Raw genomic sequence first — 72089 nt, forward strand, 5'->3', positions numbered from 1 at the left:
CGTAGAAACTATAGATTGAGTATGAGGATGAGTAATTATACAAGGATGTATTAGAGGCTCTGTGTGTTAGTTGTTAAAGGTGAAGAGATAATAGTGATGTGAATGGATATTATTGGAATATCTGAGATTTAATTTCAAGCTCCAGATAAAATTTCAAAAGCATTATTTAGGAAAATAACATTATGAGGATGGAACTTCTGTTACCCAGACAAAAGAATCAATTCAGCCTATTATATTTTTATATTATATATTTATATTTATAATTATATTTATATTCATATTATATATTATATATTTTATATTTTTATATTATATATTTTATATTATATTTTTTACATAGAAAAAATGTGTTAATACATCGCAGCTCGGGATGTATCGAGTAACCATCATCGTAATTGTGTTAGCTAGAGAGTAGTTTAATCAATAAACCTTTTATCAAAATTTTTATTTAAAAAAATGAATTGAATTCAATATTGGAATTAGGGAGAAGTTGATGGAATCCAATACAATTCAAAAGGTTGTTGAACCTGACATTGAGTTTCATATGCATACAAGCTCAAACTGGTTGACTGCTGACTGATACGGGGGAGATGAAATGCTTGCTCTTGAAAAGAGAGTGTTGATCCTCAATGGAAAGGAAGAAGGCTCCTGAAACCATATCGATGGAGGCAGTACGCCTATGCAAATCTATAATGGCGCTTGGATGTATATAGCATAGCACAGCTCCACCAGGCGTCATCTTTATCTTCACTCACAAATCGTTTTCAAAAGATGCAGATGGATCCTTCCGTTGAAGAGCCTTGCAAATATTGGATTGAACGCAAATACTTGCGGGAAATTGAACAAAATCCATCTACTGAAGATAGCACTTTGCTGAGCTATTGTGAAATGGGTCCTGGCAATGATATTGCGCAGCACCCTCGTACAAGTGAAAGATTTCACCCAGAACAAAACCTGTGATACTGAATGGGGAGAAATTAAAGTTTCATAAGATAGGTTACAGAAAATAATGAAAAGTATTATGGTATTGTGAAGCTCTTCTTGGGGAATTACTATCGCCTCCAAGGTTAGGTCGACACACGTATAACGAATCTTGTACTGAGTCACCAGTATTGAGGTTAGGAATTTGAAAATGTGTGCGTGGACGCTAAGTGAACACCAGACTGAGTCACTACAAGATTCGATACAATCGTCTGAATCACGGGAGGCATAAACACTCGCTCACCCTTGATTCTTCTTATGACTGATTGTATAATGATAAAATTTTCAGAGTTAATGTAGCGGTCGCAAAACACTGAATACAGATATCTTGAAACTATTACCTGTGATGAAACAGCATATAAAATCATACAGGTCGAGCAAAAATCCCGATGTAGATAATCTACGGGACTGCGTCTCTGATAAGTTCCGAAGGATTAAGATAGGGTATTAAGGATCTGAGATCGTTCGGAATATACTTCGAGATCAGAGTCTTGTCGGGCTTTATGCTCTATTGTAGGATTGTATTTATGCTCTATTGTATCATCTCCAGCTGCATCTGCCATACAGTCGAAAAATTCGCCCCCAAGCCGAAGTAGGTCACAGATAAAAGCTGATATATGAGAAGGTAAGGACAGAGAATAGGTAATCTCGATCTGACCCCACACACTACATCCACTTAGATCTGTTCCAATATCCAGGTCGAATCAATTATTTCAATGATCGTACTTGATCGGTTCTTGATAATATAGAACGTGTCAGACACAATAATTGACAGGCTTAAGAAATAATCGAACTCAGAAGGCGAATTGACAAAGTGGAAATATAATATAATAAAATATATAATTTGACAGTGCAGATTTAAAGCTTGGATTACAGATTGAAAATAGTTTAACATTGACAAAATAATTAGAAATTTGCTTGTGCTCGCATGATACCATGCATGATCCAACAGACTTTATAATTAACAAATTTAACAGTTTTTAAAAATAATGAAAACAAATTATAAAAGATTTTTTAAAATTACTCAAGGTCGTGGTTCTGGCAGCGGAGGATAGTTAATCAACTACAAGTTCTTATAAATTCTATACCAAATAAAATCTAGGATCTTAATGGTTATAAGCGCTTGTCGGCGTGGCCATTACTTTAACGAAGAAAATTTTATATTTTTCTGCACTGTATTTTCTTTCGAAGCGAAGATTGGGGCCCCAAAATATAAAACTCACGTGAATCCTCTTGGCGGTCGTGGTTTCTTTAGATCAAATTTTGTATGATCGGTGGCTGGTCCAGGCTTCGGTCTTAGCACGTGTGGAATTTTAATTAAATATTTCCTTCACCAATTAAATTAGGGAATAATTAAATTTGAATTTCTAGAACGATCAATTGATGAATAATTTTACAAAATAATAGATAAATTAGCCTAAGATATTGGCTCACAGATAAAAAATACAAAAATCGAACAAAATTTCACTAATAGGTCTTTGGTAACTTTTTAACAAGGTCTTAACGGTGAGGATTTTAAAAGGGAAGTGTCTTGCCTTCTTCTAAGCCTTTGGCTAGAACCTTTTTCTTGGAATCTCTGTGTAATTAATTTGCATGAAAATTCGCCATTGGTAGAATGATTATGACGTAGGCATGACGTCAGTGGCAAGCGGTAAAATATAATTCCTTTGATTATAATAATAACTTAATTTGTATAATTTTGTAAATTGCTTAATTCTCTATATACAGTTCCCATACACAGTGTACATGCACTAGCATATATGATAAGGCAAGTTTGCTGGCTGATAACAGATTAATATTATTAATATTCTATGACATATGATTGGCTTAGGCTTGCCAATGAGATTCACCATGTGACTCAGTTGAAACAATAATTTATAATTTAATATTTCCATAAAATTCTTATTATATTCGAAACTGTTATAATTAATTTTGCTGTTCTTATCAATGATACAATATTCATGCTATGACCTAGTTCGTTACAATAACATTCGACATTATAATGTAATTTCGTGAGTAATAAATAATTTTAACAATAATACATACATTTTATTTATTTTTTTATCGAAATTCTTTATCCTTTTTCAATAGTTATTAATTTTAGAAATAATATTATAACTTGCATTAAAACCTGGCATGCCATTTATAATATTGAGTCAGTCAGCTGTGTCTGAGCTGTTACAAAACATCTGATCAATTGTAAACAAAAGTGTAACATCCAAAAGTTCAATGAGCAATTCATAAATGGTTTGTACTTAATTAGCAAAATAATTACAATTTCATTAAACAATTCTTTAAAAAAATGCGTAGTACAAAACGGTACTCTTATCTTATACTCAGCTGTTGATAAGGAAGCCTTATCGCTCGGGTGCTAACGGTTTATTTGGCAAACCTTTTATTTTATAAGGGTAATTATACTTTTTCCAGTTAATTCTCTCCTTTCATGAGATTTACTTAAAAAATTCATCACAGTATATATATAAGTAAGGTACATCCCATCGTATATAACAATCTCACATTAAATATTATAAGAGTATTGTTTTCAGATGAGATCACATAGAAAAATATTTTCTTTAAAAAATAATATAGTCTACTTATATCATAATAGTATAGTATTATGATAGTGACATCAATTTTAATGAGTTCAATAGTTTAATCAATCATCAATATTTTCAATGATGATAGGATCATCATTATAATCATTTCCATATAATACTGTAATTGTTAATTAGCTATTATTCCGTATCAACAACTCTTGGCATTTTGTGATTCAAGTTTGCTTGAACGAGTGTGGCATTGACACAGTCTTTTGATTTTTTTTGAACAAATCAAATTTTCTTTCGCCATACATAATAGAAATTATACAATTAAAATAATAATCCCCAATACGAAATTGAGGAAAATAATAATCAAACCTTTATAAAATGGAAAGCAACAATCAAAATAACACATTAGGCGCTGCCTGCAAAACCGAAGTTTGAGTGCTCACAACAAGTATAGACATCAATTTTCAATGTCAAAATTCGAATACAGACATAAATAAATGAAATTAGAATAAATATACTTATGAATGGGTATAGAATTAAACATAATACAAATAAAAAGGAAAAATAATTATTAAAACGTGTAATTTGAAGCATTAAAATGATTAGGCACATCAAATATAGGTTAATGGAAATGAACATTCAACAAAACCTTGAGATCTTTATTTACTCTATTTGTTATTTATCTCAACAGCTCACAAATTACAAGTTACCATCTTCTATGTCACTTGTCACAAGCTCTTTCACATCAGCTGATCAGTGATCAATGAGCGATAATCAAGGGAGCAGATTGACGATCAACGCTTGAGTTGAAGACTTGCCACCTCTGTAATCAAGCGCGACAGAGCATCCTGCATCCTGTATGGTATGGTCCTATTCACATCAGTCAATGCCTCTGCAATCAGTCACACGCCGCACTATAAACCGTGCTCTAACGATTGCCGTCACGATTGCTTGCTGCTTTCACGATGTCACACATAACACTTCCAGGATTGCCCCAATCAATCGATGCACGCCAATCCAGAGACTACCTCAGCAATAATCCAATCAATAATCAATGATTCACAAGGTCTCTTCTTCACTAATCCTGTCTCTGGGAAACTTTTATGAGTCGGCGTGAGTTATAGGAGCAAGTATAGGACATATTTATTGAATTGATCTTCAGATGGAGTTATTATTCTGGCTTGCATCTAGCGAGATTTTTGGTTAACTGGGTCTCTTCTTTACCAATCCTGTCTCTAGAAAACTCTCAGATGTAGGCGTGAGTTATAGTAGCTAGTATAGGACATAATCTAATAAATTGATCTTCATTGATCTCATTAACTTCTATCATTCTGCCTTGCGATATTCTTGATCTGTACAATAAAGATACCGTTTAAATTAATTTATTTCAAGTATAGATAATTCAAGTGGAGATACCTTGATTATTTGTCTCTGTCTTACTTTCACGGTTGACCCAGTAAAAACTTATCTTAAGTGTTTGAATTTAAATTTGTGCAAATACATATATTTATTGAAATTTTCAAGTTTATATCAAGTTGACGTCAATAATATTATTATTCAAAATAACTACAACTGCACTTTCAGAAAGACACTGGTAGTCTTCCTTTTCCATCTTTATTTATTAATAATGAAATTGCTAATAGTATAAATTTGTAGATAATTGAGATTTATTCTAGTACGAAATTCATTGTCATGATTGTTTTTGTTGTTAAGACTAGAGACTGAAACCTTTCAAGAGCTTTCAACGAGGAATGAGAACTATATAATATATTATAGGAGACTGGCAAATACTCTCAGTTGAGAGTTTCCAAATTAATTTATTTCTCAGATTTTCAGTAGTGGAATCCTTACAACAGTGGGAATTCAATCCTTAGAAAAGTTCATAATATTAATGATACTGAACTTCAATGCTCTTATGTTGCATTTCATCAGATATTGATCAATTGATTACATTGAAGTTGAAGTTCGTGGTATTATTGATATTTAAGAAAAGAATATGCGGTCGGAGAGTATGTTGGGAATATTCGAATCGTGTTTGGAAAGGAGTGAAGATGCTTCCTATGCGGCTTATAAATACGAGGTCTGATGATACCGTACACAAGATTGATTGGAATACTGCTTGCCACGAATATAATGGATTTGCACGGGAACGCTATCCATCATTCACAGACAAATTATTCATACTTTCAAAGCCAATTTATCACACAAAATGCTGCCGTGTGTTGGCAAAAATCTTTTTGAGCGATGCTCTACTCTGGAATGATATTACTGAATGAAGTTCAGACAGCACGGATTCAAGTTCACCACATTTATTATTTTGTGACTGGAGATGTTCAAGGTCAGTTCAATAAAGAAATATGATATCTGCGTAGCAGTTCGAGAAGATGGATGCTTTATAGGGTACCATTATTATTGTGATATACTATTATCATATAATAACATCATATTTATAATAAAGTACTCACCAGGCACGGCCCTAGGGACTTTGCCGCCCTGGGCGAGATCGGCAACTGCCGCCCCCCCCCGCAAGTATACCGTCTTTAATTGTTAATCCGGGTTCCACCCCTCCTTGAGCGATCGCCTAACGCCGGTTACACATTGGGCGGTTTCTGCCGGGGCGGTAATTTCGCCGTCGCCGCCGTTCGAGCAGTAGTCTATGAACTTGAATGGAAGCTTACACACTGGGCGGCAGAAACGCCGCGCGGCTATATTGCCGTTGGCTGCAGCTGTGCAGCCGTCCACTGCCACTGCGGCTGGCGGTGTTTTGCTGCTCTTGTCTACGCAGTGGCGTACGTGACCAAATAATAATTATAATAATTCGTTTATTTCACTGCATTTTTACAATAATTCGTAATACAAATACATACATTAAACATAATGGTTGAACATTACAATTGGTAATAAAAATACATACCTTAAGCATAATAATTGAACATAGATAATAATATTAAGCATGTAACAGAAAAAACCACAGTGCATCCCTCTTTAGGCTAAACCTGTGTTGAGGGATGTCTCGCTCTCTAGTTGAGTCAACTTAATTATAATACAATAACAATTTTGAGGTATCAAACAATAAAGTAAATTTTATACAATAATCAGTGTGCTTTTCACAAGATGGGATTATGAATCTTTAACAATAAATTACATTTGAATGAAGACAGCAAAAAAAATGTAAATAATATTACACCTCTATTAAACGTTTTTCTTCATAGAAGCGATTAAGTCTATTCTTAAACAAATTGTAACTGGGTGCATCTGATATATCTGATTGCAGTTTATTGAAAAGTCGTGGTCCCTTAGCAAAAGCATGTAAGGAGGCCACTCTACTTCTTGTAAAGGGTTCTTTTAATTTATTAGCAAGATTTCGACGAGTGGAATATACATGTTCATCCATAACTGGAAACTCTGAACGTCTTAAATACACAAACTTCAAAAGATTTATTTCAAATAGGGTATCAACACTAAAAACGCCAAATTCTCTATACAATACTTCGGTTGGATATCTTATGGGTCTCTTTAAACATATTTTTATTATTCTTTTATAAAGAATTATGAGAGGTTGCAAAATTGAACTCCCACAACTTCCCCAGGATACAATACCATAGCAGATAATTGACTGTATCAGTGCCAAGAATACCATTCTTAATTGATAGATAGGAAGGACATTCCTTAATTGAACGAATTTATAAATTAATTTTCTAAGTTTTGAACAGATGTATGAAATGTGCGAGCTCCACCGTAAATGTACATCCAATACTACACCTAAATATTTTATTTCATTTTCTTTTCTCTAATGTAGGACATCCACAGCTGTAGTATGGACTGGCACAATTTATATTATACTAGTTTACAGTCAGTATTATCGGGAGGCAATCCAGAGGACGACAATGAAAAGGGAAGAAATCTAGTTTTTTGAATATTCAAATGTAGGAGACTATTCTTTAACCTGGAAATGGGCGTTAACACATTTGGCGGTTGTCTACCGTCGCCGCTGATCAGTCGTCTTTCCCAGTTGCTCAAAGTCAGAGGTCTTTGAAAATCAGCCTTTTAATTTGTGTCTTGTTGTGAAGTTTGTAAGTTGTTTATAACATTTATTTATTGTTTTAAGTGTTTGTGGTTGACGAGTGTGAGAAAATTAGTTAATAGACAATGAAAAAAGTTAAGAAAAAAAAGTTAATAGACAATGAGTTGTTAATATCATTTGTAGAACAGAGGCCAGTTTTGTGGGACAAAACCCTCGACATATTTAAGGATCGAGATGCAACAAGGAATGCGTGGAAGGAAAGTGTGTATGGAGATTAGGGGGGATTTTGAAACTCTGGATGACAAGAAAAAAACTGTAATATGTTGTATATCACTGTCGATTTAATAAAAACGTTCATTTCAATGAATCCAAGCAAGGCGATTCCTCTGCTGTCTTCTTTTCCTTTGACGGCACAACAAACGTGGTAAAAGTTGTTGCCTTTCCATTTCAAGTTAAACACTTAATAATATATACTTTTGGAAAATGTCCAAAATACAATTAACTGAACACTCATGAAACAGTGAAGTCACAACACATTTGCGATGAAGAACTACAACAATTATTTTGGCTACTGATCATATGATCATACGATCATACTGATCATATTTTGCCGCTCGATGTTTGGCGGTATTTTTTCCGCTGAATGTGTAAGCTTGACTTTTTTTCTAGGCTGCGACGGCAGTCTCGCCGCCGCGGCAGAAACCGCCCAGTGTGTAACCAGCGTTACTATTGTGTCTCCGCTGTGATGCGACACCACAGAGTCTCAGTAAACTCTAAAAAATTATGTTTAACACTAGTTATCGACATTTAAACAAATATTTCACAATTATAAATATTGGGGAACAGTAAAGTCCAGTCAATATAGACATAAAAATGGGGGTTTGCTTGCAATTTATATCGTAGTTCTGATTTTTTAATATTTTATTTGGATACATGAGAGAGGTTCAGAACCGAATTCTTCATGTAAAATTCCCTTGTGCTAATACAGAGTGGCCCAAAAAGTTCGTATTTTAGGTTCATTTTCCAGTTTTCAGCTATTTCCGGCAAAATCAGTGATCGGACAGAAAAATTTGCTCTTGCCTTTTTTAAGATCATAAAATTCTGAATGAAATGAGATCATTCGTAACTCTCTATCTCCAATGAGTACTGAGCTATGATTTTTCAAATATGAGTGATATTTTAAGGAAAAAAATCAATTTTGATCATATTTAGTATTGATCAACAATATATCCCGATTACAATCTAGATGTAAAATTCAAAATCCCTCTGGGCATTTTTAGCTTCAACCATCATCACCATCTATATTGTCCTCACAGTGATATTTCGCACAATGATATAAGCTCATGAGATCATGTTCTCTGAGAATCAACCGTTAGTTGCACTTCATTTCAGTATTTCCTAGTGGAGAGGCGCGCGAGGAAACGATCAAGGATCGCTTAAGGATCAAGCTATCAAAATGAAAAAATTTTCTTTTTTCAATCATTACTTTCTGAGACATGAGCGCCTAAAGTTTAAAATTTTGGGACAGATCATTTCACATTCGGTACGAGATGAATCCATAAAATTCAAAGGATAAATTCTTCATGGTATTTTTGATTTAATAAAACAAAAATTTTCTGAAAATATAAATTTTTGAAAAAGTTTTTCAATTTACTAAAAATGACCAAAAATAGTGTTGAGTTTTTTTTTTGTAAATTGAATAACTTTTTCAAAAATTTATATTTTCAGAAAATGTTTCAAAATTTTCTTGTTTTATTCAATCAACAATACCATGAAGAATTTATCTCTTACCGAATTTGAAATGTCCTGTCCCAAAAATTTAAACTTTAGGCGTTCATATCTCAAAAAGTAAAGATTGGAAGAGAATGTTTTCCTAAGAAAACTTTTTCATTTTGATATATACCGGTACAAATCGAAAAACTTTGAAAAATATCACCAGTACAAGAAAGTTTATTTTTAGCCTTTGCACAGCCTTAAGACGTACACTGCAACATAGTATTAGGCCTACTTAACTTGCTAAGTAATTAGAACTACAATTTCTACAAGTTTGTTTAACACACCTGTTTAATTAAGTAGAACTCGTCTGACCTTTGCAATTCCTTCACCAATTCTTCAAGATCTGGGGACTGAACTATTTTATGTTCGCTAGACCACTCAGACGTTCCTGGGGCATTGTTGATCTTAGAAAAGTCTTCATTAGCTCAAGGTTGAAAAACTTCTTATATAATTTCACCATTCACATTTGAAATTATGAATTTATTATTTATTTGTATTTTTAAATTTTCCGTTCCTTTAAATTTGCCGCCCCCAAAACCTGCCGCCCTGTGCGGCCGCACGGTCCGCCCACCCCTGGGGCCGGGCCTGGTACTCACAATTATTATAAATCAATGTAGAAATTTATAAAAAATCATAATTATTCAACGTCCTGGTATCTATTGAACTATTTCAATATCAGTGTCAAATCCTACTAATCAATTGTCACTGATTAGATGAAAATGAGCATTCAATTCATTGTTAATAATTTCAATTCAGAATCAATGCAAGGAACAAAGTTTCAGTGGCTATCTTATGCGTGAAATTAACTTGATGTTCTCATATTAGAACAAGTCTCTACTATTAGAATAAGTTGACTACATTAAATTCATGAGAAATCCAGGAAAATTATTTCACAGAGTATGCCTACATCTCTGCGGTGGACTGTAGAGTAATAATCAACTTTTTTCGTTTTTTTATCAAGACTGAACCAGAACTCTCTGGTTGATCAGGGATCTTGTTGGACTACATCTCTAAAATATTATCAACATCACAAACTAATATAAAAGCTCATAAGGAAGCTCATATGGCAGGCATTGATGGCACAAGATGTCCCATATCAACATAGTGAAAGACATGTACCATAGTCTCACAACAAAGGTTAGGAACCCGGCTTGGACTAGTGGGGAGTTCAGAGTTCAGTGGAGAGGTTGGGGTGCACCAGGGTTCTTCCCTGAATCTACTCCTCTTCAACCTTGTGAATAACTACCTCTCTGCAGAATTGCAGCTCGCACCTCCATGGGACATCCCATATGCTGATGACATTGACCTCATCAGAAAAACACCAGATGAGATACAGCAAGCACTTGACATGTGGAGAGTCAAACTGGAAGGAGCTGGCCTAAGAATCAGTAGGGAGAAACTGTGGTTTTGGTGGCGATGTCGGTTGGGCACCACACCTGCAAGGTATTCCTTTAGATGCTATTCAGCAATGCAAGTATTTAGGGTCGATCATCAGCAATAATGGAAGCATTGATGCAGACATTCCGAGCAGGATTATTACGGGTTGGATGGAATGGAGAGAGTATATGGTGCAGAGTGCTGGCCTCTGAAAAAGGAACACGTAGAGAAGCTTCATACAGCTGAGATGGGCCGGAGGAGTAAGTAGACTGGACCACATTAAGAACACTCAAGTACGTGGCAGTTTTAAAGTTGTGCCAATTGCTCAAAAAATAATGAAAGGAAATCTGCAATGGTATGGCCATGTAAAGAGACGCCCACCCGAAAACATGACTAGAAAAGTGCTGGAGATAGAGTCACAACCAAGGGGCAGAGGCAGACCTAACATGGAGGCCTAACATGGATGGCACCAGTGCTTAGGGATGTGAGACAATTGCAACTAACAGCAGAGACGACCCAAGATCGCAATCACTGGCGACTTAGATCCAGGAGAGCCGACCCCAAATAATGGAAAAAAGGCAAGGGAGAAGAAGACAAAAACTGAACTTAACCTATTTCGAACTATGTGTTTATTCTAAATTTGGGAGATGAATAGCACAAGGTTGCCTCATTTTTTATCTCTCTATCATTTGATGGTGTTATTGTATGAATGAATGAATGGATAAAAAAAGCCTAGCAATACTCATACTTATTACAAATTCAGCGATGTTGTGAGGTGGAATAAGCTGTTTAAAATTCAAGAATACCCAAGATTGATGAAAATTATACAGGTTGGTTGTACTTCGATAGTTGACAAAACCAGTTATATTTGTTTCCTTCGTTTCAAAGAGTAATAATCAATGCAGAAACTAAGCACCAATTTAACATGACTCAAATAACAACTCTACATATCATCCAGATAGTTGTGAGGATCTCATCTCAACTTGCAAGATGCAATAAAGGAAATAAGCTGTTCAAATCTTGAGAACTTTCAACTGCCATAAGTTACATCCACTTGCAAATAGTTGAGCGAGAGGAATCCATAATGCTGAAGAGAATGGGAATGATTTGAGTGAACTTTCTCAATATTGCGTCTTCTATGTAATCCCGCTTCAAATCTGCATGATGTGAGTTCTGTTAGAGACTGGACTTTGGGACTTCATGTTTGTTCAACTTCAAGTCACGTGACTCGTAAGTTAGCTTATGTAGCTTAGAAGCCGACCATTGTCCGTTGAATGTTTCCAGAAACTTCTCTCATCAATTATTGAATTAAACATAGTGGTGCTATTCCAAAACATTAAATCCACATAATCTCCTCTCAAACTCATGAATATCTTCAAGACATGGCACGTTTTCAGAAGGGGCTACAAGTTACAAATACCAAGGAGGTATAATTCAGTGATTGATCTTGTTCAGAAGTGCAACTAATATTCTTATCCAAATTTCAATATTACATCTTACTTGAATCCCACAACAAATAGTAATTCTCTTACAGAACTGATTTCAAATATATTAGGCCTCATGATTAGACAAGTTTTGCAACCGCAGAATTTTTATGCAAAATTCCTTCGAGGATAGATCACAATGTAGCATTTCAGAATTCTATCACAGAAATATGTACTTATTGAGTTCTAAAAGGTTTCGAGGTTAGTAAATCCAATAAGTACTGAGCGAAAAAGTCAAAATTCATCAGGAACCTTTCCACCTACAAAATCATTGACTAAAATCCTTCCAGACTTCCATAATCGTTTTATCACAGGCTTAGATCACAAAGATACTTGAAAACTGAGTGTTTCCTTCAGAGTTCAAGCATCCTATTCAGTATAGAGTTGAAGCATATGGACAGAAAACTGATTCTATATCGATAATCCTTGTGAATATTGAATTGATATAGTTGATACAATAAATAGTTAGCGTGAGCACCATTATTTGATTCTGCGTAAAATCAAATAGAATATAACCTTATGGAATATTATATGATAGACAATAAAGCCATCTATTTTATTCTCTCATCCCTTACAGATGTGGGATTCTTACGAAGTAAACATTATATAATATATATTTTACCACCATTCACTTGATCAGTTTATAGTCTATTGTCACAAATGTTGAAAGCTGCTGGATGGGTACGTAGCCTCTTAATTCTTTCGACATCATATTCTGTTACCTGAGTTACATGGACACTGGGAAAATCTCAACTTCTATGAACACATAAGTATCCACTACCAACCTCCAACACCAGAAGTCAAACATTATTCCACTATTACACTTCTCACATGATGTTCCTATCAAAATGATAACCAATTCCAAATCGATCTTAATCCAACAAGAACTAATTCTCCAATTTTATGTTCCAAAAAAATATCAGTTGTTAGTTACGTACGAATACAGATTGTCTGGCAGCCATGGACAATTGTAATTTCGTTTGGCTGTAGAGGACTCATCGGAGTATCGGAGTATTGATATACGACGACTCCGCTCTGCCTTCATTTTCATCCAGTTTTACAAAACCAATCAGTGGGGTCGGTGTGGGTGTGTCTTTGTGTGTGTGACTACCAAACATACAAATTCAGTCTAACTGGCACTAGAGCAGTAATTCACTCAGCTTTGATTACAGCCAACGGGATGACACTTGACAGGCTGTCCAACTTTTTCATTGGTAATGAAGCTGCAATTAATTGCCTTTCCTGATAGGTGTATGAATTGCACTTGAAATTGCTTCGAAATTGTACGAAAATGTAGTGCTATCAGTCTCTTCACCATAAAAAATTAGTTTCGCTGGCTTATGGTTGGAAGAATGTTCATTCTCCGTGGGAGTATAGAATACTCTTATAGGTATCATCAGCCTATCTATAAGATAAGCAAGATGTGAGTAGTATGGATAAACTCAAAATATGAAAAAAAGGTAGATGGAAAATACGATTAGGATGGATCAATCTGTATAGAGTAAGTCTAGATGTAATTGGATGTGGTGGTGATACTATATATATAAGCGTATGGTGTCGCAGTGGTTAGGGCAACAAAAGTCGAGAGTAAAAAATAGAGTCTACCAATTTGGATTTGTCATAAAATAAAATATTAATTAACATACATGAAACTAACAATCAGTTTTTTCGGATTAACATCAAATGCCGTTCAACTCCCTCAGCCAGAGCACAGCCTCCTCAACCGCCAGGTGCAATCTAGGCAACCCTCCAGGAAAATGATACAATGGACATGATGAGACAATGTGGTCCATGGTTTGAGTCTCTCCACACTCGCAATTGGGGGACTCTGTGAATCCCCAAATATTCATGCTGTTTTATTATCTTCCCTGGCCAGTTCTGAACCTGTTTAGGCGAACCCACTGCTGTTGGGGCAGCTCAAAGCCAGGGACTCTGTTGCCTGGATCAGACACAAGCTCTTTATTTTTCACTTCCTGAGATTCCCACATACCAGACCACTTCTGTGCTGTGGAGCAAATCCTGCTTCATAGAGGTAAAGCCAGATTGGCTTTCTGGATTTCAGGCGCAATGCAGCAGGAGAATCTGAATGTAGATCCATATATATTGGAAGTGTTAGCATTGCACTGATCTTCGTCACCTCCCTTATAGCAATCTCCTCTCTTCTCAGTTGTGGGGGTGGGATGTGACTGAGAACTAGAAGCCAGTTGGTTTCTGTTGGCATCAAACAACCAGTGACCATGCGCATTGCACTATTTAGCATTGTGTCCACCAGATGAGTATGGCAGCTTCTCATCCAAACAGGGGCACCATACTCTGCAGCACTGTAGACAAGCGCCAAAGCTGCAGTTCTGAGAGTGTTTGCACTGCTACCCCAAGATGATCCAGCTAGCTTCTGCAACAAGTTCACCCTGGTTGTTATTTTCTTTTTCCCTTCCCCCAGGTGCTCACGAAAAGTGAGAGTTCTGTCCAGGGTGATCCCCAGATAGGTGGTGATACTGTATATAAATGACTAGTCAGTTTAGATACAGATAAATGATATGAAACAGTCAGATAGCTTACTATTCTTCTATAATGTAGCTTCATGTTCATTTCAAGCTAATAATAAGTTTTGGGCTTTAAGCCTGTTGTTCCTCTCCCAATCATTCATAGTTGAGAATGATATTGTATGTAACAATGTATGTATGTATAGTATTATCTTTTTATTTTCTTGTGATAAGTGTTTGATTTATTAACCTTTGATTTGTTACGTTGTTAGATTTGGCAATAATATTAATATTGTTATTCGATCGTCTAAGTTGAATTTCATTGATTCAAGAAAATATTGTTTAATGATTCTCAAGCCCATATAAAACGAAAAGATCCAACCCAAATAAATTTAACTATAGCCCACTTTCGTACAAATACTACTGTGCACATGTTTGCTCCCTCTCTATATTCATGTCGATATTGGAACTCAAAAGTAATACTTTGAATAATTGTTAATCACATTCAATTCTACACTTGATGAAAAATTCACACTACAATTTAGCTCACAAAACAAATTATTTCTCCCAGAGCAGGTTTCAAAACGCTTGTATACTTGTTATGTGAATTCGTCTGAACTCTTCAAGATTCATAAATATTTTCCATATCATGAAGCTATACAATATAGAATGTTTCTAATCATAGATTCACGATTTAGATAATAAGAAATTTTCAAAACTAAGAAATTTTGTATTATAAAAAGAATGTTTGGGCTAGTTATACTCCAGAGAAGATGAGTAATGACATCAATCAACGACATCCTTTTGTTCTGAAACGAAGCTTTGAAAATCTCATTAGTAATTTATGTGTTCAGGTAATGAAAGAAAAAGTGCTGCCATGAAGAAAGGTCAAGTAGATAATTTTTGAAAAGACTGCGAATTTTCTCGCCTTTAATTACCAGTCTGAAAAGAGTGGGTTTAGGGAGGGCGAACGAAACAATAAAAAAGATTCAACGCCATCAAGTCAGGGCAGAGATGAAAAAAGTTGAACTTATTGAATGAATTCGGCGCTCTAATTAATACAGAACTGAGATACTTGTCAATTTCCACCCGGTTTAACTGGGAATTGAATTGGTATTGCAAGCCGAATAAATGAAAACGTATGACGACTTTTGTTATAGCTTCAATTTGCGCTTCCACTATTATGGTTCGAGTCGAGAAAGTTCAAGTCTCCTGAAAGGAAAATCGTCTTATCTATCATTCACAAGAGTGGGTTCAACTGAATTTGCATAGCTGGATACCAATTAAATGCATGAATAGTATTCTCGTTCCAATAGCAATTAGGCTACTCTTTTCGCGCATCACATGAATTTATCTTTAATTTTCAATTCTTATGGTGGAGAGTGTAATAAGGTCACTTATCATTAGTTTCCTATCACATATTGATCGAATTGAAACTAGGATGAATTTACTAAAATACGAATCTTTCATTTTGTCAATAGATGGATCCATTCTACCGGTATCTATTTTTTTAATTCAACACTTTACTGATAGATATTACTACCAATTGATTGAGAATATATTGCAATGTCGGAATAATAAATGCTGCATGACTAAGCACTTAGGAAGTCCGTATTGAGATGTAAATTAAAATATTGATTGTCAGATAAATTTCATGATTCACCAAATAAAGTCAAGTGTGACATGAGATACATTGACTTTTTGGCGGTACGAAGTTCGCCGGGTAAGCTAGTTCCTTATAACTTAACTATATAGTTCACACTCAAATTCTGTACAGAAGTGATTAATCTTGTTGGTTTTAGGAGTTAATTACCTTCTCTCAATGCCTTTTACGTTTAAATTAGTTATTAAAACTTTAAACTCTGTTCCTGTAAAACTTAGATCTCAGCTATATGCCCTTCTTGTAGCTAACTCCTCAATTGCATTTATCTTATTCCATTCACAATTAATTTTTTTCTGTATTCAATCTTAGAAAGTCATGCCCATTTCATTACTCAACAATTTCCTCACAACTAATGCAGTAATAACAATTTACAGAGGCTGGGTTCTACAAATAATTCGCTACCTTTCGTACACAGTAGTTCTAGTGAGAATCAGAAGTTAGTGAAAGAACGTCAATACAACACTGTTGAAAAGAACAAGTCAGCGAACAACAGAGATTTACTCAAAAACTTGGAAAAAGTTCAGTGCAACTGCAACTTGTCAGTTTCATGAAAAAGAGAGCAGGCAAGTGAATAATTCAGTACTCAGTTACAGTTGACTACCTACTCTCCAAGTCTAAGTTGGAAAGAATATTAAAAAGAAAACAGAAACATAGTTGATGGCCACACTGTACTCCTACAATAAACTTAAGCAAAACACTAGTAATTATTAATAATTGCGATATCTCAGTAATTTCGATCCAAAACATTAGTATTCCAGATTCGTTAATGTTATAAGTTAAATTGTAGTCAACTAACAATAATTATTTATTGGCTTCTCCAGTGATTTTGCTGTCCAATGTTTAAGTTCCAGTTCACTGGAGATTAACAATAGTTTGAGAATAGAGACTAACAGAGTAATTGTTCGAATACTGGTAATTATTTTTGTTGATATTATATGTAGGCCTAATCGTACGTATAAGCTTTCACAAAGAGCAAAAATATTTTAAATTGAATTTTGAATACTCAATTAGGTACTAATAAATCTATCGAATTAATTAATTAAACATTATTTTATTTTTGATATGCATCAACTTTTAAAAATAAAAAATCAATTTGAATTTGAATTTTGAATACGGTGACTTTAATAAGTATAGTTTCAATTTAATATTTATGTATCAACTCAACATCACCTCAACAATAAAACCTCGAATTCATGTTTCTAAATGACAAAGAAAATCATACCTGTGCCAGCTTCTTCAATTCAGGATCTAAGTGAGTATTCTAGGTAAAAAAATCAATCATTGAGAACACGGTTTATTAATCAAGCAAAGCACAGACAAAAATGATGAATTATTCTCTGCAATTTAGTGAGAGTAGAACCTCTTAAGAATTCATTCGAATGAAACTTATTTGATTTTTTTCCACATAACGTAAGAATGTATATAAATTATGTTGAATATTATTCTTTTATAAGTGGAATGGATACTGCAATAAGAAAAAATTTCCAGTATCATAATTACTGATCAGCTTTTTTAAATCCACCCTTTTATCATGTGGATAAACATTATTGAACAGTACATCAAAGTCAGGATGATCTTGGTTCTTGAGATTCATGATTTCAGGCATTGGAATGTTTCCCAGAGGATTTTGGCCAAGTGTTATTGCTTTCAAAAAGGTGTTTGCATCAGCCGAAGATGTTCTTGTCATGATACTGTCCTGCATCTTCTTGTTTTTGTCCAGGTTCTTCATAATATCCGTATGGAGAATGGTCTTTGTTTTCTGCATATCAGGTGCCTTCATGTCTTCTTCCTTCGACCTGTCAACAATATTGAGATGTTTATGTAGAATATATCTACTTCGGATTTACCATTGATCAAATATCTAGAGGCTGCAGTCTAAAATATTATTACACTTGAAATTGAAGATACACTTGATATTGGAGAACGAATAAGAGTGATGAGATGTGGAAATAATATGCTGGTTAGGAAACATGAATATAAATGTACCCAGCCTAATTATGCAGAACGAATGAAAAAAATGTTCACTCTAAATAAATAAAGTCATACTGTATTATGGAATTGATTGATCTCAAAGGGAATTATAATAATTTGATTGTTTTATAATGTCACTATCCATTCTTATTGAAATTGCCAATGTTACAATTTATACAGTATTTCACAATAATTATCATCTCCTAAAATTCCTCAAGTACTCTCCTGGAATACTGCTCTCAAATCACGTTCATGGGCAGAGATTTCAAAAGAAATGTCTCCTCTCTAATCAATTTTGCCCTACAATTCTTTTGGGAAAATGAGATTAATAGGACCAGCAACAATAATTATAACCTATGGCAAAATTTTAGAATGCTGAACAACAAAAGAAGCAAATAAGACACAGCAACACTATGGTATCCAATGGAGATGTTCTCAGTATCAAAGTAGAGGGATCATAGGAAGATACTCAAATGATATGAATCGGTTGACACTCACATCTATCATCATATTCATCTGTTACAGTTCATTATTATAAACATAGGGTGATGTGTATTGTAAGTATAAGGAAAATATTAATAAATAATATTGATGAAAAATTTCATGATTATAAATGTTCATTTTTGGAGATAATTTCAGCGTAGTTCATCCATTGCTGAAGTTCCATTGTAATGTGTGAGTATGGTATTATTCTTACTACTTTTCCCTTATATAATATATTTATAAGAGGTGCATAATTTATTATGGTCTTATAAGCCAATAAAACAATAATTCTGCTCTCATGGAGGAAATATAGATACCAAGATTGTTTCTCTCTGGTATCACCGAGTGAGAATATGAATCTCCCATGCCTCAAATGAAATGAACAATCAAGAATACTGCATGATATAGCGCTATGCTGACAAATAATTCAAAATCAAAGACCGAAAATGTCCAGTAGGTCGGAGACTTATTATGAAGAAATTATTATATTAAATCTATAATAATTATTCTCAAAGAACACCTACTATAAAATTACAAAATTATTGGATTACCATTGTTCAGATTAGATTCAAATTAATCACAAACCTGTAACCTTTCTTGTCAGAAACATAATGAACAATTTTCATTTTTCCATCTGGTCCCATTTTTCCATAGCTCCCAACAATAGTTCCATTTTCATTCCTCTCCTCTTGAAACTGCAAGTTATTGGAGTCCGAATTATCATAGCTGAAAACATAGTTTCCTGGACCCTACAAAATACAAAAATTCTCATAAATTGAGTCAAGAAAGTTTAATATTTTGACATCTAGTTACATTGGTGAAAGCAAAGTGGATAGAAACACTATATGTTAACCCTTCTACTACCAACCAATCGGTGTAATTGGACTACCCCAACTCACATTCTGTCTATTTTGTTGTAGATTTATTTATTTTTGTGTGTTTTGTTGTATTTTTATTATTTTGCCAAACCTGATTCATAATGATCACTTAAAATCTAAATTAAGAAAATTTTGCTCCTCTATAACCATAATTTAATTATTTGACAAAATGTCACCTACAATAATATGATAGAATGCTCTATTTTGTTGTCCTGTCAGTTTTTGATTGGAAAAATATTTTTCAACAAAAGATAACTATTTTTTATTATTTTTTGTAATGCATTTGATCAATGAATTGATGGATAAAATATGAAATAAGTAATATATAAAACAAAAATCTTGTTGGGGGAACCCAGTTACCCCACTTGGTTTTTTTTGTCTACCGTATGTGAAAAACCTTGGTAGTAAAAGGGTTAAAAGTGATATTGATGGTATTGATTTTTTTGTGTAAATAATGTTTTGTAAACCATGAGGGTAGGCCCACTGAGGGGGTTTCTCTTAAGAATAATAATACATTTATCTCTCAAGAGATATAGAGAAGATGAATTCGATTAGCAAGTGGGTAGGCTACCTACAATAATTATTACTTACCGTATTCATTTACTTATATTATCATAAATGGGGGTTGGATTGCAATTTTCAAGATAGTGTAAAGTGAGAAATACTATGCATCCTTAATCATCCGAAAAACGTTGATAGGAGCCATGGATAGTAAGTACATTTCTATTATTACAAAAGAAATTCACCCAATTGATGGTTGCGGCTTTCTATCAGCAACTTGAAAAACGCGCCAAAAGAAGTTAGTTCAGATTTTCCTCCCCAGGTAGCGGCTGTTTCCGGAGCGCTTCGCCAGCGCTGTGACGGGCAAACGGCAGTACTTTCTGGAATTTTCAAAAAACTAACCTCAAACTGTCAAAAAATTAAATCTCAACCTCAACCCAGTGAACTCTAAACTAACTGGAATGGACTAGCAACACAAAAAAGTGAGGCAGCTGGTAAAGATAGGCAACCCGCATTGCTGTGGGATTCGTTCATTTTGTTACGCATTGGCTCTTATGGGAGAATGCATTGCACAGTCTCAATTTCTATTTTATTTCTATATTGTATGTCTTATTCCACGGAAGCGTTATTTTTCCTTTATTAAGCAGTTCATTGTTAACTTTTTGAGAGCAAAATAATGAAATAGGTTGAATATTAATAAAGAAAAGAATTTTTTTATTTGTGACTGCAGTAGTTTTAGTATTGTCAACTTTTCACAAGCATGGGAATAACTTTGGGCCAGATTCAAGAGAAGCGTATTATTTATTTATTTAACAAGGACAAATATAAACTGTCATGAAATGATTGGGAATAAAAAAACAGGCTCATAGTCCAATCTCATATTTTTCACAATAAAAGTAGGTAAATAATATAAATTATGATGATTCAATAACACAGGATTATTAAATTATGTAATGATAGCAATATACTAGGTATTCTGATAACATTATTTTCAAATCAGTGTGGGAGTTTCAGAAATGATGCAAAGAAATCTATGAAGAAACATTATGTCAATTGTATTATAATTATGACCATATGATAAGCAAACAGTAAAATATGCTAAATAATAATTATTTTATAATTATCAATTATATAAACAATAATACACTTATAATTATACACATAAAATTATTTTATAATTGTAAATTGAACGATTATTAAATTTATTTGAAATGGGAAGATTTCAAAAATTAATTACAATTCAGCTGATAGCAATATCATATTTTTCAAAATAAAAGTAGGTACCTAAAATAAATTATGTCATCTCATGATGATAACACTAGAACCTGAAGATGGTTTTAGAACCGAAACTAGTTGTTCAACTATTTTAAGTTTTTTAATAAATAAAGGGTGCTACAAGTTTTATTTTGTTTTACTATATTCATTATATGCTGATGCTTAACACCAAATTTATATCCATAAATTACATCATACATAAAATGTGTGATAGAATGAATGATAGTCTTTGTAGGGAAACATTCACAATTTCTGCATCATATTATTTATTATTTTTTGAATAAGGATTAATTTGTTCTTCAACTATGCTTTTTATTTTAGATGCTATAAAGTAGGCCGAAATTTTCAATAAACATAGAAACTATCACAGTACGGTATATTTAACTTACTAGGAATATAAACAAATTTTTGTTGTTTTTTTTTTGGTCAAATAAACTGATCAATATAGAAAGAAGTATTGGAAATGTATGTAAAACAAAAAGATTTCTTCAAATTAATTAACAGAATAAAAATTTTTGACTTACCTGTGAAATGGTATTTCATTTCCTTCAACATGCCCATTCTTGCATCCAAATGCAACACAATACATCACCATTTTTCGGTCGTATTTTTATTCAATTCTACGCATTTCACTACAAATACATCACAATATTTAAGAGAAAAGGTTGTGATCTAATACTAATAGCCCTAATACTCATTCAAATCCGTTTTTAAACTTTAAAAATGAAAAATCGTACTCAAGAGCTGCAACAGCCTGCTTGAATGTATGAGTACGAGAGAGAAGGGAATCCCACACGGTATGCCTGTCTCACTCACTCCGCTTTACACACTTTTGGTTGTAGCTAAGCATTGGACAGCCCGTTCCAGTTAGTTTAGAGTTCACTGCCTCAACCTACTAGCCTACAGCCTACAGCCCAGAAGCTCCGTTGCGTTTTGAAAGTGTAATAAAAGTGAAAGAACATTTTTGTTGATAAAACTTCAATAATTATTTATTCGAGTTATTGTTGCTGCCCTATTGAGAAGGTAATACTGTCATAAAAATAATAGTATACTAATACAGATTAACTTCCATCATTCACCAGAAAGAAGAAAAAATATTATAAAATCATGGAGTTATTGTACCTATAAAGAATATCAACAGGTTTGTGACAATAATAGAACGATAAAACTGTATTGTAACTTGATTATTCCATTTGGATTCTTTCTTTGCCAACATTGCTTGATTATTGATTATCACATCACTAAAATATATCAGGCCTACATAAAATTACCGTTTAGGTAGCCTACGCTATGTCTATAAACTTTGGAGGATCATAGAAATTTATAAAATATAGTCTTATATTATCTACTAAGATAATATTATTTAAAAATATATTTTAGGCTACTGAAAAATAGAGTCCAATAATCATACCGTTCAAGGTCATAATCTAATGGGTAGCAAAAATTATATGTTAACATCATTAACCTCAGGGTATGATCACATTGGATGCACGTATGTGCAAGTGCACGTGATATCCATGAATGACCACAGGTGCAGATGAGAAACATGCGTCATTGAGTGGGCAGCTGGGCATCCCTTACTTCCTATTTAGATGTTTATATGTTCTTAATAGATTTTTGCCCACACCGTCCTCTATCAGAATTTCCAGTGTCGCTCAGGGCCGGCTAGACTCATGCGGCGTCTGGGGTGGGCCGCAGTAGGGGACGGGACGCTTCACGTGGTGTCCGTCAACCACCCTAGCTCGTGTCGGGGGTTAAAACAGGGCCTTGAGTGCCTTGTTGAGATGATTTCCTCTTTTAGGATAGAGGGGCCATGCTTTTGCACTGCCTAACAAGGTTGGGTGTGGTGAGACGGGAGTAGGAACAGTCTGGTAGCCTCTGGGAATGCGATATCGGGGACGGGAAAAACGTTCCCAATCCCTGTCGGAGGTCCTCTTGTTATTCTAATCGGAATTACAAAGATAAACGAGTTCTGGATCAAAGCTTCACTGCTTGTCACCGAGTCGAACACCTTGGTCACCGGCTTTCTCTGGCTTTCAGGAATGCGATCTCCGGGACGGGAATAGCGTTCCCAATCCCTATTGGTGGTCCTCTTGTTATTCTAATCGGAATTACAAAGATAAACGAGTTCTGGATCAAAGCTTCACTGCTTGTCACCGAGTCGAACACCTTGGTCACCGGCTATCTCTGGCTTTCAGGAATGCGATCTCCGGGACGGGAAAAGCGTTCCCAATCCCTATTGGTGGTCCTCTTGCTATTCCAATCAAAATCGGCAAGATAAAAGGGCCCTGGAACAGGGCTTCACTGGAGGTCACCGAGTTCAACACCTCAGTCACCGGCTGTCTGTGGCTATCAGGAATGCGATCTCCGGGACGGGAAAAGCGTTCCCAATCCCTATTGGAGGTCCTCTTTCTATCCCAATCAAAATCGGCAAGATAAAAGGGCCCTGGAACAGGACTTCGCCGCGTAAGTCGCTTAGTTGGATAATCCCTGTAACCGGCTCTCTGGAGTCGTCAGAAATGCGGCTTACGAGTCGGAACAAATTGGTCTGGTCTCTATTTGCCTTCCCTCTCCTATTCCGATCCTCTTCGGAATATTCTCGCGTCTAACTTGTCGTTGCAGGTTGTAACAGACTGGATAGCTGCCACGAAGTGCGAATGATGTCGTTCGAACCTCGCCTTCTCGTTAGCGCTGTACCTCGGAGCCACACCTTCCTCAACTCCAGCTAAGGCCGGTTACAGAGCTCGACCGACCGTCAGGGCGTACGTCAGTCGCGCTTGTCTTTTCCATAGATATTCCATGTATCCGTACAGAGCAGGACTGACGGCACGCATGCGCACGGTCAGGACCATGCGTTTTACACTGCTTTACACTAATCGGTCGACTGACGCGCTATTGAAACAAATAGGAGCTTTCAGAGCTGTACTGATCAGTAGCCCGATCGCAACATAACCAATGTGCTGACACTTCTGCCCGACAATCAGCTGATATTGAATTGCATAGCATAATGAATGAACTCAATTAATAGTGTCATATGTGAATTCAGAGTTTATTGGAAAAATCATATATTATTAATATTATCTACATTTATTTGTTCCATAGCTTGAAGTGACTGCAAGTATTTCCAATGGTGATACAAGCTCGAAATAACTCATTAAAATTTCTGATGGACATTCTGAGATAGTTAAAAAATGTATCTTCATCCCCAAGCAATGATGTAAATAATGGTACTAAATTCCCTTTGAAATGCTTTTTGGGCGACCATCGGGTGAACTTGCTGATATCTACGTCTTTCAATCTTTCGTTTACAAAGATAATAAGCTGCAATTATACAATCTGTAAAGGCGTCCATTTTGTGAGTCAGAAAAACTGATTTATGGATGCGTATGGTCAGTACATACGCACTGAAGGTCGGTCGAGCACTGTAACCGGCCTAAGGAAAAAAGTATTTTGAAGTTGTAGAAGAAGTACATAGGATGTCTGAGGCACGAGTTGCGTTCACTCCGACCGTGTTCTGCTCTCGTAATATAACGAGTGTGAAAAATATGACGTGCTTATTAGGGGAACTCAATTTTCACAATTGATAAAAATAAATACCTTAGATAATATAATATTTGCGATGACTGTAGAGCCTTTATGACTTTAGGTGACATGCTCATAAGTACTGTAGAACCCATAATGGTTTTATCTTACCTGGTTACCATGATTGAAAACTTGAACCCATTCTGATGTATGCATGTGCTTATCGGAAGGGGTCTTCACTGATTTTATTGGAATGGAATGAACCATTTTTGCTGTTTGTATGAGCGCGACAATCATTGTTGGCCATAGCATCGTTTCAAACTGTCGACTGTAAAGAATCAATGATTAATAAAGTATAGTGAAATATGGTGAAATAAACATTGAATCTGCCTATACATTTTCTAGCTGGAAATTATATATAGAAATGGGCTTTCGTCTACTACTGGGTAACTAGTAGGCTACTATGATGGTTGTTTCCAACTTTCTTCTCATCAGAAGAATAACTGATTTTAGAATAATGATCTTCAAATTGGTAAGTTTTACGAAATTCTCCAATCATATGCAGTAAAAGAATGTTAATCCATGATTACTAATAACTTTATCTGTCAATGAAATATTCTTGAATACAGTTGAATCTTTGTTGAATGCTAAAATTATTTCACTCACAGAATCTTGAATTTTGTCCAATTTTATCCTGTAAGCTAGAGCAAGGTAATTACAAAAATAATTATACTGCAATCTACAAAAATATTAATCATATTTGAAAATGAACTTGACTTTGAAAGATTCCCATACACAAAAAAAGGCATAGCCTACACTAGGTCTTTTCAGGCAAATTAAATAGGTACAGGACGTTTTTAATGCAGATAATGCCCACATATAGGCTACCTAACTGCCTGGGCTTGGGTAATGAAACGCCCAGTGCATTGAGTGATTGATGAAATTGGTTTTTATGGTAATTTTATTGGCAAATATATTGCCAATTTCTCTTATGTGCATACTAAATCTTGAGAATATCATATCTGAATGTCTTCTTCTATCTTTATCAAAAAATATATGAGAAATTGAAATTAATCCATTTATTATTCCAAAGCAGAATGATTCAAATAGAATAAAATGAGTTAATGAACAATCCAGCAAGAAAATATAATGTTATTCTTAATTCACAAACAAAAAAATAGGAATAATGCTTCGCAATAGATTTAACATACCAGTGCATGTTAGAAAATCAAGTGTACCTATATTACAAAATCAATACTAATTTGTTTCATGTTAATTTTGATTTTGTAATATGCACTTTTTATGTATGAAATGTATGGATGTGTGTCAGAGAGGACCAAGAGTCCTAACTCCGCCCTTAATAAAGGCAATTATTCATTTCAATCACCATTTCAGATCCTATTGATTTGTAATATGCACTTTTAATGTATGAAATGTGAAGGATTGTGTGGCAGAAAGGACCCAGAGTCCTAACTCTAGCACTCTTGATAAAAGCAATTATTCATTTCAATTACTTACAGACCCTAATAATTTGTAATATGCACTTTTTTATGTATGAAATGTGAAGCAGAGAGGACCTAGAGTCCTAACTCTGCCCATAATAACGGCAATCATTCAATTCATTTTAATCACTTTTGTACAATTAATAGGCGTACTATCTATTGTTGACTAGCAAAACACTTCAGCAGGAAACTAGGCTTTATTCTTCAGGCAGGGACACAGTTAGGTAATCAATATATTCTAATCAACTAATCAATTCAAATCAAATAGAATTCAAATAACTATGTCCACTTACCAACTGTTTTCCTCCGTTCAGTAGATTTGCAATCCAACTAATCACTCACAACGTCAACGTTTAATTGAATGTCAATGATCAAATAGACCATCGAACAAACCTGATTTTACACTTCAATGGATTCACTCTGCAGCTCATGATGTAAGCCTGAACTAATTGGTGTTGTCCTTCCCAAAGTGGAATGAGGCCGATTTAATTGTTGGAGATTCATTTATGGAATCAATTAGTTATTCATCAATAATTAACTATAATCCAATATTTTATGATCTCTTGGATTGTTGTTGGGAAAGATCAAATCAATAACGACTGGATGAGTAATCGCATTGGGAACTTGGGCATTAATCCTTGAAGTTGGGAACGTCAACAATCAGTTGAGAATCCAATAACGATTACGTCAAAATCCATGTAAAATCTACCCTCTTTTATTGACTAAATCTTTAAAAATTATAATCCTCATTGGAAACATTTCCAGAGATGTAGGCCTATAGTATTATTAGTTGGTGTTTCAATCTACTTGTAAAACCTGTCAAAGAACCATTTTAAGTAGTCCTTGTAATAATTCTTCATCCACATAATTCTGCGTACAGTACCCACATGTTTTTGGATACAAATAATATTGTGAAAACCCAATTCCTTGATAGTTAATATGAATATCAAGAATTGATAATGTATCTGACTAAGGAAGGTGGTACAATAAATGAGTTTCGAAAATATTATCAATGTTTTTATTAAATTTTTGGCAATTAAGTTACATTTGTAATATTTACAAGGTAACACTTCTTAAATATATATCAAACTAATAATTTGATATTTATATACATCAAGTAATTGAGCAAATTAATTCATGATGACTGGTCCAATTCAAAATAGAATAAGACAGTCTCATTATTAAGTACGCCTACAAGAATGCATTGTGATGATCTTATGGGATGCAAGATGACACAAAGCGATTTCTATGCATAAGTTATGGTATATTATCAATAAAAATCCTCCATTGAGGTTCAATGAATGTGGAAAGTGAAAGCGAGAAACTTGGTAAAAAACTATAGAATGTTGGAAATTATGAGAAATATTCATGACTTGAAGAGGAATTCATGAGAAATATATGTAGCCTAATAGAATATAAAAAAGTTTAATAATATTGAAGAGAGATTTGTAGATGAAGTTGATAGAATGATAGAGATGACAAGGACAAGATGATGATGATGACAAAATTACTCTACTAAAACAAAGAGCACTATTAATATGTAATTCCAATTTAGGACATAACATTTTCCAGTTCTTAAAATTTCTCAATTTCAACTAATTTCATATTTCAGAGTATTTTTTTAGCAGCATTTGTTTCACTACTGAGGTCGTAAGCGAGCGCATGTGCAACATAGGCAGGCCCCAATTGTGTTTTGTGAATTTTATCTGCTTGTTATAATGAGTTAATCAAGCAGATAATTTTACCTGCTTGGTAGAATAAGTTATCATAAATCAATTTAATGGAAGTAGGAGAGGTCGTAAGCGGGCGCATGTGCGACATAGGCAGCTGGCGCGGCATGTGACACATATGCGGCTGGGGCGGCATGCGACACGTATGCGGCTGGGGCAGCATGCGAGACGTATGCGGCGGGCGCAGCATAAGCGACAGCCTTGGCCGGGTGCACGGCATGGCCGGACTTGGTGACGACTGCGTTGAAGCCAGAGTGCGCATCGGCCGTGTAGTCGACGGTGCGTGTCGTGCCGTCAGCCTCCAGCAGCGAGTACTGGCCCTTCACCACGTCGCCGTCACGCTCCTCAGTCTGCGACTTGATGTCGCCCGTATGTGTGTCCTTCACGCCGTAGTTGAACGCGTATTTTGGGTGCGACTGCAACACATCAATAAATAATAATATAGGCCTATAACTCATTTCTGCAAAAAAAAAAGAGAAACAGTAGAGACAACTCGTGTAATTAGGTAAAATGGGAAATATAATAGTAATTATGTAATACAAGATGATCAAGAGTAATATAATCAAATTAATTACCTTATTAGATAGAATGTGAATAAAATTAATAATTAATATATAAGTTTTTGTCTGGAATTCTCCCACTATTGTATTTATCATAGGTAGTAAGTAGTTGTACTGTATTTATTACTTAGTGTCGGTTGCACAAAAGCCGGTTAAAATTTAACCGTGATTAATTCCACGTGAACCAATCGTCAGAGATGCCGTCTTTTCAAGAACGATTGGTTCTCGCGAAATTAATCTTAATTAAAATTAGAATTTAACCGGCTTTTGTACAACCGGGCCTTTGTCTTTTAAGAAAATTCGCATTGTATTGAATTTTATTTGTTCGGTATGTATACTTTATTCAGTTGAAGTGAATTTGGTTTTGAGTGCTATCAGAAGCAAATATGAAAGTTTTCTGTCTGGATTTTACCCACATAAGTTGACTATTCTACAGTGTTTCTACACTCAGATATTCTTGGAAATGTTGAGCTAATGATTAACTTCTTACTAGCTAATGGTTAACTTCTAATTAGAAGTTGACTTCTAACTTGATTATCTTCGAACTTCTATCTAATGTCACATTAAATCTTTTTTATCAAATTCTTGATTTTCTGATCTATTGATGTGATAATATTTGAACTCAATGAATCAGTAGAGGAGTAGGAGATTGTCAACTATCTCATGTATATTCGAGCAATAATCTCTGATCAACTGTTTTATTGTTTCAGGGCTTGCTGAAGCAGCCTTGGAGACTATGAAATTAGTCAATTCCAGAATATTGTTTGCTGGAAGAATCGTGGCTTGTTAACCCACTAAAATTTCGATACTGCTGTGAGTCATATAATTCCTTTTCGCTCTCTTATATTATTACTATATCTTGAAAATAAAATGAACTTGAGATGAGAGGTAAAACATATTAAGCTTTTTATGTCATATCTGTGAGGCTGTTCATAATATCTCATACATCTTCAATCAAAAGCAAAAACTCTGGTTGTTAACGTTCTTATGAAATCAGAGAATACCGTAGTTAAAAACTGAGATATTGAGGCGAGCGTTTTGATTAATACAGAATACAGTATAAATTGAATCTACTTATTCTGACTGATGTGATGTATCAATTAAGTCCTCATTTATTCAGAATTTACTGGTAAATAGTAAAATCACTTCACTAGCATGGGCTACTTTTAAAAATGATTAAAAACCACAATATAAGAACATAAAGTTCCCTTTATTTGAAATATTTCAAAACAAAAACTCAACAAAAGTTGTTCTTTTGAAATATTTCAAATAGAGGGTACTTAATGTTCTTATATATTGTGTTTTTTAATAATTGGTAAATAATGCTTTGTTCAACTATAAACTCACTTTATTACTATTAGTTCATATTTTTGACATCTTTGTCATTAATAACTGTCTTGTAATTGAGGCCTTCTTAGTAAATTTTCTTATAAAAATTTAATAAATTAATTTATTTTAAATCGAAATTTAGGAATGAAATAGTAAAGGATAAACCTGTTCTCATTTCCATTCATTCTATGATTTTTTGTTTATGTTATTGATGGATAAAATAAGATAAAAAAAAATATTTTTTTTAGCACTACAGCCCAATATGAGCTTTGGCCGCCTCCACTTCAGCTCTACACGCTTCTCGGTTCTCTGTTAATTGTCTCCATCCTCTATATCCCATCTTTTGGAGATCGTCTCTCACTTCATCTTCCCACCTTATATTCTCGGCCTTCTTCTTTTTATTCTTGAATGTAGCCTCTCCTTGAATATTATTTTAGGCATTCTGTTCTTGTTCATTCTACAGATATGTCCATTTGTCCAAACCACCTAAGCCGCTGTGCCTTTATAAATTTTACAATATTTCGGCCTTTTATCAATGCCTCGAGCTCTGAATTAGTTCTTCTCCTCCACTCCTCTCCTTCTTAAACTAGACCATAAATCTTTCTTGGGATTTTCCTTTCAAAAAAGCCAAGATTGTTTTTGTCTTCTTTTGTTAACGTCCAAGATAAAAATAGGTATTGAATCTGATATTGTTTGTACGAATCATCATTCACAGCCTAGTAGCGAACTACTAATAATTGTGAAATAAAAAATGTCGATTTGATGATAACAAAGTGAACTAGAAGTCACTTTGAGAACCTATTTTTTGAAGAATATTTTTGTATACATTTTGTAATATTGTTGGTACTTACGTATTCTTCAACTTTGGGCACGGCAGCATAAGCAACTGGGGCGTGGTAGGCTGCTACAGGTGCTGCGTATCCGAACGGGTATTCAACAGGATAGGACGTCACCATTGCTACACCCACTGACAGGATAACTGCCAACTGAAACAATACACATCGATTCAATCAAAAACCAATGGAAACCTGATAATTGATCACTATTATCTGAACAGTTCTAGAAGGATCATTACCTCCTTAATAATTGATATTTGTTCCTATGTGTGTCTTTTTCTTGTTCAATAGTTGCTCCTGAACCATCTCTCATTCAAATAAAAATTTAAACGGAAATGAAAATGATAGAACAAAACAATTAATATAATATAAACTAATAAAATCCATCTGAATTTATCAATTTTCTTACAAAAGCCACTGTATAAAAATCATCGTAGAAATATAGAATTATTAATCCACACAATATTGTTAACAGTCATTTATAGTTTCTCTTACACTAATGATATTATTGCAAATTAATAATATTGATTGGGTCAAGTCATCCAAGATGGTTCATTAATCCAGATCGAATGAACTATATTATAAAAAATATATAGGTCATGTTTTGTTAGAACAGTACCTAATACTTTTATTGTAGTTTTTTATTGTTGAATATAGGTATAGTAGGCTAATGTAAAGGATGGAAGCTTCTGTTTTGCGTTTTTAAAAAAATTGATAACTTGATTCTCAAGCATATATTTCATGAACTAGTAATAAGACTTGAACTACAAATAATTATTGTTTCATTAGGATGGATTAATCTGGTGTCACTTGGTATTGCAGGGCGTTTGTCAGTTAAAACAAATAAAAAAATGATCACATTTTCATAATATTTTATAACATTCAAATTTAAATAATGAGAAGCCCACAATCTAAATACAAAAAATGTTGGAAATTCACAAAAAAAAACTATTTCTAAATGAGTAGAGAAATCATCGTCTAGTCCAGTGGATTAAAAAGACATTTATATGTAACAGTTGAATAGGAAACATTAGAAGAACTCTTCTTTCCAAAAACAAGGCTATCAAAGGTGTAATGGCTTAGATTTCTTTTTTAGTGGCCGTAAATGTTCGGTTATATTTGATGGCTATATGGGACACGCTCTCAAAATAAAACAGTATTTCAACTGGTGAGAGTTTACAACACCGGAAACTGCCCATAAGTGTCACTTATTACTAAGTTGTCAGTTTATGCAATAACCAGTATAGACTAAGAAAGATGTTACGTTTCAAAAAGGTTGTGTTTAGTGTTTGGTAGACCATGATAATTGGAGGAAGGTACTGTATTTTTATTGTGTCATTTAGTAACAAACAGAATGTAGCTCCAGCTAATTGGTCTGTACTAAATCACGTTAAATTGCAAATCTTTAATGACCAGTGTTTTATAAGAAATTCCAGTCATTGGATGATGATGAAGATGTATGCTATAACCATGGTTTGTTAATTTACAAGCTCAACTTCACAATTTTTTCCAATTACTGTAAGAAGTAAATGCTTCACCCTCAAGCGCATCAACAAAATAAATTTTACATTCATTTTACATTAAGGATGGTATAGGTTCTAAGGTAGAATATTATTACTTTACATAATGTGAATTTAATGGAAGTTTAAAGTGATTCTGAATGTTCAAATGGAAGTAGGAATGAGAAATTCCAATTAATAAATAATTTTCAATTCTCAATGAATGAACAATACAGAGCTCTAAATTGCACTATTGAGGAAGTAGACCTTAACAATTAGCTAGTAATAGAACAACAAAATGGTTTTTAATAAGCTCATTCCACTCAAATCTCCATGAGAATCTTAATTTTGTATCTTTATATTTTTCATAAACCCAATAATGAATATTATTTTTATTCATTTTTTACTTGAGTTTTTTATAGGGAGAAGAAGCATTATAGCCCATTGCCTACATTACCCTTAACCTATTACACTACTCAAACCTCGAATCTTTCATTTATTATTTTTTGGATGCAATCAATTAAAAGTAAATAGACCATTCCTCCAGCGATACTAAACTATTTTTTCTCTACATCATTAGTTAATTACTATTGTGCTTACAAGTTTTTCTTGTGTACCTTCTATCTATTGGTTGCAATGGAAGTTACGGTAGGCCTTCATCAATTAAAATTATTTTATGCACTAATTATCCCTACAGTTTTTCTCAAGTCCTTGCGGTATTGAACGTGCGTTATAATCACTCAATCTTCGTAGAAGAAACTTGATTGTGGCCAAGGTTAGTACGATATGTTATTGAAATTCTACCAGAAACACGTCTTCAGGTCAACAACATTTTAATGCACTTATTATATGGGGCTGGTTGACGGCTGTGACATTATTATCTCTTGCAGAATGCAATCTGGTTGTCGGTGCAGTTCCTTTTGCGGATATCTGGATCAGACCACTTTGTCACCGTCTTTCTTCTATTGCAATTTCTTCTTCCTTTATTTTTGTGTGTGCAATGTAGTAAGAGTGCCTCTGCTGGGCTGGGCGTGGTTGAAAGTGCGAGTGAGCCAATAATTCAGGTCGTCGCCTGATTCGCCTTTTGAGGTTAAGTTGGCCTGTGATCTGTGATTGTTTACAATATTGTGTGGAAGAGTTGTTTGTCGCGTGACTTGCTGACACAACGGCACGTGTCTTCCGATCATCTAAGGAGATGTTGCACTCCTCATTCCTTGCATGACTTGTGGTGATGCTTGAGGTGCTGGGCGGATTAGGTAAAACAACTGATAGCACACTCTCTGCTCTAACTCTGTTGATATAATTTGTACACAATGTACACAATAAATGGATTATAAACTATTCTCTGCCGTGATCAGAAATTTTATTCCATTCATGATTGAGATTCATATGCTTTATATGTAGGCCTACCGGTAATTATAATACTGCTTTAGTGATAGAAAAATTCATTCAAAGCCTATTTTTAAAATTAAATTCTCATTTTCAAAACTAATTCCTTATTCCTTAATTATCCCCTTCATAACTTTCATAGTTCTGATTGAGCTCTCTCAATAAAATTTATTTTTAACCTATTAATATAGTTAAATTATAACTAAAATTCTAATGTTACATTTGATATTTGATTTTTATTTAACAAATCATCCTCAAATTCATAAGATAGGTAATTCTATAATATTTATTATCCATTTAACTTTTCATCAAAATTCATAATACATAGTTCTATCAACCCAATAATATTACTGGTCACTGAATTATTTCCCTCATAATATTTAATCAGTAGCCCAATTATTTCTAGTATTTTTCTATTTATCAATTATAATCACTGTTCTAGAGATAGGCCTGGTATAAATCTATTTGTATTTCCAAATATTAAGCTTGTATAATTAGTTCAACTAGAGGTATATATTTTCTCACTATTGACTCCCGCTTGAAATATATTGTTCAAAATATCAACTACATTATTCTGTTTTTCGAAATTTCATAAATACCCATTTGAATTTTCCCTCCCAATTAATTTGGGCTTATCATTTTTTATTTGGAAATGATGGAAATATGTTACCATTCTAGGAGTTAATATTCACTCACTTGAAATATTGATAAGTGGATGAATTCTGCCTCTTACCTCATCAGCCTCTAAATAAAAATAATCGCCTTTTTTGAAAAATGGTTGTTTTAAAAAGTCTACAAAAATTAGGCCTATACTTGAATTTGATTTTGATAACAGTAAATGTTGATTAAAATAATTGTTGACACATTTCATGTTTTTCAGATTGAAATAGATAAGAAATAACAATGAAGAGTATTCAAGAATATCTTAAATGATTAACGTAGCTGACATTATTATTTCACAATGAAGATTGACTATTAGATCCAATAATCTATCAAGTCATAGTGCTTTGAATCATACTGGAGACTATCAACTATCCTTCCATATCACATTACCCATTAATATAATTATAATTTTTTATTCGCATTGCTATTAGGTTATCTTCTTTTTTGTTCGCAGGGGGGGGGCAGAAACCTGTGAAGGCCAATTTTGGATTTAATCATGAAAAGGTAATTCTAGTGTACTTTCTCATTTCCCAAGTACAGTACAGTACTAAAAATGGGAGGAATTCGATAAAACTCTTGCAATTTTGTAACAAGATGTAAATTATCATTCAAATTGATAAAATAAAATTATTTCTTCGAATATAATCCATTGCATTAACTGTAATAAACTATTCATAGCATTTATCCAGCATTAAACTATAATACATTGAATTTCAAATAAGAAAAAAAATAAATATTTCAATACATTGCATTCAAATTTTCAGTTGTCCTGTTACTAATGTGATGAGAATTTCTACAAAAATTTTAAGACAATTCAAGGAGGCGCATTATATTGACGAAAATTCATCAATCACAATGAATGTATTCAATTCACTTCAGTAATAGTTTTTTCACTTATTTTGAAAGCGAATTTCAATACACTTATAATGTGTGAGTGTCATTGCACAAAAAAGTGTAAAATTTATGACTTTTGTCATTACTAAATTTATAACTAGACAAAAGATAACTGTCTTACAAAAATTTACATAGAAGTATAAATAGTCTACCGAATAATATATTATAAGATACGTCTTTGCATGCAATATCAAACGGAAAAGTAATGAGATGGATAGGTCAGGTAGATAGATCTCAATCCTTTGAATAAAACTTTAAAACTCCTAGATATAACACTTTTCAACTGAAATACCTGTAAGAGACATTTTTTGAAGTTATTCTATAGCTTGGAGATTAAAACTATTCCAGCATGAAGGGCTTCAAGAATTTTTTTATATCATTAATTGTCTCATTTATGTTTAATTTAGAGTAAAATTTCTAAACTCTGGCTGAATTATGATTGTATCAAATCTCATCAAAAGCTAATAATGTTCTACCGTACATCTTACATTTATGATAAGTTCGTACAGTAAGTTACCTTGAGTTGAAAAATCAATCAAATCATGAAAAGCTCACTTAGGATTAGGACTAATATATTCGAACAATGATTATTATTGAAAATGCATGTTTGTTACCAAATTTTGATTTTTAATAAAATATATATTTCACTCACCTGAACCATGTATTGAGCCATTTCAATGGATAATGATGTGAGTGACACACACAAACTGGACTAGATGGTTGGTTGCTACGAGCAGAACGTTGGAACAATTGTGATGGATAGTTCACCAACTTTAATCTATTTATACGGACGGGGAAGTGCAGGAGTAGAGCGAGTAGGTCAAGGAGTTATGTATGATGTGTGGTCACTACATCCCTACCACAAATACACACCAGTATATCTGTATAGATCATGTGTGATCCCTCTAGGAATCCCCCTTCTACCTAGAGGGAATACCTCCATGGTCCCTCCCCCCTTGGTCAGTATCAGCTCTTTACCCCATCTACTCTCTTCTTTCGTTTCTTTCAGTAGCCTACTGATTCTCTATCAATGTCCGCCTTCCATTCTAGTTTTCATCATCACCAGTCCTGTTTATCTGTCTATACTTCTCATTTCCTTCTCTCATTGTCTATTTTTTCTGCTTCCTCGCCTTTCATTAATTATTTTTCCAAGTTCTTCAATTTTTTTCTCTTTAAATATTTTTCTTATTCTTAGCTTCCTTGCTTTTAACCTCACGATCATACTTGACACACCTGATATATAGGTTATAGCATAGAAAAAATACTTATTTTATTCTATGAGATGTTATTTTCTCTCTGGTTATAGTCAACCTCTTCTTGAGTTAGGTACCTACTTTCCGCAATTTAATTTTTTATTTTATAATGGAAATACTGTAAAGCCTGGAGCTCATGTGGGGATCACCCTGAGCAAAAAAAAAAAAATGAACAGATTCAATCTCCTTTAATGTCCTTATTCTAATCCTCTTATTGTCTCATCCTCCAATTCCTTCTCCCATACTACCTATACTCTTCCTTCTTCTTACGTCTTAAGATACTTCTTCCTTTTTCTTATCACTTTTGATTTCAATATCTCTATTCCTTCACTCTTATTTTGAGCGTTTATATAATTATTTCTCTGGTCGCAGTTACAATATTACTAGAGAAGTTTCTTCAGATAGATTAAATGTACGGTTTATAATTATTGTAATCTTCTTCTATACCACTATTTCATTCATGATTTCTTCCTCTTCTCTCTGTTCCTTCCTGTCAACCTTCTCAGTTCTCCTTCTTCATTCATTTATCTTATCCACTTTCCTCAAGCAAAGCTCCATATTCTCCTTCATTCTCATCTCCTCTTTATCTCCGCTTGAACTTAACGTCTTATTTTATCTCTTCTTTTTAGCATCCTATCCCATCTTCTATCCTATCTCATATATGCTTTGTATCTCTACTTCCCACATTACCATAATCACCATCAAAATTATAACTGCGGAAGCCGTTTGCAGAAAGCGCGCACTGGAATTTATAATAAATATAATATTGTTGAGTTGGGTCAGCCACACCCAACAATAACAAGAAGCGGCGACAAAGAGGTCCTAAATCAGAGCCAGTGAGAGTGAGAGTGAGAGTGACAGTAGGAGATCAGTGAAAGGCATCCGCCGCCACTGGACTATTACACAGCAGAAGCCGAGCTGTGCCTTGTTCAATGTGGATGTGGACACGTAACATGACTGTAACATCCCTCAACGGTCGGTTAATCTTCTGAAGAGTTCAATTAATCAGTTTAGAATCTTTAATTAATGTAGGCCCAAATCCAAATTCTATATGTTGGATTACAATGTTATATTCCAGCTTATAATTACCAACAATTTAGCTAATCATCCAATGAAGTATTAACTGGGGGTTTATGAAACATCATAAAGTTATGATGCGATTTGGTTGAAGTCCTGGCTTTGAATTTCGGCTTGATTTGGTGCCTGATGGTGCTTGCTTAGATTCCCTAGTTCATAATTAAAATTAATATTATAGCTGACTTATAATCAAGGAGCTTTACAAAGTATGAAACAGAGAATCATTCAACAGTGAGGAGATGAAATACGATTTTAGTGTGGTAGTATGATATTGAGGTGTTAGTAATAATAAATGGCGACGTTTGGCCGTTTAAACGTCTATTTTTGAAAAAGAATATCCAAAGATGTCATCCCAACTTGGTAAAGAGAGAAAGTATGGGGGATAGAATAAAATCTTGTGATAGACTGTATCTCCTATAACACGATAGGAGACGTGCAACTTGAACACTGAACAGTGTTCACGTTTTTTTGTCGAAGTATACATTGAGTCAAATGGTGTCTTTCACATGGTGACTCCTATCCAGGAACCTCCTTTTGTCACGTCTTTTCCCCTCGAGGCAAGCAGAAACCGGCTTGGATCGAGATACTAGCGGACAAATCGTCGCTTTCACATGGTAATTCTACGTCTCTCCGGTCACCACTTTTTCTCAAAAACTATCTTTCTTGAAAATGAAGATAGAAAGATTCTGTTTTCGGATTTGGATTCAGCGACCCCAAATTATTTAAAGCGTAAGTCCCGTTTTCTAAAATATCCGAAAACAAGGAAGTTATGGCTGTTTTAAATAAAGCTTTCTATTATCATATAATACGGTGAAAACGAACAGGTACTGTACTATACAGTACGTATGTATTGTAGCTATTATAATACAACTTACACTGTATTCGTGTAGGAAATTTGGTAGGATATTTATCTTGATTTCTGAAAATACCCCAAAATAAGAGAGTAAGATAACTTTGAAAAACTAAAGTTTTCCTGCCGATTGAAGAAACATTAAAAATTAGTCTAAGACATATTATGTCTATGACTAAAAACGTGTAACAAATATCAGATCACTATTCAAGCTATCAAGCTTTTCATAAATTTATTTGTCTCCTCATGGCAGAGGGTTTGCGCCCAACGTTTTCACTTGAACATTTCTGTGATTAAATTGTGATAGAACACATTATCGTATTGATCTTCTAAATCCAGTTACATAAGTACATCGATTTTCGTAAAATTGATTTTTTACCGTTCCTATGAATTCTTTATACAGGTTCAGCACAAATTCTTAAATAACATTATGTTTGATTCAACAGAATTCATAAGGACGACAAAACATCGAACAACAAACAAACGCTTTCTGAGTAACTGGCTTTAACAAAGCATGGCTTCACGAAATACAGTACGATAATTTAGAATAGTTGGTACAATAGTTATGCTTTTCAGACATCAGTTTCACTTGGAATGGCAAGACATTTTCTATTCTTTCAATTCCTATTATTACCATAGATCGATTCAGATCAGCACAATGTTTATACTGTATGTTCATAATAGATTTTTCTGATTGTTAAAAAGAAATAGTCAATAATTGCTGGGAATTTAAAGTGATATTCAACGATTTGAACCTGATAAATTGGATTGTTGAATGACAATTGAAATTCAGTGAATTTTACTGTACAACATTCCTTTTCCTCCTATTTTATTGGGTGATGAGTGGAGATGATTTATGATATCATATTTGGATTCATCTTTTCATAGTTCAATATTTTTTTGGAAAACTAGAACTTTTAAAAATTAAAAATGTTTATGCTTAAACTTCTCAGGTGTTCAAAAACTTCTTGAAACCTTTGCCTGTCCCTTTGTGAGGCAGGAGTATTATTATCTTAGTACGTACTATATAATCATATGATAATGGAAAGCTATATTAGCTATAACTCCCTTGTTTTCGGGTATTTTTGAAAATGGGACTTACGCTTTAAAGAATTTGGGGTCGCTGAATCCAAATACGAAATCATAAATCTTCTATCTATATTTTTAAGGAAGTTAGACTTTGAGAAAAAGTGATGAGTCATACTTTGAGCAAACGTCGTCTACTTGTTAGATCTGTCGGCTTATTCGTAAGATCCCCATGTGAAAGCACAGGAGAGCTGCAAAATATGAAATATGATCTTGAGTAATATGATCTTCCAGGAGCGAGGACTCTGCCGTGTGAAAGTGGCCTATGGAGAAGGATTGTCTAGTAGAAGGGGGAAGAAGAGGTGTAGAAACTATATAGTGGATGGAGCAGAGAATCAACAACATGAAAATTCAAATGAAGAATAAAAACCAATTAGTCAACATATAACAGATAAAGTTGAGGGAAAAATAACAAGAAATCGTAAAAGGAATGAGTAGTGATAAGTAGATGAAAAGAGAAAACAATATTTATATTAAGAAAAATAATAATGAAGACGGATGGAAGGAGGCTAAAGAAGTAAAACAGATTAAGTAGAAGTAGAAGAGTTACAAGAAGTGGAAGAGGCAGAAATATGGAAATCGACAGAAGGCAGAGCAGAAGGAGCAGGCATGGTGAAAGAAAAAGCAGAAAAGGTAGTGGAGATTCAGACAAACGTTTAGTGATAGTGAGAAATAAAAATATCTGTAACATTTTTTATGAAAGCTAACTATTTTTAATGTATTCTACTAAGTATATACTGAAGAATAATTTCATTCAACGATCGATATGAATCGTAGGTGTGATTTGATGATGTTGATGGTAGTAACAAAAATAATAATTGATATTGGGTTGTGGATTCTATATATCTACTTGAATGAAGGAGAGGGGCGGAGAATGAGATGAAGAAATAAGAGGAGAAAATTATGAGTCGTCGAAATAATTTAGTGGGACGGGTGTCGTCTCGGCAGGTTGGTCCAGTTCTAACAATGCCTGCAGGTGATTGTCACATGCTGTCAGACCAATTTTAATTATTGCTTTACAACTTAGCTCATGTTATTTACAACTTATAGATGTTACATTGCGACTCGTTTGCCCAATTTCCTGGACGCGAAAAGAGAGTGGAATGAATTAGTTTTGCTGAATTGTGTTGATGCGAATTATATTCATGAGATTGTTTGTCGTTCTTGTTAGTTGTACGAGTAATCATTCCAGGAAAAGCAGGGCAGACGAATAGTATAAGGAATGTTCGAATTTTGAGTGGCTTAGGCATTGGGTATCAAACAATTTTTCCCTGTAATAAATCATCATTTCTATTTTGTAGAATACTGTCTCACAATCCATGGTAGATGTTAGTCTTCTGGTTTTGTCGATAACAAATTAGTTTCGACATTGGCAACCGTTCACGCTCCTGAACACTATGACCTGCACTAAGTAGACTAACTGACTAACAGACAGTCGTAAATGTGCAGGCGACCGGAAAATAATTGAAACTTTTTATTGAAAAAATAAAATACAATATTTGCATAAATAAATCAATACAATTTCAACATTGAATGCCCTAAAGGTATTCCTGTATTGGGCATTAACAATATTTTTCAACTTAAACTCAATTATTCTTTGATGTTCATCTAGTCCTATTGATTGATGTTATATTTCAAATCGCTATTCTATTAATGATTAGCCTAGCATGTAGCCAGTACATGGCAAAATAAGATGTTGTAAAATGCAATCTTCTTATGTCCAGGAAACACAAAAAATTAGAATTTTTTATTATTTTGATAAATTTCACTGAAAAAATTTGTTTCAATTATCGAATTAGAATTAATCGATAAATATTAAGCAAAAATAAGTCCATGTCTATCCTCGGTAAACTCAGAAACTTCTTGAAAAATTCCGCTTCTTGAAGTTAATCAGCTCGGTAGTTCAGACGTGATGATGCGTCATTCGTGTATTTCCTATTCCCCTCATGTTACAGACAATTATCAATAAACTATATATTACAGAATGATTATTCACGAAAAATGTATATAATTGGATATTAATAAATGGAAATAAATGATTATCCACTAAGAAAGTTGATACTTTACTTTTCAATTTTCCCAACACAATAATTATTGTAACATACATAAATAAATAAATCTTATCTAATCTAACACATGAGTGTGAGCATAATAGCGACCTAGTTGGAACTAGTACTTCACTTTAAAAAGAATTCCAAAGAATCACTTTAATGCTTTCTCTTCAATGTGGGTTTCCTTAGTTGAAACAACTCTAAATTGGTTTCCAGAACAATGCAAGGTAGATGTTAGTCTTCTGGTTTTGTCGATAACAAATTAGTTTCGACATTGGCAACCGTTCACGCTCCTGAACACTATGACCTGCACTAAGTAGACTAACTGACTAACAGACAGTCGTAAATGTGCAGGCGACCGGAAAATAATTGAAACTTTTTATTGAAAAAATAAAATACAATATTTGCATAAATAAATCAATACAATTTCAACATTGAATGCCCTAAAGGTATTCCTGTATTGGGCATTAACAATATTTTTCAACTTAAACTCAATTATTCTTTGATGTTCATCTAGTCCTATTGATTGATGTTATATTTCAAATCGCTATTCTATTAATGATTAGCCTAGCATGTAGCCAGTACATGGCAAAATAAGATGTTGTAAAATGCAATCTTCTTATGTCCAGGAAACACAAAAAATTAGAATTTTTTATTATTTTGATAAATTTCACTGAAAAAATTTGTTTCAATTATCGAATTAGAATTAATCGATAAATATTAAGCAAAAATAAGTCCATGTCTATCCTCGGTAAACTCAGAAACTTCTTGAAAAATTCCGCTTCTTGAAGTTAATCAGCTCGGTAGTTCAGACGTGATGATGCGTCATTCGTGTATTTCCTATTCCCCTCATGTTACAGACAATTATCAATAAACTATATATTACAGAATGATTATTCACGAAAAATGTATATAATTGGATATTAATAAATGGAAATAAATGATTATCCACTAAGAAAGTTGATACTTTACTTTTCAATTTTCCCAACACAATAATTATTGTAACATACATAAATAAATAAATCTTATCTAATCTAACACATGAGTGTGAGCATAATAGCGACCTAGTTGGAACTAGTACTTCACTTTAAAAAGAATTCCAAAGAATCACTTTAATGCTTTCTCTTCAATGTGGGTTTCCTTAGTTGAAACAACTCTAAATTGGTTTCCAGAACAATGCAATAGGTGATAATATAAAGCTTCATTTCTCCAATAAGGGCGGTGATTTTATTATTGCAAATGTTACGGTAACATAAAATATCCATTCCGAAGTAGAAACACGCGTGTACTCCACAGTTCACATACATTCTCATTTCTACTTGAATAGTATTATTGGAAAATTCTGTGTCAATAGAATTATTCAAGTGAGAGAAAACATATTCTAGATTTTCCACTAGGTATAGCCGTTTGCTTTCCTCAATTATTTCCAAGAATGTAAGTACGGAATGCTTTTTTGAGATATCCTCTGTATCCTTCAACGTTGACATGTTCATCACAGTGACAGGCTCTAAACGATTTTTTCCTTGATTTGTTGCTCCAGAAATTTGCTGGCTTGAGAAGAAAATACTGTCGATAAAGTTAAGCAGCACCCGATATACCTTGTACGGTTTAACTGGTGTCAATTAAAAAGACTGGATTCTAAGCTGTACATCTGTTTTTGTTACAACGATTAGGCTGAAATGTTAGAATTTATTGTTTCACATATTTCTGATTGACAGTAATCTCGATTATGTCATTCTGAAGTGATCCAATTTTATGGTCTGCAGACATAGGCCTATAGTTATTTTTATTACCTGGAGGTTTCGTTTATGGTTAACAAAATACATGATACAGTATCGTGTTTCAGTCTTTTTATTGATTTCCAAAGTATACCGTATTCTACGTTTTGGGAAGAGACAAGATTATTGAGAATCATAATTTCTTGTCAAGAGTAGGATAGAGAACTGTGGCATAATTTTTTTCATTTCCTTCTTTCATGTCTCTATGTCTATATCCACACTTATTACCAAACCAACAAAGTTATGCCAGTTACAGACACATTGATTTTTGGACGTACGATTTTTTGCCGTTCTTATAACTTCTATTAGATTGAACAGATTCTGTTTGTCAAGTATCGTTTAATCTGGCACAATTCATTAGGACGGCAAAAAATCGAACGACCAAAAATCAATGTGTGTGCATTAGACTTCCTCTATTAATCAATCACTCAAGCAGATTCGAAATAAAGTATCTGTCAAACTCTGCAAGAAAATAATTCATTTATGAAACCTTAGAAATTTATTTGACTGATAAATTTAAGAAGCTTCAATACTAGACGCGCTCTTTAGATGATTGGCTCACTTCTCCAGGATTATTTGCCTTTCTGCTTTATGCTCCAAGTAATACTTTGTATTAATGAATGAGTTTCGACTTTCCGCGAAACGATAGTTTTGTATGCATGAAATTACCCATACCGTATCTATATTTATAATTCCTATATCTACCGGCATGTAATATTTCCTATATCCTGGTGTAATTTTATTTAAATTATTTTTATACAGTTGAAAATATATCAAATTCTGCATCTATCATTAAATTGAACTTATTTACATACAAGCAAACTATCATTGTGGTGTTCATTTGATTTTGTACTCTTTTATTCTAGAGAGAGCTCTGTCATTCGTTCCTTTTAGTACAGTATAATCAAGTCCGAATTATGTTATATTCTTCAAATTCATATTGATATTATAATATTATTCTCTAGACAGCAGTGAAAAATCATGAATGAATGTAAAATTTCAATCATTATTTTATTAAAAGTTTCTTAATTGCTTTCCTCTTTCACTCTATATGTCTTATTTCTCTCTCACTGTAACACATGCATACACGCATTACTCTTGCATATCTGTATCTGCGTCTTCCCTATATACATTCCTTATCTCCCGCCATCTCACCTAGTTAACCAGAAGTGATAATTGATTCTCGGTCATCGACAAATCATCCATTACGAAATGAGTTCAACTTGGAAGATCGATGTTCTCCTGCTAATGTAAACAGGACACATTTCCATAGGTATGTATTCCATAACTATCGTCACCGACTGTGTTCAGCCATCTCATACAGGAAACATGAAACGAACTACTTTTCAATATATTATTGCTGTCTCTTATCGATTAAGTAGTGATAAATAGTCTGATAATTATAAGATACTTCCCTTTTGATTTATTGGCTTCATATATAGAAATGTATGAGACTGTATTAAGTTGGACCAATAAATATCATCCAACCTATACGATCCTTGTAATCAATTATTAACCCACATAACCCACATAATACCGGCCAATTATTGAAAAATACTATCAAATACTGTAGCATGATAAAGGAGAAGGAGGTTGCCCATTGTGATATAATTGTGTAACAGCATGTCTCATAATGACAAATTTATTAATTATTCAGCATTAACATTTTTGTTGCTGGTTTGAAATGTTTGAGATTGAAAAGATTTTGTGATGTTGTGTGCTATCCGTGCTATTTATATGTCATTTAATCGTCATTAATTCCCAACACAATAAATAATATTGGTAAAAATAGAAAGAAAAATAAAAATCTCAGTACCCTTTTTGAATTATTTAATCACAACATGTTTCGGACATTGATGAAAGGGCATCAATGTCGGAAACATGTTGTGATTAAATAATTCAAAAAGGGTACTGAGATTTTTATTTTTCTTTCTATTTTTATTACAAGTAGCCCTATACAGAAAAGAGATAAATAATATTGGTAATTCAGCCAACGGTACTCTATTTCATGATATTTCAGTTTATTGCATTACTATCATGAATATTTTCTAAATTATAGTTAATTAAATTTACAATAATATTTTGTTATTGATTGATGCTTAACTCCATGAACTCGTTGACACCAGTGTACTGATGGTGTAGTGGGCCTATTATATATACAGAGCTACCGTATCTATATGAGGTATATGCATGTCATTGAAGTTTCTAGTCATTTCAATGCAATCGAATATGCTTTATGGAGATTAATAGATTCTAAACCATGTTGAAAATGATTGGAATATTCAAAGACATGGAAAGTAGCAGAGCACTTTTCAAAATATGTTATTAAAATAACTCTAAGAAATTTCTCAATTTACTTTTACAGCACTCGCATGTTTAGTTGGGTTCAGAGCACCAAACACGTTTCTAAGGACACTTAGAAACTTACCACAACTTTTCTTGTGATAACTGTAGGCCTAGGTGTTGCTTCTTCCATTTAAATATTGAAACAATTTCTTTTGAGCATCAGCTCTCCAAATCTCTCTTCAGATTTCAAGAATATTAGAGGAATATTTCTCCAGATTAGTCAGTATGAAACATGTCTTTGTTTGTCAAACATATTTCCATGCGATTTGGAAACGGTTAACATACTTTGTGTTCGGTGATTTTCTGATACGATAACAAATTTACGATCACACAATCGTTAAGCTAAAAGATTGATAGATAGATAAATGTCTTTTATTTTCAGTTCACATTACAAAAAGTGATGTAGGCGAAGTTGAGGCAATAAGAGCCCCACCTTCCACTTGACCCACGATGTTATTGGTTACATAAAAAAATATACCTTAATCATACAACATTTGACCATTTAATCATTGATCATTGACGCTCAATTGATCAAGATGTCTGGGAATAAGGCATGATCTGCGTTGCAAGAACGCGATTCGATTACTTGTTTCCTCAAAACCAGAAATTATTCTTGCTGATAGGAACAAAATATCGTTGAATGTTCAATTTCCACTAAAGAAAGAACATGGCTTGGGAAATATAGACTCTCCGAGGTTGATGTTATCGAATGGTTGAACGGGAAGAGTTGGGATAGATTGACAGCATTTCTGATAGCGGCTTTGAATTTGAGAAAGGATTTGATATTGGAATTCAATTATTAGGCTATGACCGACTCCTGGCAGACAACTTCAAAGGTTATGCCAGTCACAAACCTAATAATATCAAATATAATTCAATTTATTATGTAATAAATTCTATTGTTGTATTGTAGTGTTCACTATAATTTTGTCAATAAAGGTTATTTTACTACTACTACTACTCAAATTTCCACTATAATGGTGATTCCTGGTAGAAACCTTATGATTTATACTCCAAATAAATACTCCACCTGACTGAATATTATCCAATTATTTCTCTTGAACCCCTGGGTTGGAGAACTCGCTCATAACTGCTGTAGTCTTTGAAACCCGCAACTTTCCATTCTACAGTGAAAATTATGGAAACAGCAAAATATTTTTTACAAGAATAATTGGGTTTCATTGGGGATGCTATTTGAAATGAGAAAATACTCTTCAAAATTACTCTTCCGCTTCAATATTTTTGTCCAATATTGAATCCAAATTCATTTTTCTAAAAGAGAAGGATGTCATGTGATATATGATTTCGAAACAGAGTTTCAAGAGAAAAAGAATGTCGAACACTGCACATTGATATCTCAAACCGTTTCAGTAGTGTTTGCTGATGTAAAAGTTGTGAATTATCCCATTATATTAAGCGAGCAATTTCTGTATATCTTTTGATATTTTTATATCTGGTTATTTGGCTATTTATGTTCAACGGATCTCGAAAACGGCTTTATCGATTTTCACGAACTTTGGAACATAGTAGGTTTATGATATAAAAATTCGATTGCACTAGGTCTCATCACTGGGAGAACTCGTTGAAGGACATGAAAAGGATTACAATTATTCATCCTTAGAAAACAGATGATAATTTCGTCGTCTGTCGAAACAGAAGATGCGTGTGTGGGAGATAAACAGATTTATTTTTCCAGCTGTGTAATCAATCAGCGAGAAATATTATCTAGCTAGACAATTCAATCGACTTGATCAAAATAATCTGATTTGTTGACATGACATGATAATCCTTCTAAACAAGAGTATATCATAATTTTCAAAGTTGATCATTATTTGACAATTTTAAGTGATTAGTGAGTGTTATTCAATTTGGTTTATAAATAGGCTAATCTAAATAAGAAAATAGCCTCAGCTGATGTTATGAATGAATGAATGAATGGAAAAACTGTAGTAATTGCATGCAATGAATACTCCAGCTGACTAAATATGATAAATCACAACAATTTCTTCTTATGCACTTTAATATAATTTATTATATCCTGAAAAAGGACTAAGGAGTCAGTAAATTTTGTTGTCCAACGAACTTGACCTGTAAAAAGGGTCGAAGAATATGTGTTCAAAATTTGAAGCTGATTAATCAAGTTTTTAAAAAGTTATTGTCGAACATACAGAAGACGGACAACGATTTTGGCCTTGAGTTGAAAGTAAGAACTCGCTAACGCTCGTCGCAATTATTATTTCCGACTCCTACCTAATCCAATCTGAGATTCTATTTCAGAAATAAGCATTGTGTTAAAACTAATATCGGGGACCGAGCTTCGCTCTGGAGTAAAAAAGTATACAAAAATTATCACAAGAGAAGAAATTATAATAACATGCATACAGAAATGTTCTATCTAATCACAGTAAATTGAGATTAATTCCCAGAGAAATGCAAAAATTTCCATCACAAAGGCCCAGTTGCACAGAAGCCGGTTAAATTTTTATCCTGATTAACTCCACGTGAACCAAATCAGAGAAGACCATTATTTTCAAAAAGATGGATCTACTGTAATTAATCAGGATTGAAAATAACCCGGCTTTTTCGCAACCGGTACTAAGTACCTGATTGAATGATTACATAACTTCAACAGCTGAGTCATAATTTTGACACAGTCCCACACACATGAACTCGCTCACTCACTTCCATCACCAACATACGACGAAATAATTATTATCAGCTGTTTTTCCAAGGATGAATAATAATTATCCTTCAATGTCCTTCAGCGAGCTTTCCCAGTGATGAGACCTAGTGCAATCGAATCTTCATATTAAAACCTACTATGTTCTGAATTTCGTGAGAATCGTTAGAGCCGTTTTCGAGATCCGGTGAAATATAAACATATAAACATCCAAACATCGCAAAGCAAAGAAGTTGCTCGTTTAATAGTATAGGATTTGTATTGATTGAAGGAATAGTTCATTGCTACTCTTCCCTTTCACTGTTCTATTCACTTGTAATTCTCTGTTTGTGGAACATGCTTGAAACCATGAAATGAGTACGAATAAATAAAGTATTCTGGATACTTGCATACCAGTTATGATTTACAAGTACTCAGCTCCACTACAAGACACTACATGAATGGCACATATATAAGGCTAGATAAATTATTCAAATGATTCGAGAGTATAGTGAAAGTGTAAGTTTCCACATTCATTAAATTCCAAGTTCCAAGCCATGTCATGTGAGGTGTGATGTATAAAGTCATTACTTAGTTGGGGCTGATAATGTTATGACAAATTTAAGAAGATTTTATAAATGTATTCGCATTCGTCCTGATTAAAAACGTGGCTGCCATTCATGAAAATTATGTTGATCAATAACATATGTGTGACTACTTGAAGAATCCACCCACATACCATAGGCCCTATGTGGAACGTTTACTTTCTTTTGAAAATAAATAATAAGTATCAGGTCCGCTATAGTGAGGTCCGCAATATAATGAAAACATTTGATTAAAATTGGTGTTGCATTGTTGTTGTCTATCATTCGACAAAGCAGGTTGCATTATCCTTTTCTAGCTCCGCAACGATGCCAAATCTGTTTTCGGGAGTGTAAACATATAATTAATTGAGGCAGAGAATCGGCAACGCTGTTCTTTTATCTTTATCCACTGTCATTATAACGTGGACCTCACTATAGAAGACCTCTTCTATATTGCAATATTATAAACTATACCTACACAAATCACCATGTTCCAATTCCCTTTCAACTGGAATTCTATCATAAATTTTCTATCAACTCATAGGCTATTAACCACGCACAAAATTAATAGACGTTTCTCTTTTTAAGCGAAATTATCAGAATAAAGTGGAAGAAAAATCAACAATAATTTATTGGAAAGAGTATAAACTCTTTTCTTCAGAATTGTACGACTTATATTAAGTTAATGTTTTCAATTCTCTTATGACATATAGAAATATTCTCAATATTTTGAAATTCACTTACTAAGCTTAGAAAACGAATCCAATGTCTTTCTGTTTCAGACTCATTGAGAGAATATCTTAGTTTTGATCAAATCATGAGGCTCTTCCTTCGATCCTATATAAGTCATAGGTAACCAAATTAATTATTATTCATTGTTCGATGGATCGATATTTGCAATCAAAATTGTGTTAATTCCATTGTAAATTAGGTACCAGTTTTAACAATTATGATAATTTATACCAGTAGTATTGGATTTGAAATTTGAAAAACTCAACCAAATAGCCTATTTATTCAACTAGGTAGGCTACATGAATACAAGTAGTTCTTTTTTTGTATTTTGAATCTTCAATTCATTTTTAAATTCTGATTCTATTATTATATTTCCAATAATCTCTTATCAGTTTTAATCTTTTCAATAAATAATGTTGATTACAATTGATGCAAAAATAGGTGTAAAATGAAAATAAGTTCATACTTGCAGGTAACCCGTGCTTCGCAAGGGTCTAATTAAAAACTTGACAAACAGAAAACTTGACCTACTGAAATCATGAGAATTAAAATAGGCCTATAATCATCCTCGGTAAATTATGATAATCTATATGCAAAATTGAATTAGTACAGTAGCCTAGGTAGTTCAGGCGTGATGATGCTTCTGAACTACTGTACCCTAGTGATTAACTTGAAATTTTGCACAGATTCTTAATTTACCGAGAATGGTTATTTGCCTATTTTTAATTCTTCAAGTTTTCAATGGGTCAAGTTTTTTCAAATTCATTCGTGAATTCCCTATCCCGTATTATATCACTTCATACTGTATTCTGAACAGCCAAAAAGTAAATATCAATATTAATTCGCTACAGAAAACGTATGCTACATCCGGTTCAAACGGAACAAATGTTGATAAGTTTTGTATCAGCTGAAACAAATCAATTGAAGCAGTTGAGTTATTTAGAACTCGTTAATCACAAATAATATTTTGCTGCTTCATTCTTTCTCTTTCGATTATTGTGTTTGTCTCTGTCAGAAGTGGAGCAGAGCAGAGCAGAGTAGAGGACTGCACTTGTCTCTTATCCATGTCCAGCGCCTTCGCCCAGCAAACCTGTTGTGTTGGGAGCAGCAAGTATTATGGAACAGTGACACATAATAGCACTCAGCCATTTATGGCTTTTCTAATGAGCTGTCTTTCCCTGCTTTGCGCAAGCATCATCTTTTGCTCGATTTTGTGCACAATTTACAATTAAGGTTATACACACAAACAGAATTGTCGTCTAGCAAAATTTATTGTTGAAATAGACTGTGTGAATTTTTGAAGTTGCCTGTAATTACACGAAGTCTGGTGAAAATTTCACAAAACTATATTGATTCTACTATGTACTTTAGAAATCATAGTTCTGATGGTGGAAGAAATTCTATCTCAATAAAGACGAAGTTGTGATTTTTTAAACTGTCACATCTGAATAAATTCCCTTTTTATGAGGAGTGATCTGATAGATAATTAAATACCACATATCCTGTTTAATTACTCATGATAATATACATTTTCAAAATGAAACTGAAATAATCATTATTTCCAGATTATAGAGTTCATATATGTTACATACTAGCTTATACACTAATTTACATCAAATTACAGTATTGTTAATTATTCAACAAATTTTTCAAAGTATGAAAAATTAATCAGAATGAAGATTGAATGCAATTTGAATATCGATAGTATTATAGTATGATTTAACTACATAAATCGGCGGTGTTTCAACAAATAATTGTTGATTCACTGAAAAGGAGCTAAAATAAATCCTTCCCATTAACACACTATGACCCAGATAGGGAATTTGAATATGAATCATTTCTGTATTGATTTTAAACAATCAGAAAGTTATTTTTATGTTTATTAATTCACTTTTTATTCCCATTTTTGAATACTCTGCTACAAATGGAGATTGCTTATTCATGTGGGAAAAGATGTGCTGTAAAATCCACAGCTAGAAAGGAATGAGATGAATTAAACAAATCGAATCTGGAGTGGCTATTCTAAATCAGGTAAGCCACTTACAAACACATCGATTTTTGGACGTTCGATATGGTATACCGTAACTTATGTCTTCCTCATGAAATCTACTTGATTTAACAGAACTTGACAAACGTATGAACACAGTCATCATCTGAATGCCAAATTATGTTCAATCTAGAATAGAACAGCTTTAATGTAAAAAATAATTTTATTTATATATCTATAAAAGGCTAAGACCTGACAGACTGAAATCACACCACAGCCCAAACTACTGAGCCTAAAAACTTGAAATTTTGCACAATTTTTTATGGTAGCCTCAAGACATCCACTAAGATAGGATATTCAGAAATTTGCCCCCCTGAGGGAGCTGGGGCCCCCCAAAATGTTTGACTTTTTAAACCGCTCTTTGCACAGCAAAGTCATGAGGAACTTTTTTGTTCAGCTACGAAAAAATAGACCTGTGCCAGGCACGTAGCCAGGATTACACTTTGGGGGGGGGGGTCCGGGGCCGGGGAGGGCTTGCCCCCCCTCCCTTAGGCTTGGGGATTCCGGGGGGCTTGCCCCCCGGGTGGAAATTTTTGGTTTTTATGAATTAAAAACTCATGTTTTGGTCATTTACAGTATAATATACATGTATAATAAGTAATACATTTTATTTATAAAATTTTTGTAAATTTTTAATAATACATTTTCATTTGTTCATTGACACACAAAGCAAAGTCCGTCTGGAAGTTTTACAAAAGTAGTCGTCTTTTCTGCTTCTTTGCCATCACGTCCAAAACTGCTTCCGCGTCAGGGTGCAACTGTGGGTGACAGGAAAGTACAGCAAGTGAACTCAAACGCTCGTTGCTTGTTCTATTACGAATAAATGATTTTATTCGTTTCATTGTAGAAAATGTCCTTTCTACACTACAAGTGGTAACTGGAAGTGTTGCAAAAACCTGAAGGAGCTGTTAAATATGTGGGAGAAAAGACTTGTTGCATGATTCCATTACTTCTAAAATGTCTGAGGTTTTCTTGACATTTTTTGATGAGTTGCACCATACCCTGTATTCACCTGTAAGTGTAGTAAGTGAGCTGTCATCAGGACTATCACTGGACGAAAGGTTACCTAACAGGCATTCCAACATGTCTTCTTTCTCTGGCGAAGCAAATCCTGGTAATAATGCTTGGAAAGACTTTATGATGTTTTCATTGTTTGAAAATCGTTCTTTCATATTTGTTATAATGCTATCCAAACATGGCACAAAAATTGAAACTCGAAAATACTCTTCAGTTGACTTAGCAATATGATTAGAGCGATGTTGTTGTCGTTGATTTATTCTTGGTGCTTCTAATTCCCTATTAAATATTTCTTGAGACATAGTTGTAGCACGGTTGAAGATATCTTTAAATACTTTATCAGCTGAATCTCTTAGGTCTTGTAACGACTGAATAACCTCATTAGCAGAACTTACGACTGCTGAAAGGTCGTACCTTTCGTGCTGGAGGTATACTGAAAGGGGTAGAGTTATGCTGAATATTTTTTCACACACTAACAAAGATAATAAAAAAGTGCTTTTTTCCATTGCCGCTTGAAAGGTAGCTGCAGCCCCAGCACTTTTTTTTACTTGAGTTGGAAATTTCCTCAAGACTTGCATACACAGGTTCAATTAGTTCTACAAAGTCTTGAATGCTGGTGTGGCGCTCAATGAACCGAGTGTCACAAGCTTTACTCAATCGTGTCTTCTTGTTATCCGGCATATACACCTGAATGGCGTCTTTTAGGGTATGATTTGCAACAGAGTTTTTTCTAAAAAAACCGCAGATTTCTCTTACTATGTCTAAAGCATTTCTAACATTATTTACAGACATGGCATTTGACAGTGCTAAATTTAATCTATGACTTGCACAGTGGACATATAGTGCTTTTGGGTATTTCTCTTTAATTCTAGCATGGACATCTTTTTCCTTACCACTCATGTTGGAAGCACCGTCGTATCCCTGGCCCACGCACTTGGTCATGTCTAATCCCAAGTTATGGATCATTTCCAAAATCGATTTGGCCATGTTTTCTCCACTCAAATCAGAGATGGATGAAAACCCTAAAAAATCTTCTTTTATAATAGGCTTATCATTTTGGTTCCTACTGACGTATCGGATACATAATGATAGCTGTTCAATGGAAGACACATCCATAGTTCCATCAGCTAAAATGGCAAAGCAATCAGACTCGTTTATTTGTTTTACTACGGTATGTTTTCCTGAATTAATGATGAACTCACGTCGAGGATTTCATTTTGTATATCTGGACTGATATAAGTTGCATTCTTTTTATTGTTCAAAATATGATTTTTTAACTGGTGATCTCCTGAGTTGGCGCGAAATCTCAATAAAGCCCGAAATTTACCATCTCTTTGACAAGGCTTCTCAAGAGTGAGAGGGCCACTGTCATTGTCACCTCTTAATGGGAGTTCATTTTCGGCGCAGAACAGCACAGTTATCACAATATGATTTTGAATCATGATCATCTTTCCGTTCTTCGGTAGCCAATTTCGAAAACATAGGTCTGTAAAATGGATTAATAAATAATTATTATCAGCCCCCCTATTGAAATTTCTGTTCAAAAACCATCCCCAATATTCACACTACATATTTCCAAAGTTTCATGCCGTTATGTCAAGAAGTTTTCAAGTCTATAGGGAACAAACAAACATAAAGAACAAACACACATTCATTTTTATATTATATAGATTTACATTCGGCTCAAGCATAAGCCTCTCTAAATGGGGGTAGAATTATGATAAGGTTGACAACTTTCAGTTCCTTTGTTCTAACATTTTTTTTTCAAATCATTTTCAAAAAGTTCATGTAGTACCTACTATTGAGTTTGAGACACTTCTGGCGCTATCATAGTTTCACCACTATTCTGTTCCACACTCCTATCTCTTGCAGTCTGTGATGATATTGAATCATCATATGACTAGTGTTTTTCTTCTTATGTTTCTGTTATCAGATGTTGAACTATTTATTCTAATTTTGAATCTGTTATGAATTCATTACTGATCAATAAAGCCTAGAATGCAGAGGTTTTTCATTACAATTTATTGATCAGTAATCTAAAATCATCAAATCAATTCATCTTATCAAATACGAGTCAATCAATTTCTATTCTCTAATTCACAATTTCTATTCAACAACAAATGTATAATCTTCAAATCTTTTCTGGAAACGAAAACTGAAAATTCGCGTTACGATGGACAAATTTTTGAAACCAGACAAGTTTGATGGTGATCCGAATTCTCCAACAGCTCTACAAGAATGGAACTTCTGGCTAAAGACTTTTGAGAATTTCATCGCATCTTTTGACGAAGAAGACATCGATGATGAAAGTAAGTTGCGGTTGCTTACCAACTTTCTATCTCATTCTGTTTATCAAACAATTGCCGACAAAAATTCATATACTTCGGCTATTGACGCACTAAAATCTGCATATGTAAAACCAATAAATGAAATATTCGCTAGACATAAATTGGCAACTAGAAAACAGTCTTCAGATGAGACAATTGACCAATATAACCAAGCTTTACAACAACTGAGTAAGAATTGTGGGTTTGCAGATGTTGATTCTGAAACTCATAGGAAAACATACATTCGTGATTCATTTATCCGGGGCCTCAGCTCTCATCAGATAAGACTGAGACTTTTGGAGTTTGACAAGCTAACTCTTGATGAAGCTATTGAAAAAGCACGTGCCTTGGAATCTGCCAGAAATCAATCAGCTTCTTACTCTTCTGAAATAACTCTTAATGCCACTTCAAATAATTCTTCAGAAAATTCATGTAAAGAAACAAATTTGTCAGCTGTAAAAACTGGAAGCTCAAGTTTTCAAAAATGTTATTTTTGTGGTCGTCAGCGACATAAAACACGTCAGCAGTGCCCTGCACTAAATGACTCATGCGAAAAATGCCAGAAAATAGGTCATTGGAAAAATGTCTGCAAATCTACTAAAACTTCTTCATCTTCGGCGCTTATTGCAGCCTCTACTGTTCTTGAAAATGCTACAGTACAAGCTCAGGTAAACAACATTCCTACTTCTGCTTTGATAGATACAGGAAGCTCTGAGACATTTATTTCACACTGTTTTGCTAAAAAATGTGGACTTGAAATGTACCCTACAACTGGTGTAGTGTCCATGGCTTCAACATCACTAAGAAAGAACATTTCCTTTTATTGTGTAGCTCATTTAGAATTTTCAGGTCAACATTACCCCAAAACAAAATTCAGTGTATTGCCTGATTTGTGTGCTAATGTTATTGTAGGACATGACTTACTTAATCAACACTCTGAACTTAGAGTTTCATTTGGAGGAACTAAACCCCCATTGACTATCAATTATCTGGCTCCAGCAAAGATAGAACCTCCACCACTTTTTGAGTTTTTAACTAAAGACATTAAACCTATAATTACTAAATCCCGAAAGCATTCTCTTGAAGACACTAGTTTCATGGAGAAAGAAATTGAGAAACTGCTAGCTGATGGAATTATTGAAGAAAGCAGGTCTCCCTGGAGAGCTCAAGCATTTGTAGTGAAGAACGAAAATCACAAAAAGCGAATGGTAATAGACTATTCTCAAACTATTAACCGATACACACATCTTGACGCATATCCCCTCCCTAGTCTTGAAGATATTGTTTCTAAGGTCTCAAAAAACTCTGTATTCACCACTATTGACTTGAAAAGCGCTTACCACCAGGTACCCCTACGAGAAAAAGATCGACCTTTCACTGCATTTGAGGCATGTGGCCGTTTGTATCAATTTCGAAGGCTTGCTTTTGGTCTGACAGATGGTGTACCCACTTTTCAGCGAGTCATTGATAATGTTATTAATAATGAAAAACTTGAAAAAACGTATGCATACCTGGATGATGTGACAATATGTGGTAAGAATCAGAAGGAACATGATTTGAATCTCAAAAAATTCTTAGATGCAGTACAAAAATATAATTTTACAATCAATACAGAAAAAAGCAAATATTCACTTACTTCAATAAGCTTGCTTGGCTATAAAATTGAAAATGGGACAATTTCTCCTGACCCTGAACGTCTGAAACCATTGCTCAATCTTCCACCCCCGGATAATAGAAAGGCTCTTGAGCGAACAATTGGAATGTTTGCACACTATTCCAAATGGATATCCAATTATTCAGATAAAGCTAAACGGCTTCTTACAGCAAAGACCTTTCCTTTGACTTCTGAAGCTAGGAAAATGGCCAAATCGAATGAGAAAATGGTACAATTTGGCGCACAGTGTCTCTTACATTGAAGCATAGAAATTTGGATGTATCTGATTGGGAATCTGTTCTCCCAGACTCTCTACATTCTATTCGATCCCTATTGTGCACGGCTACTAATGAGACGCCACATGATAGGATGTTCCGACACTATAGACAATCATCTAATGGTATAGCACTTCCAACCTGGCTTGCCCCTTCAAACAAAGTCCTAATGAGAGTACCTATATGAAGAAGTAAATTCGATCCATTGGTCGAGGAGGTGGATATTCTTCAAATCAACCCACAATATGCCAAGGTACGGCTTAGTGATGGAAGAGAGACAACTGTATCATTGAAAAACCTTGCCCCTCGAGGAGAAGAGAGCATTCAAGAAGATAACGATAAAAATCAAGATGATACAAATGCAGGATCAAGCCTTAGTGATCACGCAGAGCCTGAGAACAATCAAGAAAATTATCATGAAAATCAAGATGAAACAAATACAGGATTCCCCCTCAGTGATGAAGAAGAGCCTCCTGATGGCACCCTGCGAAGATCTTATAGAGAGCGCAAAATGCCTTCTTATTTGAAAGACTATTCATTGAATTCCTAAAGACGGGAAGAATGTGATGATATTGAATCATCATATGACTAGTGTTTTTCTTCTTATGTTTCTGTTATCAGATGTTGAACTATTTATTCTAATTTTGAATCTGTTATGAATTCATTACTGATCAATAAAGCCTAGAATGCAGAGGTTTTTCATTACACAGTCGTTCATTATATCTTTAATAAAGTAAAGAGCTGGCTTATACACGTAGGTACGGGATGGGAAAATTATGTTTGACGCATCATCACGTCTGAACTACTGAACTAATTAACTTCAAATTTTGCATATATATTCTTAATTAACCAAGGATGGCTAAAGGCCTTTTTTCAATTCTTCAAAATTTCATTACGTCAAGTTTTCAGTTTGTCAAGTTTTAAAATAGATCCTCGCGGAGCACGGGTTCCTGCTAGTTATTCATATAGATAATAGCCTAGACAATTCTCACCTTCACCACAATAGGCTATATACAGAATGATTCTTAATTGTGGTAAAATAACATAATTGTGGTAAAATAATTTAATACATGATAGTAGAGGTGAAAATAAGAAAAAAGGTTCTTATAAACATATATCCATAAACGTTTCATTAACGAGCTATACAGAGTGAAAGATTTCACTTGGTAATGATGTATTTTCTCGAAATATCTAGTATTTAAATTTGTTATAACATGCAAGTTTTTTCAACATATCGATTGAACCATATTCAAGTGAACTTTAAATAGAAAATTCATTTTCCGAGGATTGTGAACCTAATTTACTGAGGGTGGTTATAGGCCTAATTTTAGTTCTTCAAGATTTCAATTTTTCAAGTCCTTTAAACAGACCCTTGCGGAGCACAGGTCTCCTAGTAATAGATATTTGTTGTTCTCAAGTTATACAGGGTGATTCTCAATTATGGTAAAATAATTTAATACGTGATAGTAGAGGTGAAAATAAGAAAAAAAGTTCTTACAAAAATATATATCCATAAACGCTTCATTAGCGAGCTATACAGAGTGCAAGATTTCGCCCGGAATTCAGTTCCTCTGGAGAAATACATCGATGCTGAATTGTTTGGGGACTAGTTTTTGAAAAACTTATGGTGGATTCATATGGAAAAATATCTCAAAAATTGAATAAAATTAGTCTGGAAGCTGTAGTGTGAGTAGTTTTTGAGAAAAAAGTTGAAATATGCAAAAAATCCAAATAGAAAAACACAGACTTCTACGTTTGATGCCCAATAACTTTCTTTAATGACCAGTAAACAAATAATTGTTCGCAATAAAAATTGAAGAGGATTTAATTCTGAAAAGAATTATGTACGCTGTGTAAACTAAATTTAAATAAAAGTTAAATAAAATATATTCTTATGTAGTACATTACATCACAAAAATTAGCATTAAAAATCACAACAAATGTTCTTCTTAAAGACTTCCAATGTTATTATCATATCCTGAAAAAGGACGAAGGAGTAGTGAGTCAATTTTGTTGTTCAACGAACTTGACTTTTAAAAAGGTTCAAAGAATAGGTACGTGTTTAAAATTTAAAGCTGATTGATCAATTCTTTCTGAAGTTATCGTAGAACATATAAACAGACGGACAAAGACTTCACTAAGTCAAAAGTGAGAACTCGCTAACACTCTGTCAATAAATAAAAATTGCAAATTTTGGATAATATTGTACTTATTACTATTTACTATTAAAGTAAACACAAATTGGTGAGGCCAAGGTCTATAAATAGTATTTATAGACCTTGGGTGAGGCGGGTGATGGTGGCACCATCTCTGAGTGAAATTGGTAAATTTCAAGCTTAAAATTGCATGTGTTATTTCAAATATTAAAGATGTGTCAATCATATGACAATTCTAAAATCAGGTTTTGTTCATGTTTTAGACAAAACAAACAAATACTCATCATTCATCCAACTACAATTCAGTGAAGGCTTAAATTGGTTAATTATCAAATAATTATGGTGTATTGTTCATTTTGAGTGATTTTATGGTATGTTTTAAAATATAAGAACAAAAGTAGCAATGCTTCGATTTGAGTGTGTTTTGAAATGAGCGGTAATAGTTATTTTCCCACAGATACCTTGAAAAGTGACCATTTCTGCACTGATTGCCGGCCGCAAAGAATCACTTTTCCGCTTAGTGCGCAAAGTATTACTTTGCTCACTCCAGATTTGCAGCATGACAACGCAAATAGTTAGTAGGTTATATGGAGCACCAGTGCAGGAAAATCAAAATTAAGTTGGAAACATTGACTGTGGTATAGTGAGGTCCACGTTATAATATGGCAGTGGAGAATGGCGTTGCCTATTTATTATGTGCCTTGATTAATTTTATTATTATTATTAAATTTTGAATAAATTAAGGTTTTTATTAATAATAAAACTACACAGATAAACATTTGATAAATTTCAGGAAATTTTACCCATAATTACCCACTTTTCATATTCAATGGTAACTGTAGGAAAAATTTAATGTAAAATATGTGCACAAAGTTTGTTTGCTGCACTCAAGAAACCATCATTCAGCACTCGCCTACGGCTCGTGCGTAAACGTTTCTTTCGGTGCAGCAAACTGTCACTTTGCGTACTAGTTGCACAAATAACTATTTCCTACAGTTACGTTGAAAAGTAGCCATTGCTGCACTGATTACAGAACGCAAAGAATCACTTTTCCGCTCTAGTGCGGGAAAAATTTTTCTGCACTCCAGATTTGCAACATGGCAACGCAAAATACTTAGTAGGTTATATGGAGCAACAGTGCAGCAAAATCAAAATGAAGTTGGTAACAGTGACTGCTGTGGCTGCTATAGTGAGCAGAGGTGCAATGAAGCGCAACGCGCTAATTATTATTCATTATATATTATAACCAAGGACAACATTTTTATTCAATTTGACAATAAATTAAGGTTTTTATCAATAATAAAATTACACAGAAAAACATTTGATGCATTTCAGGCAATTTTACCCATAATTACCCACTTTTCATATTCAATGGTAACTGTAGGAAAAACTTAATGTGAAATACGTGCGCAAAGTTCCTCTGCTGCACTCAAGAAACCATTACGCCCTCGCCTACGGCTCGGGCGTAAACGTTTCTTTCGGTGCAGCAAACTGTCACTTTGCGCACTAGTTGCACAAATAACTATTGTACAACTAGTGCGCAAAGTGACACTTTGCTGCACGGAAAGAAAGGTTTACGCACAAGCCGTGAGTGCGGAATGGCGGTTTCTTGAGTGCAGCAAAGGAACTCTGCGCACGTATTTCACATTAAATTTTTCCTACAGTTAACATTAAATGTAAAAAATAGGTAATTGGAGGTAAAAATGTCTCATAATTCATCAACTTATTGTGAGTGTTATATTGTGGTACTTGAATTGCTGATCATGAAGTATAGCAATCATTACACACAGAAATGTTCAGAAGTTAATGGAAATTTTAAAATTCAAATTTATTTCCACAAAGTAGGTACAAACATTTAACTATAAAACACAAATGCAATTCACCACAATCAATTCAAATAAATAACATTCCTTACTAAAAAATAATAAATTGAACAATAATAGCATTAATACTTCTATCCCTAACTAGTAAGAGTTATAATGCACGATCAAACTGAATATGGATTGAGGATTATCATTACATTATTATTCAAGACAATAGACAAAATGACAATAGATGTGATATTTCAAATTTATCCAGGAGTCAATTATTTTTATCTCATCTACAAAAAATCATAAAATAGTACTACAATAAAGATTATAATAACAAAATGATATGATTGATGTTTGAAAATAATTCCTTTCTATATAGGTATGAAATAATATATTTTTACTTATTTCCCTTTAGATCTACTATTTACAGGGTTTTCTAACTTACCTTTTTCGGAGAGTAAAAGTGAAATTCAAATATTTGTATTTCTTGAATTCAATGTTCATTGTTTTTCTTCAATTATTGGTCAATTTTATGAGCCACTGCAGCTGCCTACTATTTCACTTGCTCAAGATGCAATTACCATTCTCATTTGGATTTTCTTCATCCAAATTTTCTTAACATGAAAACTATACTGTCATATAAAACCAATCCGTTTGAATAATGTGGACTTACTATTTTGTGAACTGTTGAGCAATAATTATTTCAGTCTTCTATTCACATAAAGGATCATTTTCACTACACTCACACATTGAAAAATACAAATGATGAAAAAGTACTATTATGAATAGTATATTGTCTCAATGTTTAATTTCTGATTAATAAATGATTTTTGTGAAAGTAATTATAATTTTGAGTGTTATTGTACTTTTACAAACCCTGAAGTTGAAGACTCACTTTTTATTGTTATTAATATTTATTGTAAAAGAACAATTTTGGGATTTTTTCCTTTGTACAAAAATATGGAATAATTTTTTCCGGATTTGGGAAAGTCGGAACACAGGTTTATTGTGCTAGATCTAAATATAAGACAAACGGTAGTTTAATTAGATTACAAGTTTTGAATGCCATGGGTGTTGGAAATAACTCAGTTTACGGTAGGCCTACTACCATTCTTGATAAAAACAATTTTACCATTTTTACATGTTCTTAGAATTCCTAACATTTTTTTAATACATGATTTTCAAGTTTTAGAGACCAAAATAAGTTCTTCTGGCTACTTTTGACAGTAATTCTGATTTATAGTTTCAGATTGGAGATGAAATTGAGTGTTGAAATTGAGGTGGATATAACCTACATAATATTTGGACGATTTGTGACAAAATGAGGAAATAGAAGAAGTTTTGGGCAATAGCCTGTTTTTATTTTCCAACTATCTAATAAATACATAATTGAAAAAATAATTTAAACTATTTCTGAGAAGCTTTCACCACCCACTAATCTTTGTCACGTTATTTTTTATAATTAAATAACGATTAGCCTCCTGCTTGGCATCAATCGGTAGAGCATGAAAATATTTTAATAATTATAAAAATCAGGTCGTGGTTTTTAATAGGATACAGTCTCATAAAAATCTTTATAGGCCCAGATATGAGCTTCCACAATAATATTGATAATTTATTAAAAAAATATATATATAAAACTTATCCTATAGTATTGAGGAATAAAAATAAATCGTACACCATAAACAATTTGATACATATATTAACAAATATCTCAAAAAATAAATCAGAGCAAAAATATATAGAGTGACAGAAATATATAATACTAGCCGTCAGGCTCGCTTCGCTCGCCATATCCGTCTAGCCAGGGGGCTCCGCCCCCTGGACCCCCGACTGGATCGTCAAAGAATGAGATCAGCAGGCTCGCTTCGCTCGCCTGCATTTTTCATTTGAGCATTTTTATCATATGTTAGGACAATCCAGTCGGGGGTCCAGACTAAACGTCTGGCTAAACTGATATGGCGAGCGAAGCGAGCCTGACGGCTAGAAATATATTATTCCCAGGATTGAAGTAGCAGTGCCCAATCAATTTTTCCGCGATAAATACATTTAAATCTTCAACTTGGTGCCAACCTACAAAGTCAACTCAACTTAATGCCAATCTGACAAAATTATTAATTTAGTTGCCAGTTAACAACTTTTTCGAAGAGGTACTCTATCTAGATTATAGTTCTATAGTAACATATGATATGGAAATTTCAATTATAATTAAGAGATTGGGAGAAGAAGAATATACATGCTAAAAGACGAACTTTAAACCCTTAAAAACAACCCTTAGAGTTGAAATATTGCCAAAAGATTTCTTAGTGCGCCTCTAAAGGGCCAACTGAACATACCTACCAAGTTTGAACGTTTTTGGTCCGGTAGATTTTAAGTTATGCGAGTGAGTGAGTGAGTGAGTGAGTGAGTCAGTCAGTGAGTGAGTGCCATTTCGCTTTTATATATATAGATAAGACAAACAATAATCAAAATCAATAAAATATCACAGGCTAATACTATTCTTTAAATTTTATAGCACGAAACGCTACCATGTGCTTTCATTTTCATGATCATATGCATTTATTTGCATGTAGCTGCGATATCAGCTTGCTAATACTTGTTGACTTGGACAATTCTATTTCGAATAAATTTTCAAGTCAGCATGATAAATTGACAAACTAGTAATCCAAATATATATATTAAATTCTATAGTTTCTAATAGATTTCTTTGTAATAAATATATTTTTTATCTCAGGGTGCGAGATTCGGCACCTGAAGGAATAAATAGAGCAATTCATCTAGTGAATCAAAGCTACATTAAATTATTGCAAATTACATTGTAGAAAATATGATCATATAAATAATGTATTAACAGCCTAGATCTTGGTCTTCTTTGGTTGATGGATCATTTGATATATGGATTGATTCGTTATTATCCAATAAAATACCTTTTATACTATCTTTACTTGCGCAAGTATTTTTACCAAATTCTTAATTTATAAGAAACCCTTTTGACGAGCTAGCTTTGATTCTTATTTAATTTCGAAGCACTGAGGGCGCCCTATCACTATTTCAATATTTTTCACTCACGTGCCGGAATTTTCTATAAGCTGCTGATGTCGATCCACTCCTGGTGGTCCTGGATTATTGTAGCCGGAGTCGTCTCTTCCAAGGGGTTATAAAGTTATTCAAAAATGACTTGCTTTATATTAGCATCACAAAGTCTTATGAGAAAATTTAGTAATTCAATTTAACTTTAAATTATTAAAAGATACAGTAAGGTATTGCGCTCTATAATTTTTGGTGACCTCTCATGGTGGTAGTTGGCAGGCGAGTGGGGTTCTCGTTTCTCATTTTTACAATTTTCATTTCAGATTTCTAAATTTACATAAAATTTGAATATTCTGTTCCTCCGCACATTCAAGGCTCAAATAGACCGTACCAAAATATTAAATTATTACTTGTGTTACATCTTTAATAATTTCTTTGCCTTTGGGCCATATACAAAATATAAACTATACAACAATAATTTACAAATTCTTGTCATTTGTAGAAATATATACAAATATATTTGAACTGGCTCACTATTGCCGCCTATCAATTGCCACTATTTGATTGGTGCATGCAAATTATTACAGTATTCATGGCTAGTAACCTCCTACTTCCTTAATACATTTAATTATTTTTGTTGGGGTTTTTAAATATGCTTTTTACATGCAAAGTAATTTTTTACAGATTATTAGTTGTTTCGTATATTACAATAATTAGCCACGTGAGACGTTTAGTTCCTCAAGTTGCATACTGTTTTGCCACAATAAATTTCTGCCTAGGTGTTTGGTCAGATTCTACGTTGTGTGACTCGGTCGATCAGTAAATGTTTTATGCCTAACCTCAAATTTTCAATATTTTATATAATATTATATGGTAGCAAAAATTATTTCCATTCCTCTTAGGCTGTGGTACAATTTAGCCAGGATGTCTGATATTATCTAATCTTCAACATTATCATCTTTGGCGATATTAGCCTATTATTTCACTTAGACCTATAAATCTTTCAACTAGGGATTTTTATTTATCCATCCAAATTTAAATATGTTACATCTTTTAAAACAAAACGTTTACAGCATTACTTGGTTCTTGAATTTTTTGTTGACTGGGAAAACCAGATAGACAGTGCCGAGGAATCTTGGAGTACCTCCACACAGACTGGTGTGATGGCAGTGAATAAAGACTGATCCTTCTGTTCTGTCATCGAATAGATGGGCCGTTCTACCAGTTGCTCTTTTATAATGCATTTGAACATCTTTTTTCAGCATTCTTTACAAACTTGGGGAGCTGATTGAAGAATTTATACTCCATACAAAATTACTTCTGACTTGGAGAAATATGCGGCGCAGAGAAATGGAGGCGGATCAGCCAATTACAGTGATGGATAGTCATAGGTAGAAGCGCAGTTGCCGATTTTTTGATTAGAGTGAGTCGACTGAATGCTTCCACAGAGGAAACTCTACAACTCTCAAACTTTAACATGAGCGCTTGAATATTCACTAGAAATTAGAGAATGCTGGCCGGTTCAGAACAAGGTCTATAAATACAGGAGGTCATGACACGATCCCGTGATGCATTGCACAATTGCCATTTTGTGGGGTTTTAGTTCACCAATTTTCAAAATTATCAGCTGTTATCATTATAGATATTAAACAACATATGTGTTTATTTGTAATTTTTTCAAGGGATATGGTATTGCTTGGCTCTGAATTGTGAAAAATCTGGTGTGGCGCACTCACACAACTTTCCTTGCTGTTATAAAAATTGATCACCTGACGCCAGTGTTCTCGCGCATCTCAAGTCTACTTATAAACAAAGATCTTAGGCAGCTGGTGACAGGACAATAACGCTGGAGACATACGAGGTCTGCTATCTCTTCATAGTGAATCATTTGATAGAATCAACAGTTGCCAACAGTTTGCAATTGGATAATCACATTTTCTCGAATTTCGAGCTTATTTTCAATTTTAGGTGAAAATGTTACTGAACATTAATTGTAGAGATTTTCATGCTCAATCTTTTCCACTTGTAATTTTTTGTTTAAATTGTATCTGAAATCTGATAATTGAGAATCTAAAATCAAACTTTGCATAGATGGGGCGGAGCTCCTGAAATTTTTACAGATATGGGACTTGTGGCAGTTGGTAGAGCTCATTAATGACTATTCCAGGTATGAATTTAATCAAAATCGTTGGAGCCGTTTTCGAGAAAATCGCGAAAAACCATGTTTTTTACAACATTTTCTCCATTTTAGCCGCCATCTTGAAATTGTTCGAGTCGGATCCTTATATTGTAAGGACCTTAAGTTCCAAATTTCAAGTCATTCCGTTAATTGGGAGATGAGATATCGTGTACACAGACGCACATACACTCATACACACACACATACAGCCCAATACCCAAAAACCACTTTTTTGGACTCAGGGGACCTTGAAACATATAGAAATTTATAAATTGGGGTAACTAAATTTTTTTCGGAAAGCGAAACTTTCTTTAGGTACCTATGGTAATAGGGCAAGGAAAGTAAAAAAGTTATTCTGACAGAATAATAGTATACTTTTTTAGATTCCAACTAGGAACTGAATTGTTGATTTTTAAATTTAATTGATTGGGAAATATAAACCAAAGACCTTGCTTTAAACTGTTTTTGAGGTTAGCATTTGTCCCAAAACCTTATGAATGTTAACATGTTACAAGAATAAGAACAATTTATAATTATAAATAAAATATCAGGGCACCGAGCTTCGCTCGTTATTTATTTATTAATAAACAGAATTCAATTCTTTGAAATGATTGGGAAAGGACTAACAGACACAGCCCAAAACTGTTTCCAAATTTTGATTCATACACTAATATCGGGGGACCGAGCTTTGCTCTGGAGTGTGAAAGCATAGACAATTTGTAACGAAAGATTGAATTTGTAGTTTATATTTATTTATTCATTTTGTCAGTAATACAATTATTTTTACAGTTATATGAGGAAGCACAACAGGCTTATGACCAAAACTGTCCCTTTTCAAATTTATATCGGGGCACCGAGCTTCGCTCGTTATTTTTATTTATTGATAAACAGAACACAATTCTCTAAAATGATCGTGTTTATATTTTTCACAGCTGGCTATATGTCATCTTATGAATTTCGGGGATGCGATATTTTGATTTTTCACATACTCACTCGCTCACTCACTTTTCTACTATCCACAGCCAAGGATGAATTATCCTTTTAATGTCGTTCAGCGAGTTTTCCCAAAGATGAGACCTAGTGCAATCGAATCTTTATATCATAAACCTATGTTCCTAATTTCCTGAAAATTGTTAGAGCCGTTTTCAAGATCCGTTAAACATAAATAACCAGATATAAAAATAGCCAGATATAAAAATAACCAGATAGGTATATAAATACAGAAATTGCTCACTTAATATAATAGGATAAATATTCCAAAAAGTAGCAGGTTGTGTTCCATACATTTGAATTCAGGTCAAATTTTAAGTCCAAATATTTTAAAAGATAAATGTTCTAATTTAGATTGTTTACATACCAAATTGAATAACAAAATAACAATCACTAATCACTTAGAACTGTAAAATAATGATTAACTTTGAATATTATGATATATACAATCTCATGTCAACAAATCAGATAATTTTGATCAAGTCAATTAAAATTTCTAGATTTCTCGCGAGATACGGTGAGGTAATTTGATTACACAGCTGATCTCCCACACAGGCACACGCATCTTCTGTTATCGACAGACGACGAAATCATCATCTGTTTTTCCAAGGATGTATTATCCTTTTCATGTCCTTCAACGAGTTTTCCCGGGGATGAGACCTAGTGCAATCGAATTTCGATATCATAAACCTACTATATTTCAAATTTCGTGAGAATCTTTAGAGCCGTTTTCGAGATCCATTGAACATAAATAATCATATAACCAGATATAAAAATATACACATATATACAGAAATTGCTCGCTCAATATACTAGGATTGTTGAACCATTCAGCCTATTATTGAAATTTCATTATTAAAAAATCTAAAACCTGATTTTACATATTATTTGAACCAGAATATTGTTTTTTACATTCATAATGCATGATTTTGTTACCAGCAAATTGAATCAGATTGGATTTTGAAATTAATCTTTTTTGTTACAAGAATAAGAACAATTTTCAATAATAAATTATTGAACCATTCATTATTTAAATTTCATCATTAAAGAATCTAAAACCTGAATTTACATATTATCTGAACCAGAATATTGTTTTTAAAATGCATAATGCATGATTTTGTTACCAGCAAATTGAATCAGATTGGATTTTCAAATGTACCGCCATAAAGCCCCCACAAAATGGCCGCTCCATAAGGAACATGAGTGTCTTGATCTGGTTTCTATAGACCTTGGTTCAGAATGACAACTTCCCGGCTGTTGTATCCCTATTTCTGTATGCCTTCTCTGCTGCTCATGCCCCTCCCAAGTCCATGGTAATTTTGTATGGAGTATAAGTGCTGCTATCTGGAAGCTTTTCTGAGTCCTAGTCAATCTGCTACAGGGTATATCTGCACCTGGAGTTTAGTGAAAGTGCACATTGCTCCTTTTCTTCTGTCTTCTTTGTCTTTTACATATCCTATTAATGAATGATATGATTATGTAACTATAGTCCAGGCAGAATGCTCAAAAAAAGGGGTAAAAGGAAAAGTTTGACCTCGCAGTTCTGTTTAGGGAAATAAGGAGGTAAACATAACACAAGCCCCCACCCCTACCTCTAGTGCTAAGGAAGTGAAGGTGGTTCAAATGTGCTATTTTTTGTTTCTAGCATATAACTCAAAACCTATGCATCTTACTCTATAACAAATTGAACCTTACATTACATTTCCTACAATATTCATCCAACATCTTTCTCTATAAATCTTCTATAGTTTTTGAAATATCCACTCTTGAGGGTATAACATTTTTGAAAAAAAAACACATTTGCCTCTAATTTCTATATATATATATTGCCCTTAAACTTTTCAAACTTTAATGGAGAAAATCCATACTGATAATGGGCTTATAGAGCATCAAATTCTCTCCAATTTGTATAATTTTCCAACAATGCACAGTAAAAATTCTAATTGTAGATCATTAATTTCTCTTTATCGGGATGTATTATTTCACAATTTCAAATTTTCCTTTCATTTTTACAGGAGCTTTTTTAATGTAGGGGATGAAATTTTCATCTTTTTCAAATGTAAAATCAGCGGTTCTACTTTTTTCAACAGAGAGGCTAAAGATGCACAATTTTGCTACATCTACCACCAAATTAGTCCTTATGGAGCTGCTAATTCAAAAATTGAGTTCCAGACATCCCCTTCAAATTCCATAGTCGAATGATTAATTGTTGTAAGAAGCTGCTAAAACAATGAAATAAAAACTTGATATAGTGGAATAATTACTCAAATTGCGAAGAAGTTAATGCTCAACAAATCTAACATAAGCATTAATTCTTACTATGCATTTATTAAGAGAGTTATAAGCCCTGGAAAAACAAAGAATGTGATAAAAATTTGTTATTTTAACAATTTTACACTTTCAATAGCAAACATCTCGTATTCTAAATACCGTAATGGCCGATAATATGGAAGATAAAGTTTGTACAATCATTCATGACAACTGGACAGATCACAGATCTCCAAAAAAGTTATGGAATGTTTTCAAATTTATAGAGAAAATGGTGGCCGTTTTAAATTTTATTTCTTGAATAATAAAACAAACTGTTCATTTTACAAAAAATACAAGAATAACTTTTTTATTAAATTCAACTATGAATAGATTGTCATCTACTTTTTGAAAATTGAAATGAATATTAAGTGAAATATGGCAGCTTTAGTGATGGGTGACCACTAAAGGCTTGCCTCAATGATGCAACAATCTCCATTTGCATAGCATGTTGTTAGTAAGCGATTTTAGATTATTTCAGACAATGATAAAACAATAAAACGTTACATAACCCTCTAAAGGTAGGTCACCTATCACTACAGATAAGAAAGATGAAAAGTTATAGATATCCAGATAGAATTAATTAAACTGAATTCTGGATGGCAATGAGCGAGAAAACTATGTTTGCAATGCTGGAGAAAATAAAAAATAAGATCAATGATAAGTCGATAACACCTTCACAAATATTAAGCAAGTAACATGCTTCATAAGTAAATTAAGTGTTTAATAACCCATGGCTAAATCAATAATAAGCCATGGTTATCAGATTAATGAATTTATTTCCAAATAAATCATTATACAAAGTGCGGCAGAAAGGATGAACGGTTTTCAAAAAAGTAATATGTCGTTACCTATGCATAAAAAAACATTTAATTACAGAACAATATTCACATTATTTTACAATTTTAGAAAATTAATGTTTGGATTGTACTCTTAAAGTTGGATTGTACTCTTTCTAACATTGCCCTGCCAATTTGTTCGACTTCCTCACGAATTGCTCCCTTTAGTTCTTGAAGTGTACTTGGTTTATGCTGGTAAACACGTGACTTCAGGAAACCCCACAAGAAGTAGTCGCACATGGACAGGTCTGGAGAACGTGGAGGCCAATCAATGTCACCAAACCGAGAAATGATGCGACCACAAAAAACAGCCCGAATTGCTTCCATTGAATTTCTTGCTGTGTGAGCTGTCGCCCCGTCCTGCTGAAACCATACTTGCCGGATAGGAATACGTTTCCTTCTTAATTCAGGAAGGAAGAATTCAGTGAAAATCTGTCTATAACGTTCTGAGGTTACAGTTACAGTGATCCCGTTGTCTTCAAAACAGTATGGACCAATAACAAATATACTGCTCACAGCACACCAAACTGTCACCTTGGGACTGTGTAATGGTCTCTCATGCATTAATTTTGGATTTTCATCTGACCAATAACGATAGTTCTGCTGATTAACGGTACCATTCAAATGAAAATGTGCTTCATCTGTCGTAAACAAAATGATGTTTTCATTTTGGTCAAATATGGCCTCCATTTCTCAAGCAAAATTCAGCTGCTTTACATAATCGCCAGGATTCAATTGTTGAACCATGGCCATTTTGTAGGGATGAAATCCTAGACCTTTATGTAAAATACGCCTTACTGACCGATCACTGATGTTCAGTTCAGAAGAATGTCTCCTAGCAGATCGATTAGGACTACGGAGTATGACTTGCCGAACTCTTTCCACATTTTGTGGAGTGCGTACAGTGCGATGAGCCCCTGGTGGTCGTTTATTCATTACTGTTCCTACTGAACGAAATGATTTTACCCAACGTAAAATGGTGTTACGAGTGGGTACATTTTCATTTCTCGCAAGATTGAAATGACGACGAAACTCGCGCTGAACTGTAATGATACTCTCATTATTACACACAAAACTGTCGTAAGTAAACACACGATGTTGCACATTCCACGAATCCATGATGCCGATTAAACAATGACTAGAAAAAATGGTATGATCTGCCGAACACATGTTCACTTCAGCTGGCCCAATCCGACAACCCAAATCAGAATACTATCTGTTCTAAAAACATCCACCCTTAGCATAAGAATCCGGATTCAACTAACTTAATAATTATTAAATTATAATCATTGTAGGTACAACATATAGTTTTTGAATACTTTATACATAGCCTAACTTCATGACCTAATTTATAAATACACTAGCTGTACCCTGCCACGCTTTGCAGTGGCACATTGTGATTGAATGTTATTTTTTTTCTGTGGCCCCCACTATATAAAAAATATGTGTTGGGAACCACAAATATTATGCTTGTTAAATAAATTATGAACATCTGTGTTATGTGAGCTGTTAAATCTGGTTTATTGTGCAATTACAAAACTAAAAGGAAAAATAATGTTTTGTGTGAGAAATAAAATGAAAAAAAGCAAAATTTTTAGAAAAAAGAAATTAAATGAGTAAATGAATACCTATATATAAAATAGAAAATTATTGATGGAAAATAATTAGATTCTAA

At 33.7% G+C, this 72089-nt stretch overlaps 3 protein-coding genes across 5 annotated transcripts in view; all 3 read right to left on the reverse strand.

Moving 5' to 3' along the window:
- Window positions 1-17615: 17615 nt before the first annotated feature.
- LOC120353573 lies at window positions 17616-26802 on the reverse strand. 2 transcript variants are annotated; one of them, XM_039437771.1, is made up of 4 exons: window positions 26760-26802; window positions 25136-25292; window positions 19374-19537; window positions 17616-18130 (listed from the first exon to the last, which is right to left on the reverse strand). In XM_039437771.1, the coding sequence occupies exons 2-4, from the start codon at window positions 25274-25276 to the stop codon at window positions 17782-17784; spliced, it is 654 nt and encodes a 217-aa protein (XP_039293705.1). In that variant the 5' UTR covers window positions 25277-25292; window positions 26760-26802; the 3' UTR covers window positions 17616-17781. The 2 variants fall into 2 exon arrangements, with proteins under 2 accessions (XP_039293705.1, XP_039293706.1); XM_039437772.1 differs by lacking the exons at window positions 25136-25292; window positions 26760-26802 and adding an exon at window positions 24844-25021.
- A 668-nt stretch (window positions 26803-27470) lies between these two features.
- LOC111064107 (cuticle protein 19) lies at window positions 27471-36213 on the reverse strand. Its single transcript, XM_022351782.2, has 3 exons — window positions 36019-36213; window positions 30937-31071; window positions 27471-28612 (listed from the first exon to the last, which is right to left on the reverse strand). The coding sequence occupies exons 1-3, from the start codon at window positions 36037-36039 to the stop codon at window positions 28244-28246; spliced, it is 525 nt and encodes a 174-aa protein (XP_022207474.2). The 5' UTR covers window positions 36040-36213; the 3' UTR covers window positions 27471-28243.
- Window positions 36214-71649: 35436 nt separating this feature from the next.
- The window catches only part of LOC111064108 (gastrula zinc finger protein XlCGF57.1-like), an 85916-nt gene continuing 85476 nt past the window's right edge, over window positions 71650-72089 (reverse strand). For both annotated transcript variants that reach the window (XM_039437777.1, XM_039437775.1), the window contains exon 4: window positions 71650-71758. The gene's annotated coding sequence lies outside the window, so the exon portion shown is untranslated. The remainder of the gene's footprint in view (window positions 71759-72089) is intronic.

This window comes from Nilaparvata lugens, chromosome 11 (genome assembly GCF_014356525.2).
Source record: "Nilaparvata lugens isolate BPH chromosome 11, ASM1435652v1, whole genome shotgun sequence".
In the NCBI taxonomy this organism is placed as follows: Eukaryota; Metazoa; Arthropoda; class Insecta; order Hemiptera; family Delphacidae; genus Nilaparvata; species Nilaparvata lugens.

Bases quoted from the DNA above. Each gene is read 5' to 3' on its own strand.
- LOC120353573 (XM_039437771.1), bottom strand. From the start codon at position 25,276: ATGCTATGGCCAACAATGATTGTCGCGCTCATACAAACAGCAAAAATG. The intron at 19,538-25,135 runs GTAAGATAAAAC...TGTATTTTGTAG, and splicing joins TTTTCAATCATGGTAACCAG to GGTCCAGGAAACTATGTTTT. The intron at 18,131-19,373 runs GTTTGTGATTAA...TATTGTTGACAG, and splicing joins TCTGACAAGAAAGGTTACAG to GTCGAAGGAAGAAGACATGA.
- LOC111064107 (XM_022351782.2), bottom strand. From the start codon at position 36,039: ATGGCTCAATACATGGTTCAG. The intron at 31,072-36,018 runs GTGAGTGAAATA...GTATTGTTTCAG, and splicing joins TGGCTCAATACATGGTTCAG to TTGGCAGTTATCCTGTCAGT. The intron at 28,613-30,936 runs GTAAGTACCAAC...GATGTGTTGCAG, and splicing joins TGCCCAAAGTTGAAGAATAC to TCGCACCCAAAATACGCGTT.